This window comes from Rhamphochromis sp. 'chilingali' (genome assembly GCF_963969265.1).
Source record: "Rhamphochromis sp. 'chilingali' genome assembly, chromosome: 11".
Classification (NCBI taxonomy): Eukaryota; Metazoa; Chordata; class Actinopteri; order Cichliformes; family Cichlidae; genus Rhamphochromis; species Rhamphochromis sp. 'chilingali'.
The window spans coordinates 15,384,235-15,454,469 of NC_137938.1; the positions used below are offsets into that span (position 1 = coordinate 15,384,235).

Sequence of the window (70,235 nt, forward strand, 5' to 3'; positions counted from 1 at the left end):
CCTCCCAAGGAAGGCCGTTTAGCAGCCATTAGAGAGGGATAGTGCTCCCTAGTGGCAGATATAGATCAGACCCTCCAACTTGGACAGTGTGCTGCAGAGCTAAAGAGGAAGCGAGGAGGTCAGAGGCTTGGCTGTAGTCCAGTCTTGTATCAGTAAAGGGTTAATATTTCTTTCTCAAGGTTTAAGTATTTTCTGTATTAAAATCCTGATGAAAACTATGAAAGTGCATTGTGTGTGGAATGTGTATGCAGAGTCCTCATGAGGCCTACTGTAGCAGTCACCACCTTGGAGACAGTTGTACGTACTTTGGTATGCATGCACAGATTTTCAGTGCTAAAGTAGTGCAAACGTCCAAGATAAAGTCACAGAACTGTAGTGACTGAAAGGAGCTGGGATTGTGCAAATTAAAATTAGATCTCAAAACTGATCACCGAGTTAGGACTGACCCATGAGTACTCAGTAAAGGGCATTAGTCCACGAGCCTCAAAGCATGTCGACATGTTATGTTTTGTATATATCTGTACTTCCCCACATCTGTGGGACATCATCTCATCTACGAACATGAAATATTTATCAGCCACAGCAATGAAGCTTAGATTTTTTTCACCTTGTAAGCCTGTTAGTGTACATGTCTACGTGTGTGTGCGCCATAACAAAATGTGGTGCTTGAAACACAGAAATTACCACAAAGAAGCTTTTGAGTACTTTTGGAGGTGTTGTCCATTTGTCTTTCTGTCTGTGGACAGCTCTTATCAAGACAATAAAAGCCAGTACACTGTGTAATAAACCTTTACGTCATCATGATGAATTAAGGCAAAAACAGGTTTGGCTGTTTAATTAGCAATGTGCAGTAGCCTAAGCAATGATTTTTTTTTAATGCACAATAAAACATATCAGGCTTAAATAATCCCTGACCACCTTGAAAAATGGATCCTCTGAAGGCACTAGTTCAATATTCTTATTCATTTAACAGTGTTATTGGAAACACTCATTTCTTTACAGTAAACAATAGGCTGCAGTCAGCAGCTGGGTTAGCTTTTCTCCCGATTAGAAGGATGGGTCAGGTGTATCCTTCGTGGCCCACCATATCCCAGAATTCATAGGGCGGCCCAGCCAATTCCACTTTCTAACAATGGCGGCCGCCACTAAGTTTTAATATTACTCTTATTACTCTTTCTGGGTCACAAAATAAACCTTTAACATATTTTCAGGCAAGAATGTAGCTGTGTAAACTTTAAATATCTGCACGGTTTATCAAGACATCACATATTCGCCAATTTTTTTTTGATGTTTTCGGAGACGTCTGTTACCCACCAGCTCGATAGCTAGCCAGGGTTCAAGGCTCGCTAGAGCCACTGAGAACGGCAAACTCCTGGTACATCGTTTTTAAACCCCTGCGGTCTTTTGCTACTCAGGTTAAACATGATAAATATAGGTCACTTAGATATCTTAAAATGTTATTGTTTAGCGTTTCAGTTTGGCTGACATTAAAGTTTTAAGGTTTTCACACAGCTGAATAAACGTCAAACGGAAGACTGATTAAACAGCAGTTTGACATGACCAAGAATTTACGCCAGTGTCCTGTTATATTTTAGATAGCAAGGAGCAGACGGCAGTTTATTAAACTCCACCAAGACAGCGGTGACGCGAATCTGAAGGCTAGATCGTCCAATTTCACAGCCGCTCACTTGCAGCCTACCCGGCCTCTTGAGGACCCAGCCCACGTAGACCGCAAAGGCCGGGTCCTCGGGAGGATGCAGCCAAGAATTTGGACACCCTTACTGTGTTTATCTTATGCTAACATAGCTGTGTCGCTATGAATCACATAGCACATCATTATATACCAGCTAGTCCAACTTAACCCTACAAAACTCACTGCTGTTTAGTTTTCTGTCTTCATTTATGTTAGAAGTGAGAGCAGAGCTGTATGTTTTAATTTTTTCAGAAATCCCTCAGTCAGAACATGAAAATGCTAACTTCCTGTTTTAAGACCGGATGTAGGGTTGTACATTTCCGGTAGCTTTATTTTGCAGTCAAAGCACCAAAACGTAAAGATCGCGTTATAACGCGGCTCACCTTTCGCGGCTGCGCTGTTTCACAGATTTTTTTTAGTGCAATTTTGCATGCTTTTTTTTTTTTTTGACATCGCATTGTGTCCTGCGTCCTGATCGGCTGCAGACCACTGTCGATCTCCTCCGTGCCGTCTCTCCTGTACAGTACAGAATCACTACATCGATCGCTGATTCATTGATTCATTAATGATTCATTGATGTTGAATTATCTCGCAGCTGCTCTATTCCCATGTTCTGGAGTTTGATCTTTGGTTTCATTCTATAATACTGGACTTGGTTTGAACTTTGAGAGTGTTTAAACAAGAGAGAAAAGTGTGAAAATGTTTGTGCCTGTCTGAGAAAAGTGTATTAAGAGTGTAGTGAAGGGCGTTACAGTCTTAAAACATCTATAATAATTGTAGGAAATAAAGTTGGCTACTTCGCGGATTTCACCTATCGCTGGCTATTTTTAGAACATAACATCCGCGATAAACGAGGGACCGCTGTATACAAACACTAAGAAATATAAAATTTGAATCCTTTCTCCCTTTTGCTCTGAGGCGTGGTGGAAAAAATATCGACACATCGACGAACATCACCTACAGATATATTCGGTAAATGCCCAAGACATCTTGAGAAATGTAAATCGCCACTTGATTCATCCATTTGGCTGACTTGTTTTGGAAAACCCGACCGTAAACAAGGAGCGAAGCACTCTACAGGCGTTTCCCCACCGGAAGTAGCATATGCTTAGGTGCGCATAGTCTATCCCTCAAGCGGTGCGGCTTTGTAGCTTACCAAAGTCATACTAAAACATTTTTTGACAGATTTTTGAGCGCTGCGTACCAGATAAAATTGGTTCGAGGTCATTAAGCACAACCAGAATTCAAACATAAGGTGCACCGGATTATAAGGCGCACTGTCAATTTCTGAGAAAATTAAAGGATTTTAAGTACACCTTATAGTCTGAAAAATACGGTATACATGAAAACTAAAGACTAGACCCAGTGAAGTAGTCATTCCCTGTTAAAAAAAGAAAAGAAAGATGATGTCTAGATACACAGGTTTATAATGCTTCTGACTTTCAAAATACATGAAAAGCTGAAAGCTGTGTTTTGTTGTGCCAGCTGATTATTGTGATTTTGTGGTCATTAAAAGATGTTTAGAATTTGGAAATTGATGATTCATCTCACAAGCCATGACACACTGAACTTACCTACATAGCTGCCGGCACTGGCATCAGCAGTGTTGGGTAAGTTACTTTAAAATAGTAACTTAGTTACATTACTAGTTACTTCTCTCAAAAGTAACTCAGTTACTTCAAGTTACTCGTTACTTTCAAAGTAACTAGTTACTAGGGAAAGTAACTTTGGTTTTACTCAGAATTCTCTTGTTAATGTGTTTCTTCCATAACTTTGCCAGTCTTCTAGCTTGCTTACTTGCCACAAGTGCACTGTGCCACCTACCAATAGAAAGGATATGATAACGTGCATATTTCCACGAGAGAAATCCCACGCCTGGACCGTCATTGACTGCTGCCATGATTCTAGCCTACGTCACAGAGTCATGTGCGCCTTTTACATCCAACACAAAAACTGCAGTCGTGGTGCTTTCGATTGTACTCAGAACTCAGAAATTCTGCCTTCTGAATAGGAAGATGTAGGTAACACCAGACTGCAGATGAGCTGCATACAGGGCTGGACTGGGAAAGAAAATTGGCCCGGGCATTTTGACTAGAAACTGGCCCACCATTATAGGAAAAATCATAAAGCCTTTGAATGAAAATAAACACTGTTGTGACAGTGATGTACACTGTTTTGATGGTATATATGCATCAATCTATCAATCGTTTGTTGTAAGATTCCGATAATTATTTTTTAAAAGCTAGACATTTTAAATGAGAATAAGAAAGAAAAGTATTTCTTTGTGCCCCCCATTCCCTGTTAATGCCCTACATGCCCCCTTGGCCACACTTTGCTAGATCCGCACCTGCACAGTTACCAGCTGTCAGCTACCTAAAAAAGGATCCTGGTGTTATTTGTCTCTCAGAAACAGTTCATAACTTCCCTTCAACTCATTCATGTCACCTAAAAGGTAAACCTGTTTCTCCATCACCTGTTCAGCTCTGATGATTCAGTAAGGACATCTCCTGGTTTCATCTTCATGTTTCCCTCTCACCACACATCCAAACCGACATCATGACCAGCAGGTTTACAGCTGTGGCTCCAGCAAACATCAGCTGATAGTAGAAAGTAATATTAAATAAATTCTAACAACAGCTGATCAAGCTTAAACGTGCTGCTGTTGTTTAGCGCGACATCCGCTGGTTTCCTCTTTCGGCGCAAAGTGAGCGATAAACAAACAAGAGAGAAAAGCCGATCAGCTGATCATTGATCAGTTTCATGATTGAAGTAGAAACGGGAGAGGGAGGGGCAGAGGATGAGAGAAGAAGAGGCAGCTGTGCAGCAAAGACACAGAATAACTCCAGCTTTGTGTCTTTTTCATTGTAGCTGAATTACGGGACAAACTGTTCCTTTTCACCTCAATAAGAAACACGTAATATTTTCTCTGAATACCAGACGGGACGGTTGGCAACTCTAATAACTTATGAACAAAATAAGGTTCAACATCATTAACTTCATAGCACCCACCCAGCTGTGTAGAAACTCCGTCATGCTAGCTAGCACGCAGTACGGAAAAAGTCAGAATAACGAAAATAAACTCCACCTAAGCTTGGTTTATATCTGACCCAGAGAGACTGCAGGTCATAACTTCTTACCTGAAGTTCAGTTCACCTGATACTCGGACCGGCGGCTGCTTCAGGTCTCTCCTCTTGCCTCCCTTTTCCTTCATCCACCTGCTGGCTTCCACCACTTGCTAATGTTATTGAATCTGTGGAAGCTCCGCGATAGCCACCACACGAAGTAACGAATAACGAGCCTATCTAAATCCCAGTAACGAGTAACGCGTTCCTGATTTTGGCATAATAACTAGTTACCGTGCTCGTTACCACAATAATAACGTAGTTACTGTAACGCGTTACTTAATAACGCGTTAGTCCCAACACTGGGCATCAGCAATACTGATCCCATTTAAGATTCAGATTATTACCCAAATTTGCACTACTTTTCTTCTTCTAGTAACAAAAATTGCCATACATACAGGATTGAAGAGGTGCTGGTGAAAGAGGTTTCCTTTGACAAACCAAAGCAACATCATTTTCAAGGCTTACCAATTCCTCAGGTGTTACGTGGGGCGCCACTTACTTTTGGCTCGACTTCTCATCTTGTGAAACACCTTCAACCTAAAATAACTGAAATAAGCACATAATATCAGCTAAAAACTGACGTATAAATGCATAAACATGCATTTAAAGAAAAAAAAGATTGAAATCTGTACGTACCCCTGTGTTTATACCTGTGTAAAAGCAAAGACTTTGAAACTGAACAACATTTTTCCTTTATGACACGTAAAGATGTGATATAAAGAAGCACATTATACTGTGCTCACCAAAACACCTATCCTATCCATCAAGTCTGACTCAGCCTGACGTTTGGCGTATTTTCCACCTCAGTCAGTCATTCAGTCAGTCAGCTTCTCTCTGCTGTGTGACAGAAAGAAGAGATGTCAGCGAACAGGTTTTTCAGGGAGCTCGGGGCCGTCATGTCTGCCTTCGCTGTGACTGATGAGGTTGTGAAGAGTGACGGGCAGCTGCAGTCTTTTCTCAGCCCGCGGGCCTGCTTGGCATTAACGTTATGTGCCATGTTCTCAGAGGGAACCCGTCATTCAGCCGTCACTCAAACCGGCAGACAGATGGCGCGCATAGACTCCGAACATGAAAGAGACTGGCAAAGTAGCAACAATCCCTAGGTGGTCCTTCGTAGTTGAAGGGTGCGGGTTTCTCATCACCGTTGCTTGGCAGCTCGACTTTAACTGCAAGGCCACACATGGACATCAAGGTGGAAACTGGGCCCAGACGAACATCAAAGTCCCGATCCATCAAACGTGTCATATGATATGAAAGGGAACAGCTTGCAGGGTGGCTCAGGTCTGATCTGTTTTCACCTGATCTTCACGACGCATGGGCACGTTCACTTTCTTCTGCAGGCAATGGAGTCGTATGCAGAGCTCAATCAGAAACAAAATAGGTCTGTTAGAGAAACTGGACTTTATTCGTAGTCGAGCAGCACAAGAGTTTTATTCAAACTTCTGTAGCAAATTTGGAGATTTTATCACGTATGACATTAAACAGCATGAGTAAGGATGTCTACAGTTATGTCACATGTGTCGTCATGGTGCAATTACAGCTGAAGGAGCATCTACATCATGATGAAGCAGCAACATAATCCAGATTAATTAGACCCAGCTATTCATCAGACCAGTTAAATTGGTGCCAGGCTGTAAAGGCTTTTATTCTGAACACTAGTTATGCATACGTGTTATTTATATATATATTTATATATATATATATATCCATTATCTTCCAGTTTTCCAAAGTGATTGAAACCAAAGATTTGAACCAAGGATCTTCTTGCTGTGATGTGGTGGTGCTAACCAGCACCACACCACTTTGCTACCTGTAAATGCTAAATTTTCATGTTACCCAGGCAACTAAACATTTACATCTGCAGTAAACTATATGCAGTTATTAAACAACCACCATCTGGTGTTGGCAAAAGAAATGCTGGAGTCGTTTTCTGAAATGAGAAAAGTACGGGTGACTGAAAATATATAAACACGTCATGAAAAGATTCTGTGTAAAATTAACACACACCTCATGTAAAATATATTTTTTAAAAAAACCCCAGAAGGCTGGTCTAATTTTACATATAGAATTGATGCTTGCACATAAACAGCCAGTGTAGTCACTTGATTGATACAGTGTAAGCCTCATTTTGTAGCATCTGTTCTATAAATGATCAGCACACATCATGCAACAGCATCAAAGAGCCCTGCAGGATGCAGTCTTCAAACTTTATCTGCCTGTCATGTCATTAGCCATTACTCGGTCCAAACGCTCCTCAGGTTCCTAAAAGCAAACAAACACTAGGGCACCACTGTGAGTTATAAAACGGTCCACATTCTTTCAGTTTACATGACCCGTGTGGACATTTTTAAAATACAGTCATGGATTTTAAATATCCATGATTGACAAGGTTTGGTGAAGTTAGACATTATCTTCCTAGTTTCCACCTAACAATGATATACTGAAGTCTGACTGAAGTATTTTGTAAAAATATAAATGTAAACCTCTTTGTAATTTTGGACAAGGAAAACTAAATAACAGCAATATTTGGAGGATTAGTGAAGTGGGGCTAAGTGGCATATGACGTGCTAACTTGTGGGAAACTACAGAGCTATATTTAGGCTAATAGAAACCCTTTAGCACAGGGGAGACATAGGATGAAGTTCATGTTGAGCATGTCCGATGGGCAGAGGCCTATTGCAGGAAAAAGACTCGATAAATGGAGGAAACTTCAGCAGATGGAACGTCTGAGATGAGAACATCCACAACACGAGGTTAGTCACGAATATGTTGCTGTGTGTTTCAGATTACTCGCTATGAAAAAAATATTCTGTCCCTAAGCTTAACATCTACACTGAAAGTCAGCTATTCTTTTCTAAAGCCTTCAAATATTTGGCGTCCGGGACATAATGAACCCCTGGGCTATAGTGTGCACTGTAAGGCTTCAAAAACTTGTGAGGAACACGAGTTGTGTGAACAAAAAGCCGAAGATACTGGGGGCGACTTGTTTCTAATAAATAAAATAAGACGAAAGTATTGCAATGGCTTCAAACAACGCTGTAGACCAGTGACTGTAGGCCATATATAGCCCACTTTGATGTGGACCGGACCAGTAAAACTCCTCTTTCCATTAGTGTAAAGAAGTTTAACTTTACATTTTCAAACACGAGAAAAAGAAGTGCAAGTAACATGGAAAAAAATGCATTGACAGAAAATATGTGTTTTTTCTTTTTTGCACACTATAAAACTGATAAATATCTACAGTAGATAGTGAAAAATTTATGTTATTCAATTAATTAATTGTTTATCTATTACTTATTACTATCAGGGAGGTCTTTATTAGAAAGAAAAGCTGCAAAACCTACAAAAATAAAGTTAAAAGTATAAAATTTATGTCCTCATTCATATTTTCCAAAGCCGTCTGGTGGATCAGATTGGAGTCTTGTGCAACCAGACCTCAGGTTTGACACCCAGACACAGGGCTGATATACGATCACTAAACAAGCGAATAGGTGTGTCGTTGAGATTAGCGCAACTGTCGAGCTGAAAGATCTTAATGTTCTGAGTCTACATATCCCCTCTGATTCTCATCTGACTGTTTAGCCTGTGGAAAAGCAATTTATGGCAGCAAGCTGTTCTTCACCGCATCATGATGTACATCGTGATGCTGCGTCACTGTTGACAACATGGTAAAATTCTAGTCGATAGCTGACAGTGACAGGAGTGATCGTGATGAGAATAATTCGTGTGATGGAAAATGAACAAACACAAAATGTTACCGTCAGTATTCAAAGACAACGGGCTGCACGGTTCTAGGTGACATTCACACACAGGCGGCGTAAGTAACTGAGAAAAATGAAATCTTAAAAATTGTGAACGTGTGAAGCTTTTTCATCTAAACTTGGACTCGCTCAGTCACGCTGGCTGAGGTAAATTTAAAACAAACAAGTGAAGAAAAGATAAAACGGTGCCAACAGGTGTCATTTTGTGTGTCTTTATTGTGGACATGACATTACATCTTTTTGAAATGATGTACAAAAGTATAACAGAACTGAGAATGGCTCAGACGAGGTAGAGCTTTCACATCGGCTTGCTGGCTTGAAAACTACACAGTATAAAAACAACCCGGAAAAATCGAATTAAAACAAACACTCCTGTCTGCTTCTGTCCTCTTATCCTGTTTTGAAGTGATAATAAATACAGATATCAACCAAATACATCTGGAATAATAATGTCTTCTAAGGTAAATTAATCATCGAGTTCATAACAAATTAAAAAAAAGAAATATGAATACGGACACAAATAATACAACTTAAGAGGCATGTAAAACAAACCCAACCAAAGAGAAAAAAGAAACACCTGCCAGCCCCTCTGGGAGGGCAAACCATGACTAGCTACTCAACAAATCCTACAGTTTAGCAAATAGACTAAAAACACACTTTTACATCTTTATGAAAAAATAAGCACTGCTGCGCCTAGCATTATCAAACCTCCCTTGAGGAAACGTAGCTAAAAAGCTGTACCACACAGCAGTCACAGAACAAATCATTTTGCATTCATATCTATAGAATCATTCTAACAAAATAAAAGCCCCAAAAAAGAAATGAAAAGAAAAGTGTTAGCCGGCACCGTTAAAAAGACATTCTCAAAGAAACCTTAGCTAGAACTGGACAAAATAAGAATGGTTAAAGCACTAACCTAGTCTAAGTGCACTAGTAATGCCATTTGGTTTCTACCGCTGTATATAAAGGGTTTGGTAAGAGTTTAAGAGATTAGAGATATACACTTTATATTACACTTACTCCTGCTTCATAGTTTTTCTAAGTCACACTTCGGAGTACAAATTCATAGCTGAGGAATTTATCTTAAAGGGACTTCTGTACAACATTGGTATTAGTACTACCCTACCTCAAAGGCTAGAGAATCCATTTCAAGTATTTTCACTAACCACACCTTCAACATACACGTTTGTGCATTATTAGTCCGATTCAAGCACACGATATTGTATGCATAACTAAACAACCCAATGGCATAACAACTGTTTCATCACACATTTGCGTAAAAACTACTGAGGTCTCAAAATAGATGGAAAATACAGTACTCTGTAAGCTCCGTCATCTACAACTGGTGTGAATTTTGAATCAGAGAAACCGACTGCTTTACTCTTCTTCAGAGTCTTGAGCTGCTTCGCTTTACTTCTCCTCTTCCCCTACATGCTGGGCATGGCGTATTCAATCCTGGGGGCTATTTTAAGGGTGAAGGACAAGTAAAACAAACAGCCCTGCTTGACATCAGCCAATAAATGTTAGCATGCTTTCATTACAGGAGGTAGGATAATATAGAAAGCATCGAGACGGAGGCTGTAGTACACGGGAAGTTTAGTCAACCTCTAATACAGTATAAAGAGGTTTGAAATGCACGCGCACACACTCTCTCACACACACACACACACACACACACACACACACACACACACACACACACACACACACACACCTGTGTTAAGGCTGTGACAGCTCTACAATTCAGTGTCTCCACCTTGTGTATTTACTCATGAACTCTCTGATAGGCTGACCTCCTCACCTCTGCCTACTCTTTCTCTGACCCCCTCGAATGCAAAGCGTCATATCACCATTCAAAGAATCAGACTGACAGCCCAGGGGATAGGCTCTGCTTAAATGTTCTGGTAACCTAATCAGCTCTGCATTGTCGGTCCAATAAACACACTGTTACACAGGATGGTGGATACGTTTCATTATGTGCCCACTTTATCTTTAAAATAAAACCATTAAAGGCACAGCTTTAAATCCTAACACGAGAAGATTAACATCACGGTCACGTCTGTCCACTAAGAATGGTCGGGGACTTAGTACGAAGACTGGGGACAGGAAGGAACGGCAGGCCCAGTCGTGACTTTGAACATTTGAACAAGTTTAAAAACGGTCACACTACTTTGCAAAGGGAAAAAAAAAAGAATGCACTTGCACTGCTGCTTTCTTCGGTTATTAAGGCCCCATCATAGACGTCAAGTTGGTCGCTTGCTGTTACAGTGCATGTACCCGCTGAATAATAGGTGTCAGCCAGTAGCTCAACTACAGCACAAATAGGAGGTGATGTCAAAATCAGATGCAAAGAAATAGCTGTTTTTGTTTTGTTTATTTTTAAGTCTTATCCTTTCAGACATTTGCAAAATCTGTCTGTATAATCTCTGATCTTCTGTGCCGACATATCGTTAAAACAGCGGTAAAATCCAACAGGATGCTGTCTCCAATCCAGGTGCGGCGGCAGCTGCACAACATTCCAGGTTTCAGAAACTTGGAGGCGCATACGGGCAGGAACGAAGGCTTGCTACAGTGGATGCGATGTCAATTTGGCGTCAACTCTGCGTTCGTCAGGTGCCGCTTGACGGCTATAATGGGGCCCTTAGATGGTATTCAGCCTGCCTATGGGTTCTGAATCAACAAGAGGGTAAAAGCTGGAATTAGGGGCCAAATATTCTCCTACTTCCTGGCTGCAGTGTTAATACCAACATGCTTAGTGCATGAGCTATTTACAAGGCTCCTTATCACAGTTTTGCATTTTTGTGTAATGTAGCCCATCGTTACCTATGTTACTTCCATAACATCCTTTATCAGTCTTGCAACTCAAACCATTTCCTCTCAAAAAATATATTTAAAAAACTGAAGTTGACTCATTAAGCAAAAGACTATCATTCAATCGAAAACGTTCAATCGACAGGCGGCCGGTAATTTTGTGTCATTTTTCTGTATGACTGTTTGTTGCCGGTGACGTGCTCATGCCGAGTTGTTGGGCACAAGATGCATTTATTTTTTAAAAATCAAAGCATCATGGTGGATTCCAGATAGAAAACAGACAGCATAAAGGTTCAGCCATTACCGTTTATGTAAGGCAAAAGATTTATGCTTTCTAAATCCAGCATAAGATGACATCATGAAATTTTTAAGAGACAGCGCGGTCAAAAGTTCAGAACTGCTCTTTAGCAATGGAAAAATCTTAGGACGCATCTCTTCCCCCTAACATGATCAGCACCGTATTTTTCTTTGCAATCTGGAGCCGACTTCTTCCTGCCACTTTCTTCCTGCTTTAGTGGAGTCCGCCTCATTTAAAGCCCAAATAGTCTGAGATGGTGACACTCTAATATGAACGAGTTACTGAGGAAAACTCCACTCAGTCCCTTCCTTTTAAATGGACAATAATTGAAGGGCCATAAAAAATGGTATGCTCATTTATATTGCCTTTTTCATGAGCATACATCTCCATTACTGTTCCCTCTCTTTTTTGTCCCTTTCTTATCCTACCTCTCTCCATCTTTCCCTCTCTTTCTAATCACAAGCTCTAGAATGGTCACCGCACTCGCACCATTACACTGTCGACTGAAGGGGAGTGAGTTTAGCACACCTAAACAAGCGCGCGCACACACACACACACACACACACACACACACACACACACACACACACACACACACACACACACACACACACACACACACACACACACACACACACATGCTGACAGAAAGAGGCAAGTCTTCTGAGTCAGAGCCCACAGGAGACAAACTTGCTATGTGCCAGCTGGTTGTCGATGAACCGTAGAGCTTCTTTCTTCTCTTGCTGTGTGTTGATGGTCAGAGTGTCCTGAGAAATGCACAAAATCTCACGTACAATAAAGCTTAAAAGAACAAAAAAAATAAACAATTTAAAAAAAAAAAAAAAAAAAGGTTTGTGGGGGCATCTACAGCAGCCATGCAATGCCACAGTCCTCGATCACAATGCCAGCAGTTGCATCTGAGTTCAGTTTCTCTCCTCATTTACTTTCCTTCTCCTGTAAAGCAGCTGGCAGCAACTTTACTTGTTGGTACCTCCAAAAATGGCAGCAAGAGGCAACTCATCGAATTTTCAGGGCTCCCATGATCAGAAATCATTTAAAGGTCACAAGCCAACCTTCGTGATAAAGAAGACCCAATGAAGCAAAAGACTGAATGTTGGTGAGTCCAGCCTCCCTGCCAAAGAGAAACTTTGCATTTCACTCTTCACTTCTTCTATGGTGAGAGGTGTGCACACCTGACCCACGCAGCTTCTTAAAGCAGATTTCCATCAGGTGTCATTTCTATTAAAAAGACTTTTTCTGCTCCGGGCCGTCTTTGTGATTTTGAAATTTTCTAGCACAACTTGAACACGCTTTTTTACAGTAAAAAAAACAACAACAAAAAAACTACAATAACCTTCAATGTAGAAAATTCTACATCATTAAAGGGTGACGGTGAAGAGGAAAGGCTCAAAAAGTGAACTGTTAGTCGTAGGTTCTTGTGTCTAGATCTGTGAATTTCAGGAACGGTGACAGGGCTTTGGGATTGTGTAAGAAGCTGGTCCAGGTTGTGATCAGATCAGCTGAAGGTGTTTACTGTTGCTGTTGTGGGTTTGGTGGGTGTTTGGCAGCCGGTCCTCCTCGCTCCCCCTGGCTCAGTAACAAGCTCCTCCTGTCTTGGTACTGGCTGTTGTCAAAAGGCATATGGTGGACACTCTGGACATGTGTCTTTAAGTTCCCTTTCTGAGAGGCTCGGTATGGGCAGAGTTGGCAACAGAATGGCCTTTCCCCTGAGGAACACACACACAAAGTTGAAAGGTCATATGGCGGCCAGAGGTGACACCGTACACAGAATTTAGAGAGGACAGGGATGTTTAAATATACGAGATAAAAATGATGCAAAGCATAGATGAGGCTTGCTGCAGTGGGAATGGAAAAAGAAGGGGAGGAGGCCAGAGAACACAAGCAAACATAAGCAAAGACACATGGTGGAATCCAGCTAGAAGTACAGCAACACTCTGTAGGTTAAGTGAAGCCTTCATATTTATTTATTTATTTTTAAATCTATTTTCACTTAAAAAGTTCTCTATCCTGACCCAGATGGAGTAACTGTTCCTCGCCCTTTCCTGCCATCTGGAGAAGAGTGCCACACATCCCCCTGTCCAAAGAGTCCCACTTTTGTCTCCATACGTTTCTCTCAATCACCTGGGCCACCCAGCGGCCCCCTACACAAACACACCCCCTCTCAAACACACTCTGTGCGCACCCTATACTCTCGCTTCTAATTAGAATGACCTACAATGGCACAGACACCTCTGAAAAAACAAAAATAAATAAAAATAAGCAACGCACACCTGAGCAAAACAAATGAGCGTGCCATTTAATTGCACCTAATTATCATTTTGATAAATGGAAGAATATCAAAGCGGGAAAACAAATGACTCCCCGTGCCCCTCCCGCACCCCTTCTCCCAGAAGAAGAAACAGGGAAATATAGCTGTTATCATACATCATCAGAAACGCAACGGTGAGAAAAGGAAGGGGGGAGTGGGGGGCTGGTGTAAGACAGAAAGCGAGAGAGATAAAAAACAAAAAAGTATAATTAATCACACCGAACCCCCCCCCTTCAAAACCCCCAAAAACAGCTGCAAAGATGGTGAGGGTGAGACGTGCGGGGGAAGCGAAAACCTCCGCGACACCGTCCTGCGAGGGAAAACATCACTGACAGGACCGGTGCACTAAATTATACTAAAGGTTATCGGCACCGTAAAGCAGCGTCAACACTACATTTAATTGGACCCCTCTGCAGCGTCCGCTCCCATCACTCACAGTGTGTGTGTTAAATCTGAGTTCACATGGGCGTGCTTGATTAATTATGATGGAGGTGCCGCATGTACAGCCCGGGTCTCTCCGAATGTCAAAGCAGAGTAGCTTTAGCCCAATGTTCCCACTGACCCCAATCCTTACTCATCGTTTCTGCAATTTTTAAAGTTTGTTAATTACTTGTGTTCAGTTTCATTTCCACACAATCCTCTTGGTTCTTGTTGTATTTACACCTGCTCATAAACAAAGATGTTATAGTACACTGTATGTGAACGGTGAAAGTAGGAGATACTGTGATGTTGCCCAGTGGTTTGTGGACTGCCTTTTTGAAGTGATTTTTGAGACCCGATACAAGAAGCAATGAGTGGCTTTGACTGTAAATCTGATGGTACTGCAGATGCATTCCCCGCTTTATTGTTTTTTTATTTATTAAAAATAAACTTTAAAAAAAAGTAAATAAATAAAATTTATTAAATAAGTCGTGAAACTAGCAATTCAGACTGTTGAGTCTTCAGAAAAAGACTAACTGGAATCATAAAACAAGTCAGAAATATGGACATTTTCTCACTGAGTTTTATACAATTTCACTACTTTTTTGCAACCACAAGAGTTGCCCTCTGCTGGCCATTAACAGAAATGCATGATTAAGGCATTATCGCATTTTTATATACAGTCTTTGAATAGTTGAGTATATTGGCATTTAAGATTTATTATTTCTATGCAAACCCAAGCTTTTTGCTGTCCTCTTGCCATGCGTATGATCTCAACCTCTTAGTCTCTCGGCAAAAACTGCCATGTTACCGCTGTTAACTCCAGTTAACAGCATCAGTTAGTTTACAGTGTCAGTTAAGATATCAGGATGAATAAAAGCAGTAAAGTTACATCTGCTGACATGATAACAGATGGCTTTTAGTGCTGGAAATTCGTTTATGCTCAAAATACCTGCTAACAGATATTGCTAGGAATGATCATTTTCCTGAATTGTAGCTGCTTGAAGATTTATAAAGTTTGAATTGTAGCAAATGAAGCAATTTTGTACATTAGAATCTACATGCTGTCATTTTGCAATTGCAACATGCTGATGAGCCCATGTGAATGTGTCGAATGTACAGTGAAATTCCGATAAACTGCAAATCCCAAAGCCCGTCTGGCACTGCAGCAAAGCAGCAACTGCCCTTTGAGTTCAAATGCATACATCAAAACACCTAAATTCAATATTTTAGGTGAAAGAAGTGTCAAAGTATGGGTACGGTTAGCCAAAATGCCAGGCAGAGCTATTCACCCTCTACACATGGATGCAGATTTAACTGTATATGTCTGAATGTGTCAGATCAGAGCCTGCACATCCTTTCCAGTGTGATGAGGAAAAAGGGGGATGTGATATTTGTAATGACAATGTGGGGGGGAAAAATGCATCTCATGACAAGTAAAAAGCATGCGCTGTTCTTTAACCAATAATGCTTCTGCCTGATTTAGATAGCTGCGGGGGAATCTACGTTGTAACTTACAATGTAACTGGAAATCCTTTTTATCCCTATGCAGTTCCACATCATTCAGTCATTGCGGGCTCTTCCGATCTCATGTGTAGTTACATTTCTCGGTAAATGCACATCAGGTTACGGCGTAGTTTTCCCATAGACATCTAAATCAGGCGTTAGTTTGAAGTATCCCAGCCTTTTAGTGCAATTGAGCAAACCTCATTGTTTTCAAAGCAAAAGTGAAGCTCGTCAATGAGACAACTGTGAATACACACTCTTACGTGAGGTGTGATCCAGCAGCATGTGAGAATGCCAGGTGTTAATGCCGTGTGCAGAGGGCGCCACATGTGAATGTTAAACATGAACAAAAAAAAACAAAAACAAACACACACACACACACACACACACACACAGGCTAGGAAGCTGAGTGACTGACACAGACACACACATGCAGAGGTGAGACAGTAACATTAAGAAACATGCGGGAGCGATGAGCGAGCCCAGTGATTAGCCATTGTGCCACATACTTGTTTGGGAGCTTCAGAAGCGGTGGTGTGAGCGTCAGTACCTCTGTGGAGTCCGTTAAAATCAAACCCAACTGTGGGGGGAGAAGGAGGATTGGGTGGGTGGGGGGGAGAGGAAGAGGAGGAGGAAGGAAGGGGGAGGGAGGATTTGGTTAAACGCTCTACCAGATCCACACAAGCATTTTTTTTTTTTTTTTTTTGGTCTACCACCACGCAAACAAAAAGCATTTTGACACCAGCACCCTTGTTAATAGAGGGGAGCTGGCAGTGATGATGGTGGTGATGATGATGATGATGATGATGATGATGATGATGATGATGATGATGATGATGACGATGGTGGTGGTGATGATGGTGATGGAATCTGGTGGAGGCGAGTCGGTGATTTAATATGACGCATGTTAATAGAGGCCTCGGGGTGGCTGGCCTTTTCTGTGCGTGTGCACGTCCATGCTGAAGACAACTGTCGGTGACAACATTAATTACAGCCCCTGTGAGTGTTTACAGAGCCTGTGCATGGGCATCTGTGTGTGTGTGTGTGTGTGTGTGTGTGTGTGTGTGTGTGTGTGTTTACAATAGAGCTTGGAGGGAAGCTGAGCTCTGCATCACTTACCATTTGGCCTCTGTCACTTAGAATCACTGGCTGTGCCACATATCATTCACACTCTCTATAAAGAAGCTACTTATCTCACTGTCTACTGTGATCACCGCTGGCCCGGCTGATGGACATGACAGGACAGGAGAGGGAAAGGAGAAGAAGAAGAGGAGGAGGAGGAGGCAGGAAATCAGGCAGCCAAGGAGAAGAGAGTATGCGAGGACAAAAAATAAAAGTGAAAATTAAAAAGAAAGAGAGGAAGGGAGAAGGAGGAGAGGGAAAGAATGTGAGGAAGAAACAAGAGAGAAAAGGGAAGAAAAGAACCAGAAATCAAAGAGGGGGGAGGAGAGTGGGGGAGTCTATGGATAAAGGAAAAGCAGGGATAGGGAGAAAGGCAAAATGAGACAGACGGAGGAGATAAAAAGACCGCAAAGGTGACAAGATGTGGAGACAAAAAGGAAAATAACTGAAGTGAGAAAGAAGACAAAGGATCTAGGAAAGGAAATGAAAGGGAAAGAAAGGAGGGGAATGAAAAGCAGAGGGAATAAGTGAAAGTAGAGGAAGAGCCGGAGTGTCTGAATCAAGCTGTTTAGTGAATGGCACTGGGATGCATGCAAATGGATTCGTAAGGCTGGCGTGGACAAATGCTGTTCTGCTTCATTAGAATGCACAATTCCATCTCTCTAATTGACATGTAATTAATAATGTATACAATTTGTCACAGGTCAGTATCCGGAGCAAATCATGTTTCAGTTTAAAAAATAGAGACAGCTGCCCAGCCCAGAGCGGGGAAGGACTCACAGACCGGTTGTCACACTCAACTGAACAAAAAGATCTGTTTTGATTTATTTGCAGAATGCCAGGACGGAGCGGACGTACAGGGAGCCTGATGATGAAATATTGTTGAGAATGTGAATCCCTGTGCATATATCCTCTATATCTCATGTTGGCGTTGCTGGGTGGATAGATCTGTGTGCGCACAGGTGGTACAGGAATGAGTGACTGGTGAGAGAAACTAGAAACTGGGAACATCTAATACTGCAGGAATAGCAAGTAGCTAAATAAAGTTGTACATGTTAAAGTAGAGCTCTGGACTTCCTTCCCTTGTTTCCCCCCCTTATTTCATATCTTTTGCATTTTGGGTAATTTAATGGTTTCTGTGACTGATGTTTTTGCACCTTGACTACTACACCATTTATCCTCTTTGAGTTGCTCTGTATAACTTTAGAAAGTCATAGCAGAGAACTTTTCAAACAATAATCTTTGGTTTAGGGTTTGGAGATCCAGAGCTTTATTTGATATCTTAAAAAGAATTAATATTTCTAACTGTGCTCAGTGGTTTAAATGATATTACATTTGTTATAAGCTTGGTTTTTTTATTTTAGAGAAAACAATCACATTTTCTGTTTACTTGTGTATAAAAAAAATGGTGCTCATGTCGTAATGTGACAAACATTCAGCAGAATAATGTATTGTATATTTTGCTTGCTGCAGTCCAGGGTTGTCACGATACTAGATTTTGACACTCAGTACTGACATAGAAAACTACAGAAACAAAATGGTGTGTATCTGTGATGAATATTTTAAGACTGTAATGCAAAAAAGCACAAAAAAAAAAAAAGACAATATGTTTTGGAACCACTGCTAATCACATAAATTTGGTACTGTAGGCTGTCACTGCTTCTCTAGTTTCTGGCAGAACTTTATCAGCTTCAGTCTGGGATTTTAAGACTTTTTAGACACAAATAATTGTGTTATCCTGTCACTATCTACTAATATTACAGACAGGCAGGAGTGATAACATTTTTTGCCTAACTCACACATTAATATTATCATTTTATCATCAGCCATAGGCCCCAGCCGCTGCCTTAGCAATAACCCAACAGACGGCTAATGCTGCTGTTGGGTTATTGCTAATAGGTAACGTTAAGGTGTGCTCTGGCCAGATTAATATTTATTATAAATGTTTTAGTACTTCAGTGTTGTTAAAATGAGAGCTTCACTGTTGTTTAGCATTGTGAATGCCAATTATTCCAAACACTAGTGAAGTTGTGTCAATTTGAGGAGGCGAAGATGGCCGCGTTGGTGTCAATACTGGTGCAAATAAGCATCTAATCTGTCATTTTTACTATCAATTAGCACATTTGCAGCCCTACTGCAGTCACAGGATTTCACTATACTTAGTTCATATGAGTGGCCTTACATTTTGTCACAGTCAAATGTGCATTTGTTAGATTTTTTTTTTTTCATTGTTTAAATTTTTTTGTGACAAACAAAGGTTGTGAAATCCACCTCAAAAAAGTGAGAGTGAAGACGATTTTAACCCAAGGCTTAGACACTTCTACATTAGATCCAGCACGTGTGTGACAAATATGTACTTGCTTCTGTTTGGGGTTTTTTTTTTTTTTTTCCCCAGTGCGTAATGGCTGTATTTACCTGTATGGGATCTCATATGAGTTCGCAGGTGGCTGGGTTGGCTGAAACTCTTCCCACACTCATTGCAGAAATACTGTCCCTGCCGCATGAGAGACCTCAGCATCCCTGCGCACACAAACACGTGAGGGAGGAAACACAGGATTAAATGGTGGCTCTGCAAATTCCAGAGGTCAAAACCACTGCAAGCCATTCTGGATTTAGAGGAGGCCAAATGCAGTGAATTTGAACTTTTGATTCTTAGAACAGAAATAAAACAACAACAACACCAATTTATATTATATATGTGTGTGTGTGTGTGTGTGTGTGTGTGTGTGTGTGTGTGTGTGTGTGTGTGTGTGTGTGTGTGTGTGTGTGTGTGTGTGTGTGTGTAAGAAAATGGACAATTAGGGGACAAAGAATACTCTGAGTTTGCATAGGCTTTACATTTAGGATTTTTCTTTTAATAAAATGGGTCAAGAGTGAACATCAGAGTCATATTATTTCAAACAGGAAGACATTTTCACGTGGCAGTTTTTCCACAGCTTGTCTAAAGACTTAAAGGTCGGATTCAGGCAGAAAGTGAGTGGGTGTACATAAAGCGCAGAGCCTGGCTGGAGCGGTGGAGGTAGGTAGCATCAGTAGTGGACTCGCGCAGGCATCATTAGTATGTCTAATGTGTCATTATGAGCGGCTAGCTCCAGGGGCTGGACTGCAGCTGTCACACAGCATCATCTCAGAGGCTGACAGCCAGACACACAAAGCGTGCACACACACCGCATAAATTACAGGCAATTAAAACGCCCCGGCTGTGATGTGCCCGCTCCGCTGCCCGTGTGTCACATGTCAGGTATGTGTGTGTGTGCGCATGTGTGTGTTGGCATGTGTATGAGTTATAAGAGTTGTATATATGCGCGCTTGGGCCAAGGGAGGAAAGTGAAGCACGGGCTGTGGCACACACTGGCATCATTTAGACACACACATAATAATGCAACAACTGCGACATTACATGCACCGCTCACCTTTACATGTTCATGTCCTTAAAACGCGAAAAGAAATCAACTTGTTGATAACACACGCTCAAAGCTCGTAAGTCAGTTTTCCTTGATGGCACATGACTAAACGGACACTCCCTGGCTTCAGCCTTTTTGTTACGTCCTGCTTTTACGCAGTTATTTTCAATAACTAAACATTTAGACAAAAACCATCAATTTGCCATGCCAGCTTAATGCGGGTCAACAGGACGAACTTGTAAATTTTATACTGCCGGAAAAGAACCGATTAACTTTGACGTCACAAATCACAAAGTTCACTATGCTACTTTAGCACACATCCTGCGAGAAGAATCTGCGAAACTTTTAGGTAAACAAAATTAAACAGAGAACTCACCGACGCCTTTAACGCTACATGGATTTTACTTTAAAATTGATTTACAACAAAAGGAAAGCGCGGGAAAATCAATCAACTTTTATCTCGCCACATCTAATGAGAGCTCTAAAGCTATAACGAGGCAGTATAAGAAAAACGCCACCGGGAAATTAATTGTTAAGGGGACAAGAAGCCCGCCTGTGCTTTGTAAACCAGATGGAATGCATACTAAAAAGTGGTTAAAAAGAGCAGGAATTCACCATAAAACCCGCTCTGTGTTCATAATTTCGACAGCTATGCAGCAAAGACACGTCACTCGTGTCGGATTTTTCTTTTCCCCCCTGCGTTGCATGTAAATGCAGGGGCAGCACGAGGACGAGAGACATTTAAGGATGGTCTACTTAATGACAACACACATGCGTGCTTGCCTCGGACCTCTCTCGTTGACAAAAAAGAGGCCCGGAGATTCAGGGGTGCTTTCACTGAGGACGCATAAACACCATAAGCTTAAGGCCTGGCATATACCTGGGAAGTGCCCATAACTCTGGTACATTTGTGTATGTGTGTAGGCAGAGAGGGAGGGATGTGGGGGGGGCAGCTGCGGGAACAAGGAGGACAGGGATGCGGAAGAGGTGACAGAGAGTGTCTCTGGCAGCCCGACTGCTGGCCTCTGGATACTCTACTTCTACTCTGGGCCGCCAGCCCTTCTCACTGACGCACTAATGAAAGACAAGACAGAGCTGGACGGAAAACACAAGCAGACACGCGCACACTCGTGCACATATTACAGAGAGAAAGGGAGAAAGACTCAGTTGCTCAAAAAAGGTCACTTTATCGCATGTGACTCAAAGGGCTAAGGCAGATCGTGACGATATGCGCCTGGACGGGTGACAGCGATGTCATGCGTCTGCTCTGGGGCTGTTGTCTTTGACCCCTGGCTCCACACAGCCCCACTTGACCTCAGAGACACAACTGAAAATGGGCAAATAATACGGATGTTCGGTAATGACCATTTCCAAAGCAGCTGGTGGGGTAATTATTCTGTCTCATCTCTCTCTTTGCCTCTTCTGTTCCCTCTCTCTGTTTTTCCTCCCTCCATTCGCATCTGTGCGAGTCTCTCGTCAGGCAGAGCCGTGACCTAAACAGTTTGTGACAGCTTTCTGGGAGAGTGGAGCTGGAGAGTAGGCATGCCTCGCAGACCTGAGAGTAGCAAAGGTTCTCTCACGTCTTTCACGATTACAAAAAAATAAATAAATAGAGGCTACACACACACACAAACACACGTTCCTTTTGCATCTAAAAATTTCAGGCACATATGGACACACATGCTGCCTCAGATAAAGACTTTCATTATGCCTCACAAACATGCGAGCACACGTGTGCGCTCGTTTAATGGATCCCATCGTTATTAAAAACCTCATCAGACTGTGTGTGTGTTTGCCTGTCGATCACTTTCTCCCAGATGGAGTGCCAAGTGTGTGAGATAAAGAGAAATATGTGTGCCTGCTCTACAAGTTTGGATGTTTGAGGCTGCTGGTGTCTTTTTCTTCGATAGCTTGTCAGGTTTAATCACTTCTAATCATATCAGCTGAAAAAGTTGCTCAGACACTGGAAAATACTCTTCTACATACTCCTGACATTTGGCAAAGCCAAGGCCCTCTGGGCATTTTGGATGTGAGCTTATGATGAGGGACTTTCTGCAGTGCAGCTTTTTTCCAATGTTTGGCATTATAAAAACACAATAAAACAGAACTTGGACTACGCCACTGCTAATTTTCACAAACAAAAGTAAATCAGCCATAAAAATAAATAAATTGATGCCTACCAGTAGGATCCATGAGGGCATTGGCTGCACCCCAGCGGTGGTACATGGTAGCAAATTCATGAGGGCTGTAGTTTTTGAGGAAGCCGAGGACGTCACTTGGCGTCTCTGGTGTCTCGGTAATTGGCTCCTGCTTTACCTCCCTGCGAGCCTCTGAAGGTAATGAAGAAGAGGATGAGGAGGGACAGGAGGAATTCTGAAAAGCGCCACCCTTCGCCTGCGAGGCACCAAAGTTGGGTCCTGCAGTTGAACTATGGGTAATGGTGCTGGGCCTCGTAGCGTTAGCCCGAACCTGGCTGTGAGGATTAGGAAGCTGCTGATGAGGGGTGCCCCTAGCTCGACTGTACTCTGCTAGGCCGTGTTTGCTAGACAGCATGAAACCCAGTCCCTCTTGGGGCAACAAGTAGCGGTCAGCTCTGGAAGATGTAGTGGAGCCGGCAGTTGGGGCTGAGGGGCGTGAAGGGGTGCCAGTGTTCTTCTCCAAGGAGCTGGAGGATGACAGCGAGCTTCCCCGCGGGTACACTTCCACTTTGGGTCTGAAGCGTGACTGATGAGTGTGGTCCTCCGTGGGTCTGATGTTGCTGCTGCCTGGCCGTGCTGGGACTCTCCCAGCTTGGGTGCCCAAGCTAGAAGAGGGGCCCCTTGAGGAAGAGGCACAGGGAGCAAAAGATGATGATGGTGTGGCTGAATAACTGGCTGGCTTGCTCTTTTTTAGAGCCTCGCTAGAGCACGCTGGAGGCCGTGTGCGCTGGGTGCGCATCAGCGAAGGGAGAGGCTGACACTCCTTCCCTTCCAGGAAAGGTGGAGGTCCTGTGCGTCTCCTAGAGGATAACGAACTGTCCTTGGAGCCTTTTGAGTTGGTTTTAAGAGCCCATTTAGGAGCCAGATTGGAACTATTGCCATTAATGCGGTGAGCCACAGTCTGGTGCATCCAGAGCACCTCGGGGTAGCGGGTGGAGTGAGAGCAGAAGGAGCACTTGTGGCTAGGGAGGCTTTTCTTGTCCAAGGCTAAAGAGGCTATACCCCTGATGCCCTCAGCCCTGACACATAGATCCAAAGGTGCTACGCTGGGATCGAGTGCAGTGGACTGAGCTGAACGGTAGCCAGGAGGGGATGTAGAGTTGTTTACTCCATGAAGAAGCGCTTTCTTAAGTTTGATATTACTGCTGGGAGTTCCTCTGTCCGAGCTGGGACTGGGAATGGTGCTGGATCTATCTTTAGAGGCAGGTGGATGTTGGACACGGACATGAGTTAAATAGGCCTGTGAATCTGTGGCGACAAAGTCACACATGCTGCAGATGTAAGGCTTCTCATCTGTAGGGAAAAGCAACAACAACAAAAAGGTCAGTGGCTACAAAGGATGTCATGTTGATTATAGTTTAATACACTTAATAGTTAACCCAGGGATCATTTCTTTCACATTCATGTTGGTTCGACTAGATGTAGTTTTAGTAAATGTCCACCAGGCTGCAGCATTGATCAGTCTTTCCAAAACCTCTCTTTTTATTTTATGCATACTAAAATAAAACAATTATATCTACTAATGCAAGAATATACAGAATAGCAGAAAACAAAACAAAATTACATTTTAACATTTCATTAAGATTTGGTATTTCTTCAGTAATAGTCTGTGACCATGCAAAACTCATGTGAAGGTTATGTATAAATATTTGAATATTATTTCAGAGAGATGTACATTTCCTTGGCAACTGCTGGGCTGTTTTATAGTCCATATGGATGGAAATAGTTACAACATAGCATCGAACATTGCCATAGAGTTCAATAAACTCCTTATTGAGGGGCAGGGATAGCTCAGTAGGTAAAGTGGTCGCCCCATGATCGGAAGGTCGGCGGTTCGAATCCACTTAACGGCTACCCTGAGGTACCCCTGAGCAAGGTACCGTCCCTACACACTGCTCCCCGGGCGCCTGCTTAGTGGGCTGCCCACTGCTTCACTAAGTGAATGGGTCAAATGCAGAGAAAAACAAGTAATTTCCCCATGGGGATCAATAAAGTATCCATTATTATTATTATTATTATTGACATATAAACAAATGAGGAGTGTTACAGGGCTGTAAAACTGGTTTATTTACTGGCACGCTCTTATGCTGGCACTGCTTTACATTGCATGTGTTAAATGTACTGAGCCAATGCTGCTAAGCCATGCAGGTGCAATTCTATAAACTCCCCACAAGGTGGCAGTTGACAGGTTTCTAACAGTGAATGTGATTGTTATGACTGGATTTCCCTAAGTGTCCAAATTTTCAACAGGAACAGAGATCATTAATAATGATGGTAAAATGGTAAATGGTAAAATGGTCTGTATTTATATAGCGCTTTACTAGTCCCTAAGGACCCCAAAGCGCTTTACATATCCAGTCATCCACCCATTCACGCACACATTCACACACTGGTGATGGCAAGCTACATTGTAGCCACAGCCACCCTGGGGCGCGCTGACAGAGGCGATGATATCAAACTGAATGGAAACACTAGTAATAGATGTAGAATGAGTAGCAATATTTGGTTTTAAATAAAAAAATATATATGTGAGGAAGAACAATCCTAAAGTTAGACTTTTTCAGTATGAAAGACTGCCAGAGGCAGGGTAATCGCACATGCAGACTCATATGTATGATAAAATACATCAGATACTCTAAGTAGCACATTATTGTATTCTCCATAATCCCTCCTCTTTTTTTTTACAGCACCAGCAATCTGCCATCTGTTTTTCCATTTGGCTTCCTGTTGGCAACGTTGGCCAGCGCTCACAGCCCAGGACCCCGCCAAAGGTAAAGCGTGGCACAGGGTAGACTACCAGTTAGAGTGGAACAACTGATGTTTTCTGGTTACCAAACCAGTACTTTTATTATTCAGTTAATAACCAGTGGTGTGGGGCCATCATATAAAGGGTGGAGTACACAACATATGTGTATTAGTAAACACAAATAGTGTGGTGGCTCGAAAGGAGCGTCCTCTCAGCCTGCATGGCCCCTCACTGGAAAGTGACGCTATAAATAACCAATCCCTCAAACATCAGGCTGCTTGGCTGGCTCAGTGGTAAGGAGAGTGGATGAGTGACAGTGGAAGTGTCACAGGAGGTAACCTTAGAGATTAGAAGAGTCAGCAGGCAGACGAGGAAGAAAGGTAACGAGGAAAAGGATGGATGGCCAGATAAATAAAATCTTTTGCTGCTTGAGAATAAAACACATTAGTTAATCGCCGAATCCTAAATACGTTTTCATCGCTAACTGTTAATTTAATGTTTCAACAGACTGATCCTGACACCCTCTGTGTATAAAATCCAACCTGACCTCAGTGACAGTGATCTCTGATGAAGAGACGTTATCTAAGCTAGATAGCACTGCTCGGATATTGGAACGGTGGATTCAGCGGTGTTTGCTACCTTCATTTTACCTTTGACCTTCCCTCGATGAAGCAATGTGCACACTAAACTGTAATTTTGCATCACTGTTGTACACACGTAAAAATATTTTTTAAATGTTTAAAAGAGATTTTAGGCATTTCTAGTATAACTAACACAATCTCACACAGTCAAGCGCAGTCTCAGATTGTTCTTTTTAGAGAGTGAATTCCTCACAGTGCTGCACAACTATAAAAAAACAAAAAAAAAACAGTCCGAGCCTGCCTTCAATGACTTTTTGATGTTCCCAGTAAAGCTAATAATTTGTTATTATATAATAAACAATACCAGTGTGTTAAGGGAAGCAAGCAAACATGTGTTCATGGCTAAGACACAAATCAGAGAGAGAAAAAAAAAATCATATTCACACACATATAAGCAGGAGGGAGGTGAGGGGAGTTTCCTGAGACAGGAAGACCTGAAATAGCGCACAGCTCGATCAGGCCTGAAGAAATGCTGCTGCTATTTTTGCATTTCTGTACTAGCAGGGAGGAAAAGAAACAATCACAACAATTCTATGCTATCCGCCGTCCCGTAGCTGTGCAGACAGAAATCTGAAGTTTGAAAGATAAACAGCAGAGAGCTGTAACGCAGGAATTCCTCCTTTAGCATTTTTAACCCATGATTATGGGTGTCCTTTCTTCTTCTTCTCCTTTTTTTCCCCCCTTTGCTTAGCAGTGTTTATTGGTTGTGGAGGTGAAAAAAATGATAGGCATTCCAAAAATGTCCTCTGCTCTGTTGACATGCCGCTGAAAGGCACAAACTCTCATTTAACTGCTAACCGTTCATTGTTCTGCATTACATAATAATGGCACTGTTGTAAACTGACTTTCCGGCAACTGTTAAAGTTTATTGACCATATATAATGGCATCTAAGAGCGGCACTCTGTTTTTATAGAGTGCCGTGCACAAATATGTAACTTGGACATTTTGCCACATGGTGGCTCTACTTCCCACTCTATAAAGGCTGATGAGCTGAGAAGCTGCAGCTTCACAAAGCACATTTCATCAGCAGATATTTACTGCAAGGCTTTAAAAGCACTACAATCACTCCTGAGCCTAAAATCCTTCAAGATATGGTTCTACACTTATGTTTCACATTATATTTTGATAGAATTGTTGGTCATAGCTTATTTAACTAGACTCCTTATCATCACATTAATTGATCCTCAGCTCTTTGCGTATATTATATATTATGTGGCATCTATAATGGAAGAGGGTTATTTCAAACAAATAAAAAGGGAATAAAACAAGATTAAGCCAATAGAAAATACTGTTTACTAACCCGAAAGCTCTCCAGAGTTTGCAGTACCCATCTCTGAGGCCTGGTCTCCAAGGGTGGAAGCTGGTGGAGAATCTCCATATCCCGGGGTGCTGGGCCAGCTGGGAGAACCTGACTCTGGGTCACTGGTGGAGCTCCATCGCTCATCTCTTGCGCTTCTTTCCTTGTCTCCAACAGAGGCCCTGCCTCCATCCTTCCTGTGAACCCGCTGGTGGACGATCATCTGGTGACGGCTGCGGAACACCTTGCCACACTCAAAGCACTCGTTGGACTTGCAGGAAGAAGCTTGCGACTGGGATGGGCGCCTTCTGTCCTGACGAGACGAAGGCCGGTACTCGGAATCACTGAGGCTGTCTGGTGTCCGGTCCCCTGAAGAGGTGTGGCTTCCCAAACCGGAGCTGCTGCGTCTACCCGAACTGCGTTTCTCTTGACCTTGCAGGACATAACGGCTGCTCTCCTTTTCAAAAACCACAGCAGCACCGGCTAGGGCTTCCTCTCCGATACTTCCTGCCCCGCAAGAGGCCTTGTAACTAGACTCTACCGGCTCCACAACCCTTCCTTTAGTGGCTAACTGCCAGGCCTGGTAACTGCAAACTGGATCTAGCTCTGGGATTCTTTGACCTATTATCTTTTCCTCACTTTCCTCCTCTTCATCCTGGTTCTTTCCCTCAAAAGGCTGGAGGTTTAAGTAGTCAAGGAAACGTTTCTTAGCAGCTGGGGAGTCCTCATCATCATCGGGCCTCCCTTGGCTCGGGGACTTCCTGCTATAGCCGAGACTGTGAACTTTATCGTGGGCTCTTAGGCTCTCTCTGTTGTGAAACAGGTTTCCACATTTGGAGCACATTTGGTAGACAGAAGTAACGGAGCCGGTAACAATATCAGGATCCTGGGCTACATCATTGATGGTGGCTGGATGCTCAGTTGACTCTGCTTTTGACCGTGACCTAGATTTGGTGTTGTGTGTTTTCATGTGAGATTTGAGAAACCACGCTTCGCGGAAACGTCTCCCACAGATGCGACAGCAGTGATCCAGGATCCCCGCGTGTTTCTTCATATGTGACTTCAAGAACCAGGACTGGGAGAAGACCTGACCACAAGTCTCACAAGGGAAGGTCCCGTCACTCTGGGGCTGGATGACGTCAGCTTCGGTCGCAGCCTCCTCCTTGACAGCGGTCTCCTCTTCTGTGTCTGCTGTTATGTGGACCTTCTCAATGTGGCTGAGGAGCTGGTCTTCCCGCTGGGCCTCGTAGCCGCACAAACGGCAACAGTAAGGCCGCTGCTCAGTGACGGACTTTTCCCTTTTCATGCTCCTCACAGGGACTTTCCTACGGGTTTCCTCACCGCCATCCCCATTTATCATCCGGTTACAGGCAGAGCTGCTCTTGGTTGGGCTGGTGCCTCCATCGAGACCCTCTGAAACCCTCATCTCCTCCTCCTCAGCAGCACCATCTTCATCCTCATTGGAGTGGTGGCTAGACAGCGTGCCCAGCTTGTGACTGCGAATGTGGACTTTGAGGTTGCCCTTCTGCGAGGCTCTGTGGTCACAGTAGGGGCATTTGTAAGGGCGCGCACCCGTGTGGCGTCTCATATGCTGCGACAAAGAGCTAAGGAAAGGAAAGCTGCGTCCACAGATGTTGCAGTCGTAACTCCCAGGAGTTTTGTCGTCCTCGGCCTCCATCTCATTTTTAGGGTTGGCTTTGTCTACGCTCAACTTCTCCTTCTGACCTCCTGACTGAGTCTCCATTACGTCCACACTGTCTCTGGGATTCATGGTATGAATTAAACTACCCTGTCTAGGTGGCCTTTCATAAGCTCAAAAAGTATTTATAACTACTGCTATCTGCAGCTGTACATCTAGAGATGTCTGATGCGTCCTTGTTGGCACGTTGAAAACACTATCTGCCTTCAATCATTCGATCAGGCTACTAATATAGCAGCTGAAGTCTAGTCACTGGATGCCACGCAATATAGCCATCCTCGGTGACTCAAATCACAAACAGCTACTTGTCATTTGCTCTCTCAGGGTTGAAAAGGTCAGCATATAATACCTGAGATTTAAACAATCTCTTTGTCAAAATAATGTGAAAGTTTCACGCAGTTTCATGTCATTGTGTCGGTGGAGTGGCATGTCTGAAGGTCTCTGCCTCAGAGGTGGTCATTCGCTACTCTTCTGGTCTTCATTGTACTGCCAAACGGCGAGCGTTCTTTAAGCGGGGACCCACACGTATACTATCCACCTGTGAATAAAAATGAGAAAGGCATGTTAGTTCAGCTGCAGCGCATCATTTCAAGAAGACTTTTAGTTTTCTAAATCCACCTCAACAAGCCACTGTAGTGGCTGTGTACACAGCCATAGATGTATATGCCACATCCGGGCTTATCAGATGCAAGGATCTCGGGGTCTGACATATTCTTATTAAAAAAAACAAAAAAAAAACAACCTTTATCCTGCTTGTTGGAGTTCCGATGGAAGAAATGTTAAAACGAAGCAACGAGGAATAACATTTGATATGTTGTTTATGATTTGTTACTTTGTGCTGACTTAATTATAAAGTCACTAACCTAACAAAGCTACACACGCTTGTGTAAGGTAAAGAAAGATGTCTTTGCATCTTTTACTATGATGTAGCCCTAACGTATAATTGTCTGTGTGTTAAATCTGCTTCATAACCATCACGTGCGTCCCTGAATTGTACCTCCAAAGCCATGTAAAGCTGCACAGCCCTGCGCAAATGGACTTGTTTTGTACATAGACTCCCAACAGATAAAGTCAGCAGTCACTGACAGCACTGCTGAGAAAAAGACACAATGAGCCAAATGACTCATCCATAGCTCTCATTTCAAGTCACACTTTAAAATGATGGACTAATTGTCACTTTTTGCAGCAGAACATTTAAAAAAAAAAAAAAAAAAAGCAGCTGCAGAATCTTCCTTTTGAAGGTTTCATAATAGAACTATTACAGTTACTATCAACCTACAGTAAGCATTTTGGTATGAATATTTTATCATGAATGCAGTTCCATTCTCATAATAGCAATGTTTACAAGTTTAGCAAGTATAATGTATTCATATACATACCATAGTATGTATGGCTACCCTATTCAAAAAGCAGCTTCCTAACCTTTCTTGGACCTCAAAGCTCACTGTGGTGATAAGCACTTGACCTTCTTGCCCACCGAACAGTCTGACAAAAATGTACAGGGTTTAGGTGTGTGTTCGTGTGTGTGTGCGCGTGTGTGTCTATAGGACACTGTGAGTCTGTATCTTGCACTGTTCGCTGCCACTATGCACGTGGATGTGTGTGCAGTGATTGTGCACGAGTCGGGTGGGGATGTGGGTGGGAGGAGAGCGTGGGGGCTCTGACACAATGGCTGAGTCGACACTTTACACAATCGGGGTTGGAGTTGGGTGGGGGTTGTGCTGGAGGAGTGGTGGTGGTGGTGGTGGTGGTGGGGGGGGGGGGGGTCGCTTTCACATCAGCAACATCAGCAGTGCCACCATATTCCCTCCCCACAGTGGCCTCATGCACCCGTCTCAACTGATTCTATCACATGACAGGGATCTTAAGTACACAACAGGAAGTGGCTCTTCAGACAGTTTGCTTTGCTCTATTTCTCGACTGGAGTTGAATGGGGTCAGAGAGAGAGTCAAACAGAAAGAGATAGATAAGAGAGAGCGATGAGACAAACAGAAACTTCCGTGTTGACTGCATACACAGTATTTCCATGAACAGGTGAAATACTGATTTTCTTAAACTGTTTGTGTCTACGACATTTCTTTATACCAATAATCCCGAAAATCCAGGCCTAACCTGAATTAGCCATAGTGTACCCTGAATACTGTTCAAAGTGCCTACTTTTCACCATATTGACGTTTTTCCTCATGGGCTGTCCCACTCTTTCACAATACTGATTAAAGGTCATTCACATCTTTATTCTTTTCTAACCGTCAGCTCATTAAAACATCAATGCATAAGGCAGCCCTGTTGATTTAAAACAAGGAAACATTTTCCTTTATAAAACCGGACATATCACATAAGTTACTATCACAAAACTCTCAAGCATGAAAAGATTTCCATGGGAAACCTGCCTGAAAGCATGAACTATGTGAAATCTGACTGACAACATTATTACAGGCTTATACATAAAGTGTCAGAACCCGTGAGCTGAGTTACTGCCGAGCTCTAATTATAAGTGGATAATTGATCATAATCATAAGAGTATAAGGTGGTGGAGGAGGAAAGTTAGCACCAGAACAATCATGTGTCTTAAATTCTTGCACTGAAAATGACTACCCTGCACCAAAGCTATCTATCTCTCAAGAATGATTTATGCTATTGAAATCAGCCTCAGTAGGCTACCATGCTTCCTCTGGGCGAGCTTAGTCTGCTAAGATTTATAGTGAAGACGTACCATTGCTGCCATAAGTGGAGCTGTGCCTCACATTACCCTGAAATAAAGTACTGTATCAGATCGAGACAACTGTCTAAACATAATACAGTTAATCATAATTTATTTCTGTTTAACTGAAAACTGTCAACCTGTAAAAGCATACACAGTGTTAAGGGCATGGCTTTGTGGATGGCAGTGACATGCATAACCCAAATGCAGGCGATTAAATATGGTAAATGGCCTGCATTTGTATAGCGCTTTACTTAGTCCCTAAGGACCCCAAAGCGCTTTACACTACATTCAGTCATTCACCCATTCACACACTGGCAATGGCAAGCTACATTGTAGCCACAGCTGCCCTGGGGCGCACTGACAGAGGCGAGGCTGCCGGCGCCACCGGGCCCTCTGACCACCACCAGTAGGCAAACACTGGGTTAGTATCTTGCCCAAGGATATTTGGCATGCAGCCAGGAGGCAGCCTGGGATCGAACCACCGACCTTCTGATTAGTGGCTGACCTGCTCTGCCACCTGAGCTACAGCCACCCCAAATATGACCTTTGTGGTCCTTTTCAAAGTTTTTGCTTATCAATTTAAAAAGATCTCAGTATGTAAGGCTCCAGGCAAACAGGCCTAGATAGTGGTCGGCAACCTTTTGGCAAACACCAGTTAACAAAAGGTTGTACTATACTGAAAACCCTCCGTGCAATTGCTTTGGTTGCTAGCAAGTTGCTATGGTCACCAACCGTTTGCAAGGAAAAACGGACTAGTCTGCAATCAGTTGGAAGCTACTTTCCAAATGAGAAATAAAATTGTGAAAAGTCCATGCGCAAAAGTTGTTCCTTTTGAAACGTGCGGGACGCAGCGTTAAAGCACAACTTTTATTTGAAGTCAAATGTTCTCTGTTTCAGGTTTGAATAGCAATTTTTCACCTTTTGCTACGCTCACTTGCAAGGAGTTTGCCACCGTCCATGCAAACTGCAGCAATTTGATGGAAACAAAAGCAACTCCAAGGTTTTTGGTGTCACACCCTCTTTGATACTGATTTTAGCTGGTGACAGACAGCAGCTGGTCAAAAGGTACACATTTTTTCCTAGCAAACGGAGGTTGACAGGGGGTTGCTGACAGGTCTCTAGGCCTGTGTGACTGAGGCCTATTGGATGCACTGGGCTTTGATGTCGTGTCGTGGATTTGCATAGAATTGATACAAGAGTTTGTCAGTTTATGAATGAATTACTAATGAAATCCTCATCTGTCTAAACTGCACTCTGTTTTTAGTGGCAACAAATGCTAACATGCTAATACAAAGAAAACTAGATAACAATAGACCTGCTCAATATTTCAATGCCATTTTAAGAATTTCAGCGCACTGCACTAAATTTAGTGTCACAGAGCCGCTAGCATAGCTGCTGATTTAGATCAGAAGCATTAGAAGTATCACTGTATGTAGAATAATTACTACTGTAAGTTCATGATCTGCATTTCATCTGTGCAGCCTCCTGAAAGAGCACCACAGTTTGCTGCTGTAATTGCTAAGCCCTTATTATTTTAACACCATGACCCATGGCGCAGTGTTTAATTTATGTAGCTATCTTAGAGAAGATATTCATAAACTGTTATATGAGCCAAATATTATCACGAGAAGACTCCAGTTGTCACTGTAACAGACAGAAATTCAAGTGATGAGGGACAATAAGGAAAACAAAGCCATCTACCCACAGCCATTTATCCACCTCAGTTTCCCCTCAATCTGTTCCATCTGCTCTCTGTCTCCAGCCTAATGTTACTCATTAGTACTTAGTAGTTTTTTCCAGTTCTGGCGCTAAAAACAGAGGATAATGATCTTATTTGCTATTAAATGGCCTTGCTGACTGGGGGTCAAGAGGGTTGGGAGGGGTTGAGACTATTCAACTGTAAGCCTGTCATCCACCAGACAAGCACATGTGCCAATTGAAATGTAATGAGATTAACCACCAGAAGGGAAACAATGCAGGCTTGTCGCCATAGAGGCTAAAGGATGAAGAAAAAAAAAAAGACAAATTGGCTTAAGGAGAGAGAAACAGTCCAGGAGAGACAGAGAAAATGACCAATCATCAAAGTCATCAAAAACAAAAAGAGATAGAAGCTCTACTAAAGATCACCGTGGCACAATAAATGGATAGGAGTTTTTCTCTGAGACACGGAGCCCATTCCACTTTGTGACTGCCATTGACATCCTCCAGCTAATTAACCTCGTGCACAGTAAGAGGGGAGGAATTAATAGGACTGGAGATGGTGAGAGCACATAGCTGGAAAATGATCCTAGTTTACTGTGTTTAGTTCAGCTACTTCGTAACTGGAGTGTTTAACCTTTTTTTGGTTACTTGCAGGAAACAGATCGCCCTCAAACACAATGATCAGTCTAAACCCAGTTGGCAAAACTGCCACTCAGATATCAGACATGCCATTAACGGACACTTAAGCCTCCTTTGAGTCTCACACACTCAGCTGATAATGACTGCTGCATCAAATAAGAAGAAAAAAAAAAACAATCCTTTTCCTGTCTTCCTTCCTGACACGTTCACCTCAGCTGATCTGCCTTCTGAACGCCAAACCCTAGCAGTTGTAAACCGGTAAGAGGAGGAAATCCGTTCTCATTTTCCCAACCCTGCGCAACCTTTACAGAGCAGCTTGGCTCGTTTTTTTTGTTTTTTTTTTGTTTCTGGATCTTCCGGGGTTCACATCTGGAGAGAATCTCAAAAAACAAAAAACAAAAACTGTGTCAAACTGTGCAAGCAGAGGATCTGTTTACAGATTTGTTTTCACACAGCAGTGCCGTCGCAAAGGCAGACGTAAAAACCAAGCTTCATCCATTTAGATCCACCACTGGTAGCAAGGCAAGCACAATTTATTTAAGAGTACCAGCTGCAACAGCACCCTCTAGAGGCCGTATATTCTGCCTGCAGAGAACATGTGAGTAAAAGGCATGCTCCCATTTGGCTGCACAGTTTTTGCAACCGTTTGCTCGCCCTCGCCGTTTTGCTCTTTTGTGACAGAAAATGCCACCATTCTGCCTCCATCACAGCAGTCGCCTCAGAGGCGTCCACGGCACAAATCTCCCATACCCGGGTTTGAGGAGATTGGCTTTCATAACGCAGTCAGTCACTCACGCTGTCACCTTATCACTGGTAACGACTCTAGGTCATTCTCATGTGGGACATCCTTCAGCAGAGATGGGATCTGTTTCCCTCCCACACAGCAGCACAGAGATCAGCATTTGAGGTTATGAAAAAAAAAATAGACAGAGGGGGAGAAAAATAAAGAGTGGACCTTCTGTTAAAATAAACACACACACACACACACACACACAAATACATGCAGGGGGAACTGTGGAATCAACAAGCAAAACAGAGGGGTCTTTTAATGTCCCATACACACACACATCTTTTGAACGTCCGTATATGCACAATGTTGGCTTTTACTACTGTTTCATACAGGCAGCATTGATAGCTTAACAGCACATACAGAAAGGGCTCTCTCACACACACACACACACACACACACACACACACACACACACACACACACACACACACACACACACGCACGCACGCACACAGCTTCAGGGAGCATAACATACAGGGAGCACTTTACAAATAAACTTACTATCCTCTATACAGTTGCTCATAAAGTGGAGACATTCAATGCTCAGAGTGGGACAGAGGCGATGGAGTCTTAAACACTCACACACACACACGCAGTGTATTCTCAGACCAATCAATAATCCATTATGAACAAACTGCTCTTCACCTCCCACCCAGCTCTAAACTGGCAGACAAAGAGGTCTGCTGTATGTGCCACGATGAAGAGAGAGAAATAGACCACAGCCGGATAGGCATCTCTAACACACACCTACAGGATGTTCACAAAAAAAAAAAGAAAAAAAAGAAAAAAAAAAAAAAGAAACACACACACACACACACACTCACACAGAGTTCTGGCATTTTTAGGGTAAAAATGCCGTAGCTGGGAAAAAAAACAAACAAAAAAAGAATCAACTTTTTGTGGTTCACAGATCAGTCTCTGCTCCAGTTGCTGTTAAGTACTATTTATTGACTTACATGGCATATACCAAAAATCCTGTCAGCAGCTGTGAGAAGGAAACACACATAAAACTTTCTTTCTTCACTCTAGAAAAAAAAAACATGTTGTGTCAGTAAAATATGTTCAGAATTGTGTACATTATTCCTGCACTGCTAAGAAATGTATGTCATCATCCCTGCAACATTTTTCACATATCTCCACCATAAACCAAAAATATGCTTGTGTGTGTGTGTGTGTGTGTGTGTGTGTGTGTGTGTGTGTGTGTGTGTGTGTGTGTGTGTGTGTGTGTGTGTGTGTGTGTGTGTGAGAAAGCTAGACAGGAGATTGACTTCCTTTAGAGATGAACTGCAGATGGATGTGGTCCAGATGTGGGTTCAAGACTTTTAGTCCCATTTTGTGCTGGATTCTTCCTGGTAATGCTAGCTGCGATACCCACAAATGACTAGTTTTAAATGACTTGTTTTGATTCTGGCTCAGACTGTCTGTACCCACTCATGCCTGATTCTTCTGATTGTGTATTTAACAAATTAAACATAGTCTAATGACAAGATCTGACCTCCTCCATTTTGCCATCCTGCACCCCACCCCTAAAGAATTTGGTGTTCTCTGAACGAGGTCTGGCAGAGTTTGACTGACTCCAAACTGAATCCCACTTAGGGCTAATCTATAACCAGATCTCTGACCAATCAGGGTCCGGTGTGGGCTGAGTGATATTATAGTTTTCCCTCTCTTCCTTCTCTTGTCAGAGCAGGTCATTCTCATAAGCAGGAAGAGCAGTGGGGGGTTTTGTGGCATTGTTGGGGTCTCCAATTCCCATCCTATCCCTGGTCCCATCCCTACGCCCCCCACCCATCCCTTAAACCCAGCCAGAACAATAGAGGGGGTCCATGCTGTCTGTCTCTCCTCAAGCCGCCACCCCCCCTTCTCTGATAAATAGACTGAGAAGGGACCCTGTCTGCCTACTCTATTTGCGTGAGAAGGGCCTTTTGGACAGAAAGATCCCACTGGGTCTCTGTTTATGTATGTGCGCTTTTGTGTGTGTGTGTGTGTGTGCGTGCGTGCGTGCGTGCGTGCGTGCATGTATGTGTGTGTTTAGGAAGTGGCAGGTGTTTGGGTCAGTACTGTCATGTTACATTTTAGTGACCCACCCATGCTTGTGGGATTACTGGACGGGTCAGGAAAAAGAAGAGTGCAGTTCTCAGGCCCACACACTAACCAAACACACTGCAATGGAGGCTTTTGTCTTTCAGTACGATTCACTGTGGCTGCAACTGCAATCAAAAGAGACACCTGTTTTTTTAATTTATTTATTTATTATTAATATTTTGGGGTTTCTTGTGTATCACATGAAAATGGATAAAGGCCAGTACTTTTGTCCCCCCTGCCAAGAATTGTGAGAACACTACATTTTCCATTGTTTGATACCTGCTCCCACAAGTATAAAGCCAACAAGCGCTGCCTGCTCTTATGGACCCAACCATCTTCGGCTTCCTCTGTGTGTGTGTATAAGTGTGTGCATATTTCCCTCCCCCTCCTTCTCAAACTCTGCCTGTTTTTCTCACACCGCTCGTTAACCCCTGGGTGCTCCTGCCCACAGTGCCCCCCTCAACACACACACACACACACACACACACACACACACACACACACACACACACACACACACACACACACACACACACACACACACACACACACACACACACACACACCGTCTCTAGCCCTCTCCTAAACCACAGCAGCATTCCTCACACACATACACAAACTAGGATCTACTGTCACCATGCAGCGCAGACTAAACCATCATAACCCTCGCGTAAATTACCTCCAAGTTCAAAAACGAGCAGACACGTTTCTTGCAAAAGACAAGACTTCTTGTGCAAGACTGCGTTTTTTAATCGTTGGTTCCTAAGCCACTAAACCTAACTTTAACCCCGAGCCCAACATTAATCTAACCACAACCCCTAAATCCAAGTCTTAATCCTAAAGCACTGGAGTGGATGTAAGGATGATTAGAATGTCCTTATATAAGGGGATCTTTTTTGATTTTCCCTTACATGGAAAGACATTTAGGGCCACTCAAGCAGAACCGTTCTGCACACAAAAACAAACAAGTCATTTAGAGAGTCGCAGCAGTGTTTGATCAAAGATAAGACGTTTCATTCTTTACTGCTCGGATCTGTGTGAAAGGCCGCAAATGCAACTCGTTTATATGCTTTGTCTCAGGGTAAAACTGAAGGCATTAGGGTTGGGAGAAAGATGAAGAAGCACAGTGGCGAAGGCACTATAGCCACTCGTGCAGTAGAGTTAAATTGAAACTTCTCCATCTCTTTTAACCCCACTCCCTACTGTCCACTCTCCCTGCCTTCTTCATCCTCTTCCTCTGCACTCTCCTCAGTCTCGCCCGCAGCCCCGCGCGACCTCTGCAATCTCTCTGAAGTGTAATTAGACCAGCGACCTCAAAGTTGGCCACCAGTCTTCCACCCTGTCACACTTTCTGATGTAACCCTTTTATTTTGTGGCTTGCTGAGGCGAGATAGTCAGGCGGTTAGCGAGTTTGCGCACAGGTGCAAACACGTGGAGATGTCGCTTGCACACAATCAACGTGGGAGAGGGATAGAGTAAATTTTGTATTGATCAAGCTGTTGCATACTAATGGGCGTCTCTGAGCCTGCGCTAAGTCGCCCAAACAACAGCACAAAGACCGAGCATCACTGAGACAACAGCCAAGAAGATCTTTTTGTAATCGACTCACAAAAATCACAATTAACTAACTTATTGCTTATTTTACCAGCTAGCTATGGCAATGTGATTTATTAAAGGCCTTGTGTTTATCATGATTCCCCTTGCAGCTTTTTAGAAAGGCTGAAATTTTACTTCAGACTGGAGAGTTTCCACAAACATTATCTCAAATTTCAACATCACCCTCCTCAGCACAGTATTTAAAATGTGTTAGCGTCCAATGTTCTGCTGGAAAACGTAAAAGGTGTCCATGCCGAGGTGTTGCATTAGGTGTCTCTCAGAATATGTGGGGCGGTTTTGTGTGTGTGCTTGAATACAGTTTGTTTGGCTGCTGATTTGCTTGGTTATTTGCTTTTTCGTTACTTGCTGTGCTTTTCTTTTCAAACCTTTACCTTTGGGCAAAATCTGAAGATCACATCCTGCAAGAGTTGTCAAGAGCACATATGAGAACCAAACAGGGCAACAGATCTGTTTTTGAGTCTTTTTGTGTGTGTGTGTGTGTGTGTGTGTGTGTGTGTGTGTGTGTGTGTGTGTGTGTGTGTGTGTGTGTGTGTGTGTGTGTAAAATACAGGATGGGAGGGTTTCCACAGAAATCTCCTGATGGCTCTACTACAGAAATAGTGTGTGGGCTCAAACAGCCAGTTGTTGTTGTTGTGGGGTGTTCACACACTGAAATAGAGTACAAGCACACACACACACACACACACACACACACACACACACACACACACACACACACAATAAACTAACAAAACTCCAAACAAAGTAACCTCAGGGCAAAATTCAATTACTTCCCTTGGAAAAACTGCTACGTAGAATACAAAAAAAGTTTAAAGACATAGTTGTATGTGGATTTGCGAATAAGAGCGTAGAATAAAAGTAATGCCATGCTCACTTTTTTTTGCTTTTGTGGATGGGAGCGTCGCAGGTAATTATTATAGCTATCATATAGCTTGTTTTAATGGTATATGACAAAAATATCAGGCATAATAAAGTCATGGCTAGCTTGCTGAATTAATGCCCACTGACATGGTGCATAACTGTTGTTTCTAACAATGTCAGAGTTACACTATAGTGGAAGTAAGATTCTCAATAATTGCACCAGACTACAGTCTACGCACATTTCACACAGGAACTTCACTTATTTTTGGTCAGTTCAGTTATACAGCTTTGAATGTTAGGTGGTAGGCAAACATAGCAGAGCACACTGGCGTAGCATTTCTATCCATCTGTGTGTGTGTGCGTCAGCTGCTTAAACTTAAAAGTAAATGTAAAGCTGTCAAACAATAATAATATATAGGTAAATATATAGCTGATACATTTAAATAACTGAGTAGTCAAATGTGCATGAAAACACTTTGTTGTGTGTACTGCTAAGTTAAAGCTAAGCTACATTAATAACCGAACCCAAGCCCACACAAGTTTCACATTCTTTTGAAACACTTAACCTGTTCCACAGATATGAAGTCACTGCCAGCAGATCATTAGCTTAATTAGCGCTCCTTCTTTTAGCCGATACCTTGAACTTCTGATTGTTTTTGGCCTAGTAGGTAAGTGGCACTTCCCCTTTATAAACCCACGAGGACTAAATATTCAAAGACACCGTGAAGAAAACAAGTTCATAAGCATTACTTTCTATAATGAAGATTTCTAATATAGCACACAAAAAAGAAAAAAGCCAGACAAAGACAAAGGTCAGGTAATGATGCCCACATTTGCAGTGTTTAACTTAATTTATCTCTGTGTAAATACCTGTCCAAATTATTAGAGAAAACTAGAGCTTACTGAGTAGTTTCTGATGCACTATTTTTCTAGAGGTACTTATCCTCGCAAACCTCTCAGATGAGGGGGAAACCACTACTTAGCACAGCCATACAAATGTAGAGCTACAACTTGGCCAGTCACCCATTTGCTCACTGAGTAATGATGTAGCTCACACAGAAGTACCTTTAACCTGCATTACATCTGAAGGCCACCAGATGGTGATAGTTGTGATTGCAAAAAGACTTCAGCTCTATAAAAGTCTATGGGGAAACAGATTTCTGACTTAGCCCTCGTAAACATTTTACTGTTTAATTTATGGGCTCAGTTACTCATTTTGGGTCGTATTGGATAAACAATAGAGTCTATTTTGTAATCTATTTTTCAAAATAGAGGATTATCTGTGGTATGAAACCACACTGAAACTCACTGGCTAACAACTGGTCAGAGGTCTTTAACCAAGTAGGTTTAGAGTCAGACCCGCCCCTCCTCATCACATCTGGGGGGTAATTTGGCTCTCAGGATGACAACAATGGAAACGGTCGGGGGTGTTAAAAGGGCACTTCAAAAACAAATAGGTAATGTCACAGCAGTTACAGTCATCTTTTACACAGACTGTGCTACTTGTATTGTTAGTAAACCACAATAATTTAAAGAACAGACATGGTTTGCCATCTTCAAAATGAAAATTTGCAGTAAATAACTGAAAACAAGATTTGTTTTTTGTTTGTTAACCTGTAAAATTTGAAATTTGAGAAAACATAACAAGTTTAAATTTAGGACTGGTTTGTTTGTTTTTTTGTTTCCATGCTGTAAGAGTGCGTTTAAAAGAACAAAGAGACAATTTGCAGCGACGTAGCAACATTAGCTAGGAAGCTAAGCTAAGCAAATTTTCTTAGTTTGGAAGCTAAGCTAATTTGCTGGTGCTAGATTAACATTTACTGCACAGGCAAGAGAGGTGTATCAGTATACTTTTCTATTTCTTTCCTAAGCTAACACGTTTTTAGCATACAAAGCAAATGTCTATAAAATCACTGACCTAGAAACATAGTGGGCCTTGGGGGATTATTACAGTGGGAATATGAAAGTGACACCACCGCAAATATAAGATTCCACAAAGTTCACTGAGGTTACTGTAAACTTATTATTGACCATTATGAGGAATATTCCGGGAGTTGTTTATGTGTCCGTGTGTGTGCACGTGTGTGTGTGTGCACGTGTGTGTGTGCACTGACTGTAACATCTGCCCAGGATTTCATAGCCAAAAATAATTTTGAAAAAAAGAAGCAACAAGCAGGAATTGGGGATGCAAGATGAGAATAACAAACATTGTTAGTCTTTCATGTGGGACAGAGTTTTTCTAAAGAGCGCACTAAAGCTACATGCCATATTTCAGGCTGTGCACAGGCTGACAGGCATTACTGTTAGTGTGAGCTTATGTGGCTAGGTAGTTGTGATTGATGGCTGTATAAAAAGAACTGGAGATCCCATCTGGGTCACGTCTTATCAGGCTGACTGATTCACATTGATGAAATCATGCTGGCTTGTTAACCCGCCCAGTGGAAAAACCCTAAACCAATACAGAGGAAAACAAGGCAGCATCAGAAACAAGAGAGGGAGATAGATGCATGTCAGGGAGAGTAGAAAAGGCTGAGCAAATAATGAGAAGGAGGGCAGCAGAGGGAAGATAAGTGGTAAATAGTGATGTAAAGTCATGGCAGGAGATGGATTAGGATAATAAGAGCTGACTGAGAGGAGCGAGAAGGGAAGATGTGGGAGATCGAGGTAGAAAGAGAGAGTGTGAGAGCTGCAGCGTTGGAGCTGCACACTGCAGATGTCCATTTTACAGGCGTATGCAATATTTTTAGGAATTTGGACTGCAAATCACCACTGTCTGTTGAGAAGATTGGTAAGAGAAAAAAAAACTTTTAGCTCATTAGTACTGCATTTTCTCCCTTTTTTTTTTGCTTGTAATCAAATTCTTCAGGAGAGCAGAGTCCAAACACCAATACCAGACATCACAGCGATTATTTGCAGAGTAACCACAGCACAGGAAATTGGCTAGAATGCACTGTCTCTTAACATTCATCCAACAGTCCTACAGAGACAATCTGCTAGTATAGTTACACTGTAACAACCCCCTCCCCTCTTCCTCCAACCAAGCTGTGCAGCTCAAATGTGGATGTGTGCGTGTGAACATGCATGTCTGTTTGTCACGTTTCATATACCTGCATGAGCTCTTAAACACAGGAAATTTTCTTACTTTGTTTTGATATATTTTACTTGAAAAATATTAAATCAAACAGGCAACAACAACAACAAATCTCCCACTACAGATTTCTAATGTTTGTACATAACAGTGAAAAAAGAGATCTAAATCTGCTACTATATATACTGATGGAACATCTGTCTTCAGAGGTTTAACTGAACAAGCTTGTTTCAAAGAAGCAGCAGCCAAAAGTCACATTTGACAAGTTTTCTTGCAAAACATGACAAAAAAAGGAAGATGAACAACACCTGCGTAGGTGACACACAAAAACTCCAAAACATGAAAAACCTGTGAATGACTAAGTAAATTACATCCAAGACACTTCAAGTGTTTCTAACAGATGAATATACATATGACAAAACAGGGAGGAAAACACTCCATATGCATCTAAATCAGCCCACAATGTCAGTTTATTTTCCCTCCAGATGCAGGTGGGCCTAAGAAAACCAGATCACTTCATTCTACTGGCAAACAAGCAGAATTATGCAAGCTGCCTGTTTGCAATAAAACTCCATGCCACAACCTGATCTGCACCAGTTGCACTGTTTACATAGTAGTGGGTTTACCATATTGACATGTAGAAGCAAGCAGAACGTATACTGGCATGAACGTCAGGCTGCCACCCTGTCTAGTAATAGGTTATGTGATAACAAATAAGTTAATGATAACAAATTGCTGTATTCAAGTATCTTGTACATGCAGTGTATGAGTTTGTGAAACTATAACAAAATCTCTAATACTTCTGAAACACTAGGTTTTCAGACTTTTTGAACAACAGTTTTAGTAATGAAATAATTTTTGTAGTTCTTATATTTTCCTGTTATTTATTATTGCTAAATAAAAACTGAAGCTTTCAGTAGAAAAATCATTCAGTGGTACTTTTCATTTGTAAGGTCTGTAGTATACAATATTAAATTCCTTGAGGTGATAGCTGCTGGGCATCAGCGCTATATTATTAAAACAGTTGAATTTTATATATTTAGCACCTCACTGACTGATGATAAACATGGATTATCATAGTACTTTGATTCCGATTGAAACATGATGGCAACAAAGGTATATAACAACTATAAAGAGTAGCCTACTTGCCCACATAACCTTTGCTCTGTACAATCACACACAGTTCCATCATTAAGTTAGCTTGACATCTCTAGTTTGTAGAAATACCTTTTTTGGCTAACGTTTGTGTTCCAAGATAAACTCTACACAATGGTAAATGGTAAATGGTAAAATGGTAAATGACTTTCCATTAACTTTTATTGACGTTCGAGTATTTATTGAGATAATACTTTCATGAGCATAACCTGTACTAAATGTGATTTTCATTGAGCACCAAATTTTAATTTGTTAGCAAATGTAAACATGTTAAGATGCTAAATCTGGAAGGTTAGCATGTGTTACCTCTTTTAAAAATCACAAAGAGCATGCTGTTACTCTAGCTATTGATATGCTACCATGCTTCTGGTAGCTTACCTCAAAGCAACTTTGGGGCTAATTATGGCCTCAAAGAGTAATAGTGTGTTTAGACTCTTTCAGAGTCAGGCTTTGCCTTTTTCTTTAGCTGTCACAGTGTGTTCATGGAGCTACAGTAGTCTACAACAGACTTTATGAAGTTAATGAGCAGTGTTGGGTAAGTTACTTTAAATTAGTAACTTAGTTACATTACTAGTTACTTCTATCAAAAGTAACTCAGTTACCTCAAGTTATTCGTTACTTTCAAAGTAACTAGTTACTAGGGAAATTAACTTTGGTTTTATTCAGAATTCTCTTATTAATGTGTTGGTTCCCTAACTGGATACCAGCAAGGATGCCAGTCTTCTAGCTTGCTTACATGTTAGTGCTATCCTGCCACAAATGCACTGTGTCACCTAATGGCCTGAACCTAAAATGTCAGTGTAGTAGTGTGAGTGCAAGTTAATGATGAAATGAATGAAACTAAATTAGAAATGAACAATGTTTGTTTTTGTGTCTCACTTTTTATCTGTCTGTTTTAATCTATTTCTATTGTTTCAAACCTCTATAAATGCAAACACATAATTTTGGGGTTGGTGCAACAGTGTTATAAATCTAATCTTTGTACGTAGTATCACTAGGAAGAAGCAGTGGATAACAAAACACGACATAAACTTTTGAAAGGTATATTTATTTTTATCATTGAAATGGGTAGAAAGTATACTTTTAGCAGTGCCAACACTAAACTGTACCTCAGACCATTTAGGAGCTGTAGGTATCAAAATAGTGCAAATAATTTAGTGCAAAAATGGTTCAACATAAACACAGTGAGGTTTGTCCATTCTTTGTAAACTTAACTGAAAACAGCTGAACTGCACCAACTGGAGACCTCATGTTCAGTAATGGCGGGCAAACTTAAAAGTATTTTCAGCCTCACAAAGAAAAATAAAATAATAAATATTTTTAGCCACATAAATAGTCAATATTTAACCAAAATAATATTTCCTCCAGTCAGGTCATGTAGATAAATCAAATATGATGGTAGATTTAGTGCTTCAGTGGTCTAAGATTCTAGCCTACGTCACAGCGTCACGTGCACTTTTTATGTCCAACACGGAAACTGCAGTCGTGGTGCTTTCGATTGTACTCGGAACTCGGAAATTCTGCCTTCCGAGTAGGAAGATGTAGGTAACTCCAGACTGCAGATGAGCTGCATATGTGTTTAATAGTAATTTGTTTTTGTAGAGGGCTAGCAAAACAACCGTTTTCGAGGGCGTCGCCATATTGGAACCCCGACTTCTCTGACGAGGCTAACCAGAACGCCGTTTACTCGAGTGTGACATCATTCCCAGGTCCGTGTTTCAATTTCTGAGGTAAGTCGAACGCAACACACGAAGTAACGAATAACGACCCTATCTAAATCCCAGAAACGATAAACGCGTTCCTGATTTTGGCATAATAACTAGTTACCGTGCTTGTTACCACAATAATAACGCAGTTACTGTAACGCGTTACCTAATAACGCATTAGTCCCTACACTGCTAATGAGTTAGTTTATCATTCAATTCTGGACAGAACATATTGTTCCTGAAATATTATGTCTGGTGCACCAGTGGTTAAGGCATACCACACAACCACAATGGCCATGGTTCAATTCATGATCAGAGAAACTTTGTAGGATCTTTTAACTCACTGTGTTCCATACCTTTCTATTGTGTTAACTTTTTTAAAAATGTAAGATGAAAAACCTCCTGAAGGTCAAGTCAAACTGTAGAAAAAAAGGCTGTCTGGCAGCTTTGCCTGTGCTCGATCTCGATGAACTCTTTAACTTCCAGGAGATATCTGACTGAATTTGAATTAAGTTTTGTCTATCGCACCAAGATGACTGTATATTATATTAAAGAAAAACTCTAAGACAACGAAGGGTTAGAGTTATGTGCTTAGCCATAACCATTCAAGTTATGTAGTTGTAGCAATCTACCCATCAAGTCTTCTTTTCAGTGAACAATCAATTTTGTATTCTGATAATGAAAGTCTGAGAAAAAGCCCAAATTCTTAATTGTAGCAGCTTGACGCAGCTCACCACTTAATGTTGAGTCATTAAATTGGACAGGCAGCTGAGGATAATATAGGAGAAGGCAAATATTGCATCAAACAGTGATGTTTGCACAGCTTTCCCTAAAGAGATCAGAAACCTCCAGTGGGAGCTGCTTGCATTACCCAGGCCATTTAAACCAGGCAACCAGCCACCTAACCACTGCTAAAAAGCAACAGCTCACACATGAAGTGAGGGACAGAGGATTGAGGATTACACACAGTCCCCCTCTCCAAACCGCACCAGTGGACAACTTTACACAACACATTGTACTGACTGAAGATGGCAGGATGGGTTACTAAAAATGGACACAGCTAACTTCTAATAAGAAACATAAACACATGGAGGCAGACACAAAGTCTGCTGATAAACCTGCATTTGCAATAATATCAATTCAAGATAAGCAGGGCTCTACCATACAAAAAGGAAAAAAAAAATATGGCACTGTCATAGCAACAAATATAGTTTAGGATCATATATGTGGTCGTACACGTGGACAATAATGTGGAAGCATTGGAAAGAGTCAGGGCAAGAGACTAAGAAAACTAGTTGCTTATATTTCCAGTGTGATGCAGCCTAATTAATTACGTATTTATTGTAGAATTAACCAATACCTCATGCACTGAACTGATCTAATAAGGCAGTCTAAATTAGTTCCACACATTTAGTAGCAGCACTTGTTTTAAGCTGCCCATAACAATTCCATTGACGTTTGAAAATAGAAACAGAAGTTCTAAATTTGAACTTAAATTTGGCCCAAACTGATTTTTTTTGCTCATACAAGTACTCTAATTCACCCACACAGCTCCGTAAAACCTCCTCCTTAGTTCTACCTCTCATGGCACAGAGCTTGCTGCCCAGATACTTAAATCTGAGTACACCACCTGTTTCTGGGACACAAACCAAATTAAAAAAAAATCAATATGCATTTAAAGGAGTCATATCAGTATATGTACAGCAGTAAGCCAGTACGACGTTACAGATAGCACAACTATAGCAGTGGTTTAAGGGGGAATTTACATCTCACAGTGGTCTCAGTATGATTCAGTGTAAAGTAATGCATTTACTGCATTAAAATGTTTTGGGAGTTTTTTGACCCACTTCCAGATTCTAGTTTCTAGACGAGTCCTGACCATGAGGAGTTCTGACCTTGAGTCTCCTGTTTCTGTGTTTGAGATTATGCCCGAGATTATGACTCTGTATATGGGTCAGATTTTTTGTATGATTTATTAAGGTCTTATTTTCAAGGGAAGCCCGCCTTTTGTGACCATCCTTAAGACTATTAATTAGGTGATTTTGTACAGTTGGTCAGGTATAATCTGATGGGATTAGCGGCTACGCTCTTTAAATAGAGGTCTGCAGCCAGGGATTAGATGATCGCAGCCAGTTGTATTTAAGAGCAACAGATTTTCATCTCCTCGGTTTTAGTTTTAGGGTAAAAGAGCAGAAACGGCCACTGCGCTGTTTGTTGCTATGTGCAGCATTTAAACGTGCAAATATTGAAATGAAAATCTGGGGTATTTGCTCTGCTGGCCTCATTTCTTTTTAGCAGGGAGTTTGTTAATAAATCTTTGCTATTGGGATGGGATTAGCTGGCATGGTCTAGGGCTGGGGAGGGCAGTACCAGGGGCCCTTTTACCTTCCTCCCTTCAACCATCCTCCTCACATCTGGATACAATGTAGGAACAGGGCACTGAGGCCAGGCAGATAGCTAAAGGGAGGCTGTCTGTGTGCTGAGGGATTCTTTACAAAGCGTCAAGAGTGTTGTTGCATCTGCTGCTAGTAGCTGTGGATGTTGGGGTGTTAGGGTTGTGTGTTGTGGATGGGGGGTGGGGGGAAAGGTGGGGAGGGGGTGCTAAAAAGCTCCCTATCTTTGGTCTCTTCTTTCCTGTGTAGTTGACTGCAAGGCCCGGAGCAACAGACGAACAGAGAGACAGCTGGGAACAGAGGTAAAAAGCAGACAGCAACCAGGAAACACAATGGGAGACCAAAAACAGGTTTCTGTTCTTAACAGGCTAAATGCACTGGATATGATGCTGTCAAAGATTAAATACAGTTATAACTGTGATATTACTAAATGAATACTAAAAATGAAAACCACTGAAGCTGCAGATTTTTTTAATCTACACAAAGTTTTTCCCAAATTCTCACACAAAGGCAACTTTGCCACCGACTGTCCAGAATGATGTGTGTGATGTTAGTAGGAGGTAATGTTGCCTCCAGCTAATAGCCTCAAACACTCAAGCAGGCTCAGTAGCTGATTAAGTCAGATCACTTCTTTCAATTTTCATACATCCATTTCTTTCTTTCTTTTTCATATTGTCAGATTTGTAGTCTTTAGTCCCAACTGATGCTAACTCAAGTGGCAGCACCTGAGGATATTTGTTAGACTTCTCATTGTTCCCTTGGGAGACAAAAAAAAAATCTTTTAGTAACTTTTTTTCCTCTTGAAAGCGAACTTTACTTTTAATATTACATAATAGTTTGATCTAAGAAATAGACAAACATAGGCAAAGAGCTCAACTAGTCTCTACATCTTCAGCTGGTCTCACTTGAAAGAGCACACAATGCAACGTATGTCACTCCCAGTCATAACAACGCTTCAGTATTTGTGCTACTTCTGACTGCAAACTATAACCTACCAGCCATATGGAACAGACACAGAAAGATAAAAAAAAGTTAAAGTGATAAGGTTGTTTTCCCTTCTCCTTCCATGTACAGGAGAATCCTCGAGAGCAGATCACAGACACGCACATGGCCTCCAATCTGCATCCAGATTGATTTCATCACGCATGCATGCTTGCAATTCACCTGGATGTCTGAGCCACACTGAGATTTCGGGTGAGCTGGCTAGTCTTTGGGCGACCCTCTTCCCCCTCACCTCTGTCCTCAGTGAACCTGACGCCTGCTTGACCCAGAGCACCTCCTGGTCCTACTTCCTCAGTGCCTCAGAGATGATGTAATCACTGTTCTATGACTGTCCCTCTTCTCCAAGAGGGCTTTAATTTTGCTATAGTTGAATAGATAGTGGTCTCAGAGTAAATATTACCCAAATTTGGATGTTTTTCTGTTTTTGTTTCTTTGCTCTTTCTTGTTATTCATTCTATTGATTCATTTTGAGAAAAAGTAAAACATGAACATTTGGGGAGTTTGTTACAGCAATTGTTGTATTTTTATGTTATATTCCCTCAGCAGGAGGCGGTTCCTCATCCATTATGATCAGCATTTGTTTGTTTGTTTTTTGTTTTTGTTTTTTTAAACAGAGTAAAGTCCATCTTTCCATCTATAACCCCCACAACCCGCACGCACACACATACAAACACAACTCACTAGAACACATCGTGGCAAGGTTAGGCTGACATCAGTGGCTAACGATCAGTTCCTCTGTGGGCTGAATGATTAGCTGCAGTAGCCTGGAGACATTTCCAGCTTGTTTCCCTAAGTTAGTCAGACATGTAACATCACTGGCCTTCAATCTGGACTAACTACATCCACTCCTCTTCCATTTTCTCTCTGATTCTGTGTCCCCCCTCCCCCCCAAAAAGACTTCTTCTAACTAATAGACGTTGCTAGCAATGTAGTAGTAAATATGGGGCACTTAAGATGGATCAAGTCAAGTGGAGAAGTAGACAGCAGACTTTAAAGTGTGTTGTATTTAAAGTTTTTTTTATATATAAGAATGGAGCGACAACAGTAGTTAATGAGGAGGTGTGTGTGTGTGTGTAGGGACAGTGTGGCAAGAAGTAAAACAATTACTTTTAAAGTGGTTATTCATAACTTCCTCTTTTTTTATGTTTGCATTTTTAGTTCCCATAAGTGGCATTTTCTTTGTCTGTGCTGCCCAAGTGGAAGTCACCTATTCTTAACTTCTTCCCTGCATATAAGTTTTTTTGGACTGTGGTGAATTTTCCAAAGAAATCAAGCCTTAAAAAAATCTGAACCTGTACATGTAAGCAATGGGGTTCTTAAAAATTTCTGTAGGCACTTGCATCCCCATTTAGTGTGTTTATTAGACGGCAGGGAATGGGTATGTTAAAAAATGAACCTCTCTTCTTAGGAATGGGTTCACCCAATCCCCCACCCACCCTTAATGCCCTCTGGGCTGCTGTGAGTTTGGATTAAGTTTGGGTGCTGCGTCCCCTCCCTGCCGAGCCCTGTGAAACACACACAGATACCTACATGCTAAGTGACTGTGTCGTCTTGGTTTATCAAACCTTAAAAAAGGACAGACATAAAAACCAGGCCAGGCAAGGTAGAAAGAATGCAGAGATGGAGATATTTCAAAATATTCTTCAACTGATGTATGCTTACGCACAAAAGAATATTCTATAACGAGACACATATTTCAATGTAAAGTAAGTAATAAATCAGCAGTAAATGGTGTTTATGTAGCCAAATTGAAGGTCTCACTTCTTAAATTTCCTTTGTATAGCTATCTAATTAGACCGTGTATGTGAGTGGTGTGCAGGATATGTGTGTGTGTTTGTGTAAAGCAGCAGATCAATAAGGGCAGTCTACTACAGTGACATCTGGGCTGGACAAAGACTGCCGTTCCTCTCCTCTTCTCTCTCTCTCTCTGAATCCCCAATCATAGCCACGTGGTCCTCTGGGCTGTTTCTCTCAGCTAAGCTTATTTCTCTTCTTTAATCCAGCAGCAATCACAGCAACGATGCCAAGCTTCGGTTCATGGACGCAGGCAGAAATCTATTAACTATGATCACTATGTCAGCTCAAACCTGATAAGTGCCGCTAATGAATCCAGCGCAGTCAGCTCAGCGCTGCGTTGCTCCTGGTTGTTATTTCATTGTATCGTCAATAATGCGTAAGGCGGAAAATCAACATGAGTGACGGTGATGGACAATGTGGCTTGTAATGTGGCAAAGGAGCTTGTGTTTGAACTGAAGCAAGAGTCAGATTTTCTGCAAAAACTCTCCAACACATCCCACTCTTTGTAACTGAAGAAATCTATGCACTGACAAGACTCTGCAACACTGCTTGCATCCCTACAGGCCCAACCCTGCTGTGAGCGTCGTCCGCTAATAAATGGCGGCACTGATAAATGGAGTCGATATCCAACACTGATCATCAGATCATCAGCCACTCAGCGGGGCCCACCCCTGATTTCAGTGATGGTCCCAGCCTACTCACAGCTGGTGAAAATATTATTTATTAGGGCAACTAGTAGGAGTATCAGCAATAGCGCTAATCAGACCAGGCAAACTGTCAGTGGTGGAAAACTGCAAAAATACTGGCACACACCTACACGTGTCAAAAAGGTACAATGTAGCGCAAATGTATGACACACTGGTTTAGCAGTCGATATAACAGTCCGACTGTTATATCTTTTTCTATTTAATATCTGGTTCATCCTGCGCGAGTCCTGTAGAGGTTTGGGTTCGCTAATTGAAGTTTTTAACAAGTTTTGCCTCAAGAGCAGAAGGCTAATGTTAGCATGTAGAGTTAGCATGGCTGCTAGAAAAAGAGAAGAGAAAACTTTGCCATGCTTTGTAAATGGCATGCATTTGGCTCTTGTATCAGGGCAACCAGGCTTATTAGACACACAACACACATAGCTCAGGTATGGAGATGATGTTTTAAAAATGTTTGTTTGCTAGGTTTAGTAGGATGAGCTGCCATATTTAGCTAAGGCTGCCAGCAGCAATTGCAAATGCCTGCTAACATTATTTTAGTGTACTTTCTATTTTGCACTACAAAGTATGGAAATATAGGATTTGTATTAAATTTTAAAAGCTCAAATTGACCTGTTTCAGGGGGGTGTTGTACTAATTTAGTTATTTTATTCTATTTGTTTGTTTTTTCTTTTTACCAAGAACCAAAGATCCAGCTCTTACCATCAGGTATAAAAAGCACATGCAAATACACACACGGGTTACGCTGTTGATTTCATTATTTAAAATGGAAACAAACGTATGTGTTCTTGGGGAGCTTATACCTAAGAAGAAAAGAGTAAACATATAAAAATAGATACTTTATATATAACCTGAGTAAATAAATAAATAAATACATTGCAGTAAGAGGAACCCCTCACACTAACTACTCCTAACATCACTAAAATACTTTGGAAATGAGCAATCTCTCAATGACTAAAAATGCTACCTTGTGTCACAAACAGTTTCCATTAGACTCTCAGTGGATGTGTGCAAATGACAGTATTAAAATGTCATGAAAAATGTGGAATTTAGTTGAAAATCATTACTGTAGGTTGCACCTACACCCACCTAAACCAGCTTCAGCTAGTTTATGAAGGGAACTGTGCTCTGCCATTATTGTATCAGTAACCCTAGTAAGGATAGATATAAAGTAAGCTGTGCCAGATGTACTCTATATAAATGTGCACACTGGGTTTTTCTGGGTTTCTTTCTGGAAAAAAAAAAATCTATATATGGCTTTCAAAGGGAAGTTATTCACTCCTATTAGGGCTTGCTGTCTCAGAGGGGTTTTCCACCACTGCATTAGTAAACTTTAGGTGGGAAAAAGTGAATCCTTCCCAAGTCTGAAGATCACACTTTGCTGAATGGATGCGTACTTAATTTAAAAAAAAAAAAAAAAAACAAAAAAAAAAACACACCATTGTCTTTCTCTCCCCACCCCAACACTATGAGTAGATGACTAAAATGGCCTGTGCCTAAATCCCCTCCCTACCCCCCACCAGCTCTAACCCCTTAACCCCTCTCCTATCTTAATCCCCTGATTACTACATCATTTTATTTGGGTCTAATTTAGACAGATATCTGTCTTCACAGTTTAGTACCTGGACAATGCTGCTTGGCTTGGCACAGACTGTATTGATCCATACGGGAGGGGGTAGAGGGTGCAGGTGCAATTGGAATAAAGGGATTAACTGCACACCTGTTATCAAAAGTTTTAAGAAAACTGTGGGCACCACAGGAACAGAAGTTAGTAGAGAGGACAAAACATCCACTGGAAATGTGTAGGATGACAGCAAATGCAAAATTCCTTCTGATTATCCTAAGCAGTAAGCAATACGTTTCCCACGGAGGGCTCATTTATAATTTAATCCAGGAGCTTGGTGTTTCTAGGCTAACACAGAGAGACTGCCCTTTCAGAGTGGAAACCCCCACCATGTAGCAGGGAATCAATGCCATCACCAGAGAATAGACACTAGACCCCGTATTAAAATGATGTGGCTGTGGAGCACCAGTAAAAAGACAATAAATTGTTTGATTTTTTTCCTCTTCCATTTCTGATTCATACCAGAAAATTGTTTTTGCGTTCATCATTGCCCATCTCCAATCCAACTTCAGCATGTCACAAAGTTACTTAACCATCTAAAGGCAGATGCGTACATGTTTGCTTTCATGTAAAAAGCGCTGATATGATCTAAAACATAACAAGGAAGAGCTGAGAGAGGGAAAGGGGGGGGGGGCAGCAGGGCACACGGAATGACTTCAGACTATATGCCTCTGCACAAAAACATATCTGTCCTCTGATTTGATGACTTTTTTTCCTTTCATATCAATTATAGTTTCAAACCACACAACATTACCACGAACGGTTGGGACAGAGATGAGAAAGTACGGTCAAAGCAGGGTAGTAATTACAGTGGAAAATGGACTGAATGGATCGGATTTACAAATTGTGTATGCAGGACAACACAATTAGCCAGCTTTGGAACCATTCTCTGTGAATTCAGCAAGGTCTTAGATACCACCAACAGAGAATGCTCACACCCCAGTATTACAGGGAAAAAGGATTTTTACAAAGGTCTTTACTAAAAGATTTAGACACTTAAGCCATTGCCATTTTCTGAAAAAGATACTAACAGGGATTATTATTGTTGTTTTAAATCTGTGCACCCTGCTTATGAAGAGGAACATTCATGTTTCTTGCCGACTCTTTTTTTTTTTTTTTTACTTCCCATCAGTTCATAAGAAAAATATACACTTTTTTTAGCCAATGATTTGCTCTTTACACTGACTATTTATGAAGTTTTTCTCTTAAGGTCTATGCTGGAAATGACTCAATGAGAGCATCAACAATGAAGTGGAACAATAAAGCTCGAGGCCAGACAGACAAAACACTGAGCTAAAAAGTCACAATAGATCATGCACATTATATCACTACAAGCAGAACTTTCCCACTGAACATTATCAGTTCATCCTTTCTTAATGTCTATATCCTAGAGCAGCTTTAATACTGATTGTTGAGCAAGAGACAGTTAGGCAAATCATAAGTTTTACCCCATGTCCAGTTCTGAAAATCGACTATAAACAAGAGTCTGTATAGTGTTTAACCCCCCTCCAGTGTGGTGAAGGTAAATGACTCTGTACATGGTGAAAAGGCACAAGGCAGTAATGAGTAATGAAAACAGCCGAGTTAGTGCTGCCATTCAGTAAAGAGCCTGCTGCTGTGGAATGTGAGGCGCCATTCATTCACATGGGTTAAAAATGCATTTCTGCCACCACAAAGCCCTGCCTTGTCCTCATTGTTTCTCGCCACACCAATAAAACACTTCTACACTCTGAAGGGACAATACAAACCCCCACTCCAAAAAAAAAAAAAAAAAAAAAAAATTAAATTGCTAATTTTACTCCCACAGATACAGGAAGAACAGGAGGGGAGGAGTTAGGGGCTGGATGAACTTTACAAATTAAAAAAAAAGTGTCAGGGTAAGATAAAAAGTCAAGGTATGGCTCAGAGTTTGATCTTGATAAGCACAGGGATGGAAAACTGAGTGCACAAACTACGTGCGACAGACAGGCAGTTCTACTGAAGATATACGCAGCACTTCTTCGGTTTATGCAAAGACACGCAGGTGGAAGGCAATCAAACACAAAGGCTTCACTCGAGCCATGCATAAGCTCTCCGGGGACTTGTTTGTGAATGTGAGGCATCTGTGCTTTCCAAAAAGTTCTCAACTCCCTGAACATGACTTACATTTGTATTAGTCAAGTGATGAACCGTCATAATTCACATTTAAACACAGGTCATGTTCCTCTTTCACTCTGCTGCGATGGTCAACAAGTGACGTCACTGCTTATTTACTTCTATGACATAACCTTCTAAGAAAAAATAATACCCCCAACGCTGAACTCGTCAGCTAATCCTGTTTACAGCTTTTCCTTCACTCTTGGATTAAGAAAAGGAAAAAAACTAAACAAACAAAAAAAAAATCAATTAAACATTCAGAAAAACTACTTTTTTCCCCAAACACCCCCCTCCATAACTGACTAAATCTGTTTGCCTATCACACCTATTCTTGTTAGTATCCATGAGACTCAGATCACACGTAACTGGTATTTATTATCTAACAGTCAATTTGGGGAAGTTAGATCATTTATTGTTGTTGTGCCGTGCTGCAGGGTGTTATATTTGCTGGCACGAGCACAGGGCGAGAGTCGCAGGCCTAGAAATATTTAACATAATGTCTGAAATCTAACATGGGGGAGACAATGTAATCCTGTCTGCAAAACAACACACTCTGCCTCTCTTCCTCCCTCCTCCCTTGTTCGCTCCCTCCGCTCTCTACTTCTTTCTCTTTCTGTATGTGTTTGTGTGTGTGACCCTTACACAGAAGAAAAATGCTGTATCTTTCAACAGCTACAGGGGAAAACAGTATGCCACAGAAAGTCAATCTCAAAGAAAATAGACAAGAGAAAACTGGCAGCTGAGAGTCCCGTGCACAATTAGAAACAAAGCCGTTGTAGCGGGGGACAGTGAAGGGAACACAACCCTTTTGCCAAAATTTTCTTACTTGTAGGGAACAGCTGAATATCACAGTATTTGGTGTATACGCATGTGTGTGTGTGTGTGGAAACTCCACTCGATACAAAGCCACCATTATTTAGGCTCCTATTTGAAGTCAAACTTCCTACACCAGCAGATAAAGAGAACAGCTACCCCCCTCCTCCCTCCCTGTGTGTTTTTTCATCATCTGTATTGCTCAAACTACAAAGCAGGAAGGTGAGCCTGTTTTGGCACATGTGCACACTGCCATGCATGCGCACACTTTCTCCTCTATCTCTACTGCAAACTATGCTTTTACATAACTGTCTCCAGTGACAACTTTCTTTACAACCCCTTATAATATGCATCACTTTATTGATTTTGTTTTATCCTCCTTTATCACCTACAGTGCAGCTATCATTTACACTTACTGCTACCATTAAGACGTTTGAAAGTGTTTTATGATATAGTTCTAATATCCCCGTGAAGCTCCTTTGGGATGTCAGTTTTGCCTACTATTTGCATAGCACCATTCCTAAGTGTATCACAGGATTATGTTGGCTTCTACTTCTTCTTTTTGTTGTTGTTGCTTTTCCTAGCCACAAGGTTCCACTTATCAGTCAAACATTCCCCAAAATGACCCTTATCTCCACTGTAGCACATGCCGTTTTTTTTTTACTGACCTTCTCTTAGTCACTTCTCTCTCGCCTCTCACTTAAAGGAAATGACAAGGTTTCAAACTAAAGAATGTGTAACAGCCAAAGATTGCAGGAGCACCAGCAGCTGCTGCAGTAGTAGCAGCAGCAGTAGTAGTAGTAGTAGCAAGACCAGCCAGCACGAACACACCCTCTAAATTACAAACAGTAATAATTATGTGAACTCACTTCCTCACCAGTTAAAACAACGCTGAGCAGCTCAAACAGTCGGAGAAAGAAAGGGGGCGGGGGGTGCAGGTTTCCTAAAGCGTCCAAGAGTCCAGATCCAGCAGAGATACAGAGGAGACCCCGCTGTGTGAGCCAGTGCGGCGACTGACAACAGCAGCCCGCTGATCAACTTCGCCACAATCCTGCACGATTACTATTATTATTATTATTATCTCGGCCGAATTCCTGTCTCCTTGTGTTGTAGCTACCACAGTACAGGTTCCTCTCTCTGCTTCTTTCTCTCTGTCTGTCTTGTCTCTTGTCGTTTCGCTGCTGTTGATGCTTTTAGGTGTTGTCGGATATGTCATGACTCAGGGATAAAGTGACACACGGTTGGAATTATGTAGTAAATTTAGCAGCGACGTAAACAAATACTACTGTATGTTGAATACGGCTCTAAAAGATAGTGTACATTATGGCGTGTGTTGTTAGAGGTGCTAGCCAGTTAAATGGTAATTATTTTTGCTTAGGCATTTATATAGTTTCTGTATTTTCTGGTTTCTCTCATCTGCTCGTCTTTTGAGTCAATAACTTTTGTACACAGAATGATCAGATAACGTTGGAAGACGTCACTTTGCGGATTGCATTGAGTAAGACATTTATTGAGTGATTGGAAATAAAGGTTCCGCGGGGCATTGTTGATTTAGATTAGCCTGTAGTTTTTGATGTCACTTCATTAAAATTAATAATTTCATGTATTTGTTACTTTTCACGTTGAGTCACTCCATTTCCTACAATTCGCATGCGTTTCAAGTAAAGGAAGCACACTAGGCTGGTCCGCACAGACTATCTTTTCATAAGCCATGCAACATCCCCCATGTCACAGCGAGATTCAACAAATCCTTCCTCTTTTAAAACCACCACACACTACTTTCTGATCACATTTTCTAGCATGTGAATGGCAGAGGTTATGAGAGCACCTGAACGCACCGTGCATGGAAAGAAGCCCCATCTGTGTGTGTAAGAGAGAGAGAGATTGTGTTTGTGAAACGGTGAGGTGCAAGATCGAAGGCGAACAAAAGCGAAGAAAAAAAGTTTGTCCTCGCGGTGTCACCAAACCTCTGCCCCCCACGCAGAGGACGCACATTCCACTCTTCGTGCTTTCACGTATGTCCATCGCTTCCTATCAGGGACACGTGAACTGGCGCCCGCATGTGTATTGGCAATTAATGATAAAGTGTACAGATTAGTGAAGAAGACGCTCATATCACAATGACCCCCGTGCGCAAATGTGCTCGTGTGTTATATTGGTATGAAATCCCTTTGACACTGGTGTTCTGGGCTTAGTTTTGCACACGCACATACACTCCCTCATTTTTGTATCACAGTCACCTGTATGTACACGTCACGTACACGGTTATGTGAAACAAGGCGAAACAAGCCTCAGTCATCCCAATTGTCTTGCAGTAACCCCCCCCCCCCGGTTGGAGCTTAGTGCTATTGTGAACCTTTACCATAACAGCAGGCACACATCCTGTAGGTGTGTGTCATCAACTGCGGGGGGGCAAGTAGTAGCTCCTACTTACACTATCTCACACGAACTACACGATCAACCCCCCCAACACACACGCGTACGGGCACACACCCCGCATGCAGATTGTGAGAGCTTCAGCAGGCGCAGAGATTGAAAGAAGAAGAAACGCGACACACCAGAGAGCTTCCAGCGGTTTCAGATCCTCATATGTAAGGTCTAAAAGAGCCACCGGACCCCGACTGCTGCCCGGCACCTGTGCCTTGCTCAGTGGCAGTTGTGCCATGTCTATTATGTAGGACACGGCTTCCTAATATGGATATTGCCCCCACCCTTCCCTAACGTCCACCTCCACCCTCCGTGTGAATAAAACAATCTCTAAAAAAGAGAGAGAGAAACTGTTCCTCCTCCTCTTCCTCCTCTTGGATGTTTTCTGTATTGAGCCTCTGAGCTGCCTCTTTTTTTTAACACTACTCAGAAGTCTACAGCTGCCATCTGTGTTTCTGATGCTGCAATGATAGAGTTTATTATCCAAAACATTACTCAAGGAAGAGATGAGTGTGTGTGTGTGTGTATGTGTGTGTGTCGAGCTGATGGAAAGTTTGCCTGAGCTGAAGGATGTCGGTGGAGCATATTAACCAAGTACTCCACCTTTTATTCAAACGCGTTAGTTTGGTTTAGTCCCTTTTTTCTATCCTTCCTTTTTTTTTTTTTTTGAAGGATCACATTAGGTATGAGGAGTCTCACAAATTCGAAGTATCATCAAACTGCTGTGACTCACTCAGTGTCTGTAAATCTGTAAAGAGTGGAGAATTTATACACACTTGTACATACTTCTGGTTATGTTACATTGTGATAGCCATACACGATATATACACACACACTGTTATATATATAGAAATACATATGTATTTAAACCAACCACTACACCCTTTCTTGCATGTAACCTATTTATAAATCTAGATCAGACAATCGCATACCACCTACAACCAAATCCAAACACCGACGAGATCGCCCCTGTGTTTTTCTATGTGTCTAAAAGGCAGGGAAAGACGAGATGTGCGTACCTGCGTTATCCAAAAGAATAATCCAGGGTGACTTCAAGAAGCACAGACAATCCTAAAGGTGAAAGCATGCTCTTTGCAGTGTATGCTGAAGAGTATGATTGAGTAGGTCGAATCCATTCTGTCCCGTGAGGTGGGGGGGGGGGGGCAAGGTTTCCTCTCCGCTTTCACTCGACCATCACGCTTGTGCTTCGTTTTTGTAACACATGCATAAACTCAGCTCTTACCGTTCATATCACACAGGCTCGTGACTTAAAATAAATATGCTCGACTTCGTCTTTGGGTGAGTGTTTTGGCAATTTCCTGACACCCCTCTTCTCCAACCGAATGGTTTCTCACGCATTAAATGGAACTATCTGCTATTGTCTCATCAGCGAAAAGTTGTTGATACTGCTAAGGACTCAAAAAAGTGCGTCAGGAGTGTGAAACTGCCCAACCCAACCACTTCTTAGAAAAACGCTCAGGTTTTTGTTTTGTTTTGTTTTTTAATGCCACGACACATAAAGACACAAGGTGCCGATGAAATTTCACTCTTCTCCCGTCGAGTCTGATTATATTGACAGTTGATCCAGGATGTTGTTGAGATCTATCTAGAGTATAGAGATGATAAGGTTTATCTTACTGCAATATATATATATATATATATATATATATATATATATATATATATATATATATATATATATATATATATATATATATACACATATTGCAGTAAGATAAACCAATATATATATATAAATATATATTGTTAACCATATGGTTAACAAAATCTGAGTAACTACATTGTGTGTTTAACCTTGAGAGAACCTCTTTCCCTTTTTTAACACAGCTGTTACATACTGTACAACGACACATAGATAATATGCTGCCAGCATATTGTCTCATTCTCTGCTTGTTAAACATTGAGTGTTTTGTTTTGTTTTACTTGTCCTCGTGGTAAAGCCAGTATAAGCCTGACACGGTAACTATACAAGCGATTTACAGACAGAATTTGCCCTCAGTTTAAAGATTTAAAACTGGTAGGATAGTCTTACAACGTGTATCTTCTTCTTCTTTTTCCTCTTGATGGAATGCATGACTATAGTCTGGTTTAAGTTAAGCAGGTTGTTAATCCTGTTACACAAACACATGCACAAACACACACACACATACACACGCATGTAGAAGAGACAAACAGAATAACACAGAGAGGTCAATACTAAAAAGTCCAATACACAGACATAGGAGAAATTCAATGACTGTCAGCGCACACACACACACACACACACACACACACACACACACACACACACACACACACACACACACACACACACACACACACACACACCGCTGCTAGTTCTATTTTTTTGAAATTTAGTTCAAATGAAATTGTTTGATTAATTGGCTCACTTTTTTCTCTTTGTTTTTAAACATGCCCCAAAAAATGTGAGACAGGAACGAGTAAACAGTGCCTCCCTTGCAGGACTGGAAAGTCTGGAAAAGCATGAAAAATGAATGCGATAGCCCAAAGGTGTGGAAAAGTGTGGACACGCATGCTTATTCAGTTCCAACAATTGTGATTACACTTAAAACTGTATATCAGTGTGGGACCTTTAAAAAATGCTTTTCATTAAACCACCAGAGCAAGTTTTTTTTTTTTTAATTGTCCAGGCATAAACATCACAATACTATGCAAATCAACCCTACTGCTAACAAAATGCTCTGTAGCTTATTGTACTCTGAAGTCATGTGTAATAACTGTCACTCTGCTGTGTTGTTGTGGGTGTTGCGCAGAGGTCAGGCTTGTTTGCTCAGCACGACGCAGTGAGAGGGAGCCATGTTGCTGACTGCTGATATACCAGTGACTTAAGATACACAGACATCTTATCAGCGACAAGTCCTGGAATTGTAATGGCAGGCACTGCTCTTAGTATAGGCAAACCCCCAGAGCTCCATAGGGGGGGTGGTGTGCTGAGAACTTGCACACACTGACGCTGAAATCCACACATCCTTATATACATTTGACATTTGTGTATCATAAACCAGATACGCATCGCTTATTCCTCAGAATTAAGCAGTACTCCTATCCAAATGCGCGCATACAAAAGAACGTGCACACTGAGGCTTTTGAGTAAGGCATCGTATCCTTGTTGAAATGTGATCCACTGAGCTAAACACATGAGAATTAGTGATAGCCCCTCTGGCACACGCTAACAGATTTGTTTAGTAAAACGCACCATTTTTTTAAATTTGATTTAACCAGAACACAAGAGTGCATGTAAACTTCCTTACACGCACACACGCACGCACACACACATTCACTAGCGCTATTGATGTTCATTATTATCATGTTATTTTTTTATGCATATTTATGCAATCCCACTTATATTTATAACTCATCATACACACACATTAGAGATATGTAGTTCCATGTAGTTGCCTCCATACTCTCTCTCCATGTAGCGTGTGAGTCACTGTTCAGATACTTCCTGTTAGAGAAGAGCCGTCTTTAAAACAGCCTCCCTTTCTCTTCATTCCTGCTTTCCAAGTCAGAGGGAATGTCAGGCCAACACACACACACACACACACACACACACACACACACACACACACACACACACACACACACACACACACACACACACACACACACACACACACATCACCAAGGTGTCCTCTCTCTCTCTCTCCCCCCTCTTTGCCTCTCTGTCTTTTTCTCTCTGAACGAGCCAGCAGAGAAGCTTCTCTGTCGTTTGTTGCCCTTCAGTCTGCACCCAATCTTTTTTTTTTTAAATATACCCAAATGAACCTTCACCTTTTTAGAAAAAAAGGATTTGGATTTCTGATAAATATTGCACTGGTGGCACATCTAGATAAACAGTGCATGCATGCATTTCCAAAGTGCTGCATGCATATCTACTTGTGCATGCGTGGCAGACACACACACACACACACACACACACACACACACACACACACACACACACACACACACACACACACAGAGCTTGGGGCAGCTCTTATAATAGCTACCCCTGGTTTTAACACAGTGATAGTGCAGTTCTCCAGCCAGCACTGATTCACATTAGTGTGTGTGGCATCAGTGTTTATTTATTTATTTATTTGTATTACCTAACTAGAGTTTCAAATAAAAGGAGAACGTGAATGTGAAATCCACAATTTACTTCAAGCATCAGTAAGCAGCAAATATGACTCACACCCACAAAGCAATAAATTATCTGTTTTTTGGGGTTTTTTTGTTCCTCTATTTAACACGTGATAAATATTTGCTATTTTTGGTAGGGGGCTAACCTGTCTTACTTTAATTTGCCTCATGCTGTGACCCACATTCCTCTCCAAGTTTATCCCTTCTTATCTTAAAATGGCAGTTCTAGTATATGCTCCCATATACAAGCCTTCTCCAGTGACTGACACCTCCAGCCCCCTTGTGCTCAATTAGCTCCTAGTGCATTAGCAACTGCATGCTAATTGTCAGCTGGCAGAGGAGTGCAAGGAGAACCCTCAAGGAGATACCTCGGGGAGTGCTGGGGTAGGTGGGTGGGGGTGTGGAGGGATGCTTTGTTGCCTAACCAGCCCGTGAGCACATACAGTATCTGTGAGCAGCAGGAGGAAGCCCACCTCTTGCTGTAGAATGTAAAATATTTATGGGGGATATATCGCATTCTCTCTTTTGAAATAAATAAATAACACCGTCTTCTGGACTCAGATGACACTTCTGCTCAGACCAGGAGAGAAATCAAATGTCTTTTATAGGTTGGAAATAAATAAATCTTGTTGGTACAGAAACCATTTCTCTTTCTTCCTCATGGTAAATTGCGTGTGACCCGCTCGCAGCTTTTCTGTCTTCTTAGGTGATGAAACAAAGCTTGCCAGACCAGCTGCATATGATTTTGAATTTAGGAAGATTATATTCTCCTACTTCTTCATTGTGACTGCCATACAGGAGGAAGTGCTGCCCCCCCCCCCCCCCCCCCCCCCCCGCCCCTCTCTTTTCTCTCTCTTTTTCTCGGTCTTGTTGACTTGATCTCACACTGCTTTTGGATCTCATCTATTTCCTGCTTACACTCCTCCCCTCCCTTCCTTTTTTTTTTTAAAATTCACATTTCTCTCATTCTACCCCTACTCTCCCACCCTCCCTTTTCTCTCTCTCTCTCTCTTGTTCTGTTTTGGTCGGCCACCTTTCCTCTCCAACTTATCAAATTCCATAGGGTGGGGAGGGGAAGTGAGGGTGGATCCACCCACATGAGTGATCATTCAATGCTATTTTAGAAATGTTGTTCTCAGTTGGGGCCAGAACATCCACCTGCAAAGAGGAAGGAAAAAAAAAACAAAAAACAAAAAACTCCCAATAGAATGCAAATCTGTGTTACGTCACCGGATCAGCATTAATGTTCTAGCATCACAGCACAAACATCATTAAATCATGCTTGTAATGGCTAATTTGCTGGCACGAGGAGGGATGATGAATATTAAGGTGAATGACTGGCTCCTGTTGCTGTTGTTAGACCAGGAATGGTGAGGTGTGTATCGGTGTATCAGGCAGGGGAGGGGGGTTGTTGAAAAGTCTTCTCTGTATAAAGGGAAGGTGACTGATTGAGAAGTCCCAGGTTGTGTTCTGTTGTTAATATAGTTATTTGGTGTAATCGTGAAATAATAACATCATAATCCCATCTGGAATGAGAAACTGCGCACTGTGTGCTACACTGAATGAGGCCATTTCCTGTGTGTGTATGCGTGTGTGTGTTTGTGGCAGTGCATTTTAAGCAGCGGTGACTGCAGGAGGCAGCCTGATGGATACAGGATCATACTGCAGCGCTGACATTGTCTTCCTCTTCCTCCTCCTCCTCTTCTTCCTCCTCCTCCTCCTCCTCCTCCTTCACCCTCCCCTGTACTGTCTGCCTGCCTCTCAGCAGAATTATCACTCTAAAACACACACACACACACACACACACACACACACACACACACACACACACACACACACACACACACACACACACACACACACACACAATTTCTGAACAGTCACAGCTGCAGATGCAGGAGCAAGTGCAGCCCTACACTCACTGCAAGAATGCATACACATTAGACACACTAATGAAGCGGATTTTAAGATGACTAAAAGTGCAAGTGAAAAAAAAAAACAGAGCTGCATGATCCCTACAAGCAAAACTACTGCTCACCCTTCCCTGCAGACAGTACACGTACAGTGTGCTCTTTCAAAGGCAGCCATGCATGTTCAGAAACAAGGTGCTGCAAGAGCAAACAAAAAAGACAAAAAGCACCGATCAGGGGGAGGTGGGGGCTACATAGACTATCACAGGGTTGGATTTCATCATTACAACTTGTCATTGTGTGAGCGTGTTGCAGAAGCCATATGAGGATCCCATGTCTGACTTACACAAGGCAAACAGGAAGTCACCAACATGCACCCATGGTTTATTTTACTGGCGACAGCGAACCTCTCACTTACACCCTGTCACAGGAGAAGGGAAGTGTCCGCTCCTGTCGCAGCCCTTTAATCCAAACACAGAGACAGCTCTGTCTGTCCTCAGCTTCAAAAGAAGCAGGGAGGAAAGAGAAGGAGCTGGTAGTATGTGCACATGTGTATTTGATGTGGCAGGAAAAGGCGAATAAAGCTTGTGTACATGCGTTCTATACATCAGCTCACATAGCGATGTTGAAGCCACTGCTGTTGTGCTGTTCGGTCTCATGCAAATCATGTGCAGTTATAAGTGACATCCGTTTTACCTTTGTGTGCGTTGTGCGATTTGGTAACATCTAACTAATATGTGAGCTTTTTCAGCTCCCCAAATTTCAATCTGCCCTATTTTAATCTGGCTAACTTGCTTAGTCACACCCGCAATGATACCTTGTGTCGCAAGCTGTCATATTGCCATCGTGTTTATTTGTGCAGTGATGTTGTAATTAACACTGAGCCCTAGACGTGTTGCCTGTTTGACATTGTGTCTGACACTGACTGCGGTGATAGACAACCACTCAAAGGCATATGATGAGTATGCCGGCGAGAGGCTAAAGTCTAGACTCCAGGCGACACACCATATGATATTGATTATCTTTTGTTTGGCTATCTCTGCAGCTGCTTGCCTAAAGGACTTAACTCACATTATTGTCTGGCATGAGGCTCTATTATTTCAATCTAGCAAGCTCTGCAAGTAGACAGAAATGCACTACTGCTGAAATGTCCATGTTTCCGTGATTCAACAATGAGGCTGCAAAACATTTCACCACAATTCACTCAAATGTCAATAACACAGACTTCCTAAATTATTTAATGTGCTAATGATCTTAAAAGGTCTGTTAGATCTGCTAACTATATCAGCTAAAAAGCATACATTATTCTAAAATCAAATTTTTAAAGCATTTCTTTCTTTCTTTTTTTGGTCTGGCACCTGCTGTAAAATGGAGCACATGTGAGGCAGTGATAGGGTAGTGGATAAAAATATAAGATCACCTCTGCAAGTTGTCAGCTTTTCTTTATTTACTCGTTGGCTTTTAACACATTTTGATGGAACTTCAAGGAAGGCTCACGTACAAATTTGTTGGTTAAAAAACCCATAAATGACTGCAATTTCATGCGTAAGTGTAGGTGCGAGTGTGTTTGTGTGAGCCTGAGATGGAAGGCTTTTTACAAACAGTGGTTTTAGGTGACCCTTTTTCTATTAAGTACAACATCATTGTAACCGAGGTCACATAGCTAGTGATGTAGAAATCGAGAATTAATAACTGTATTGTGGTAAAGCGTCAGCACATGTTGGGGCCCTGATCATTTCTTACCAGAGACCTAAAAAAAAAACTCATAACCATGTAGGCTCATTTTGTCGTCTACAACTACATCTACAAGTACAAGGAATTCTTAATATTACACCTAGTAGCCACCAGTGCAAATAGCACAATAAAACGCATTATACATTGCATGTAAAATTCAGTTTGCATTGGGCTTCATTTGCAGTTAATGGCTCCAACTATTGATCATCATAAAAATTAAAATTATTCTCTTGCAATTAATGCCTCAATTCAGGTCCATCTTAATAATTGCAATGAAAACTTTTTAATTCTTTAAACACATAAACAGTTTGTGCTTTAAAGAAACATTAAAAAGTCCTATAAGGATTATAAGCACAACTTTAAAAAAAATAATCAATCAAAAGATGTCAGAGTATGGCTGAATCTCTATATCATAGTTTTTCCACTTCATAGCCCAGCTCTACAGCTGATGCATGAAACAGGATGTGAGCTGCAAAAATAGTTCAGGCTCTTATATTAGCTGCTTTGCAGACACTTCCAAAATCATAAATAGGAGTTATATGTAGAATCTGCTTAAATGCCCACTCACCTAACCCTCCCCTTAACCACTCTCACTCACCATCGTGTCCACCCCCACACACACACACTCCCTCCATTATCAGTCCTGAAAAATTGAATTTTTATTTTTCTGCTACTATTGTCAGACTTGCACACATTTATACTGTATATATAGCACATGTGATTTATGTGGTCTCTCTTAAATAAGCTGCAGTTTATATAGAGTTTCTATGAGTTACTTTCCAGTAATGCTTCTGATCTATGACATAAATTTTGGATTGTCAGGTAGTAAAATCTGACTATCACTTTTCTTTATTTCTATTTCTGCAAATATTCTGGATCTGAATCCATTTTACAACAACTGCACAAGCGAATATTAAAAGCATTCATTAATTATTTATCTAACTATAGAGTTTATGGCTTATCAGAAAATGGGAAGTTCATGAGCATATTGTATAATGATTGAATCCTCCCATTAATGGGTAATGACTTTGAAATATAAATCAGTACTGAATCATTTAATAACTATGATAAAGCAAATTGTTAAAACTTATAAGGTCTTTATTAAGGATGCCTAATCAGAATCAAAAAGACACTGTACTGTAAAATGCCCATCTACCAAATCAGTGCTCAAGTTCACTGAGGATACATATTTGTAAGAGTGCCTGGCTGCAGTCCTGTCCTTTTGAAAAGATCTGCTTGCTAGATATTTATTACCTACCTGGCTCTTCTCTACTTGCTATAAATACTCAAGTAAAATATGTCACAGGAAGGCTTTTTCATGTGTGATGTGCACATGTGCAGGCAGGTGTATGCAAGCTGTCATTACAGATAAAAACTGCAGCACGTGGTTTCAGTAATTAGTTCCTGAGAAAGCAGCACACATGGCTCAGCGGCCTTGATTTTTCTATGTAGTACATTCACCGTCCTCAGGTGGGAAAACTAATAGACACATATTGTTGGCAAGTATTATAAAGTTTTATATCTTAGCAAACGTTTAGGTTTTTGTACTTTATGTACTTTTATGCTTATTTTTTAAAGATTTATAATTTCACTTTCTGTCTCTAAGAACTGTTTTTATTGCTACTTATATTTCAGAACAAAGTCTATTATGGAATTGAAGTCATTTTAATGTATTAAAGCAGTTATTCCCAACCTTTTTGGCTTCGGATCCATTGCAAAACAAATGAGTCTCTAGCTGGAGCAACTTGTCACTGTTTTACCAAATAGAGTTTCCCTCCATGACCTAAAAAGAGTCCAGCATTTCATAAACAGGAAAAATAAACAGTCTAAAGATTTTAAGGGGGAAAAAAAACCTTAAAAAAACCCTACGCAAATTTGTGCACCAGAGGTTCATTAATCATGCCACAACCCCTTGCATTTATTTTGTGATCCCACAGTGGTTCACAGGCTGAGACTCAGTGTTATTTGACGATACATGTGCAGCCTTACTGTCACTGGTATGTCAGCATTTACAGGGGTTGTTTCTGCAGAACTGTAATAATTATACTTGCTTGATATATATTCTTGCACATTTACACAACATTTAGCACAAATAAGCAAGTTTTTATTAGCCATTGTGAAGAGGTGTAAATAGTTGTTTTGCAGTGCACAGAAAACACATAACAGACTTCTTGAATTGCCCTCCACTTATCTCTATCTTGCTAATTATATCCAAGATGCTTGTGTGTGTCTGTATAGACAACCGTGTGTTTGACTCTCCTGCTTATGCCACAGACAGCTGTTGTTTGGATAGCCCTCAAGTGCTCAAACCCACTTTGTAATTAGCCCTATCTAGTTTTACTTTACCAAAGTAATGAGTGCGCAAGGGAGACAAGAAGCCCCGAAACCCCCACCAAGCAACACCAACACCAGCACCGTCCTACTTCACAACAGCCAACCGACCCCCAATCCTTTCTGCAAAGTAAAGCCTGGATCACCCACCCACATATACACAAACACACAAAGACACACAGAAGCACACACAGCTCAGGCCACTGTCAATAGCTTTTACACAGAAGCCATGCTAGAAACAGCTGACGTTGAAATGTGTCAGTTTAGGGTTGGCCATTGTTAGTTTCTCCCAAATGACTGAAGATTATGTCGAAAGAAAACATTTAGAGTTTAGTGTCATTTGAAAACTGCTTATGCTCATAGAAACCTGTTGCCTTAAGTGGCAAAGCTGTTAGCACTGAAACCAATGCCACGGTGCATGTATAGACACAGCTATAGGGGTGTCTGAGTGTTTTACATTTTCTTGAGTGCTTAAATATAGAAAGTAAAACAGTGGCCTCATATAAGTGAGAGAGGAAATCATGGCAAGGCACGCATTTCTTTCTACTTTTTTTTTTTTTTTTTTTACAAAGAGGGGGGATGGGTAGCTTTTAGATTGTCCCTCCTCCCTCTTCCTCTGTCTTTTTTTCCCCTCTTCCCTCTCATCTTTGTTCAAGTGCTGCTTGGCTTAAACAAGACGCCACTGCTGAATGCTGAACTATCAGAAATGAGTCAAAAGTCGGCAAGACATCATCTGTGACGTTGAGTTAGGGTGTTTACTTGAGATAACGTATACTGTTATTGTGTGTGTGTCAGTGTGTGAGAGAAAATGAGACAATATGAGTGTGTGTGTGCATGGGAAAGAGTGGGTGTGGTATCAGGGGATTTGCAGTAAAATGGACATAAATGGATGAGAAAACAAACTGATTCCATTTCCATTCGATGTATCTGGAGTTTACATGTATTAAAAAAAACTATCAGAAGCAAAACATTTGTTCTCATTTTGTTCTCGCTTAATTTTCCCATGGTCACTTCTTGCAATTAATAATAAAAGACCCAGAAAAGTATTTATCATCTGCATCACGATCGTCTGCCTTTTTTTTCCACCTCCACTTCATCACCATACTGCCAGTGGCTCTGGTGTGTGTCTTGGTTTAATGACCGCTGATGACGCACAAACACAATTTCCAGCTCCATCTATATGCTCAGGGTAGGCAGAGACACACAAAGCTCCCCTCTGAAAAACTCTCTCTCCATCTCCCTCACAAAGCCCTCATGCCTCTCATTTGTAAATCACTTAAAAGCATGACAAATGTGCATTGGAAGTTTCAGAGCGTCCCCTTTGAAAGCATTTGCAAGTCTCTCATTCACACCCACTTCTCTGATACACAACCACATTGTGCAAAGTAGACATATAGCTTGGCTCTACACGCATTGTCATTGTGGCTTAATTGGTATCAGAAAATGTAGAAAAATGCAGAAAACGATTTACTGTAATGAAAAGGTGATTTGCAGAATGCGCGAGTCTTATCTTTGTTTGCGTCTGCTTCTTACGTACGCTGAAATGACGGAGGCAGGTTAGTGTGATTTGGCTGATTACAGCTCTTTTTTCCCCCTCGGTAGATGAACAGAAAGCAGTTTTGTAGTTGTGAAATGATTTGAAAGCAGTGGGAATGTTAAACCAAAAACCTAAAACAAAGGAGTCTTGTCCCACAACAGTAATCCCAGGGGAACATTTCTGCAAACGAGTAGGAATTACTGTGTTTTTGAATCATGTGATGGGCCATCAAGCAGGGGGTTTACAGCATTTTCTTGTGTGCT

The 70,235-nt window shown here is 41.7% G+C and overlaps 1 protein-coding gene across 5 annotated transcripts; it reads right to left on the reverse strand.

Annotated features, from left to right (window-relative positions):
* Positions 1–8,769: 8,769 nt before the first annotated feature.
* On the reverse strand, positions 8,770–59,470 carry LOC308406313 (zinc finger protein 516-like). 5 transcript variants are annotated; one of them, XM_080897252.1, is made up of 6 exons: positions 59,313–59,470; positions 27,356–29,589; positions 22,650–23,960; positions 19,481–19,585; positions 16,453–16,523; positions 13,221–13,415 (listed from the first exon to the last, which is right to left on the reverse strand). In XM_080897252.1, exons 2-6 carry the CDS (start codon positions 29,121–29,123, stop codon positions 13,356–13,358), a joined length of 3,315 nt encoding a protein of 1,104 aa, XP_080753378.1. In that variant the 5' UTR covers positions 29,124–29,589; positions 59,313–59,470; the 3' UTR covers positions 13,221–13,355. The 5 variants fall into 5 exon arrangements, with proteins under 5 accessions (XP_080753375.1, XP_080753376.1, XP_080753377.1 ...); XM_080897249.1 differs by lacking the exon at positions 16,453–16,523 and having other exon boundaries at positions 8,770–13,415; XM_080897250.1 differs by lacking the exons at positions 16,453–16,523; positions 59,313–59,470 and adding an exon at positions 56,744–56,962 and having other exon boundaries at positions 8,770–13,415.
* Between the last annotated feature and the right edge of the window lie 10,765 nt (positions 59,471–70,235).

Bases quoted from the DNA above. Each gene is read 5' to 3' on its own strand.
- LOC308406313 (XM_080897249.1), bottom strand. From the start codon at position 29,123: ATGAATCCCAGAGACAGTGTGGACGTAATGGAGACTCAGTCAGGAGGT. The intron at 23,961-27,355 runs GTTAGTAAACAG...TTTTCCCTACAG, and splicing joins AAACTCTGGAGAGCTTTCGG to ATGAGAAGCCTTACATCTGC. The intron at 13,416-19,480 runs GTAAATACAGCC...TGTGTTCCTCAG, and splicing joins TCATATGAGATCCCATACAG to GGGAAAGGCCATTCTGTTGC.